This window comes from Crocuta crocuta, unplaced genomic scaffold (genome assembly GCF_008692635.1).
Source record: "Crocuta crocuta isolate KB4526 unplaced genomic scaffold, BGI_CrCroc_1.0 scaffold317, whole genome shotgun sequence".
Lineage (NCBI taxonomy): Eukaryota > Metazoa > Chordata > Mammalia > Carnivora > Hyaenidae > Crocuta > Crocuta crocuta.
The window spans coordinates 6905377-6977465 of NW_027530984.1; the positions used below are offsets into that span (position 1 = coordinate 6905377).

The 72089-nt window shown below is 35.4% G+C and overlaps 1 long non-coding RNA gene across 1 annotated transcript; it reads left to right on the forward strand.

Moving 5' to 3' along the window:
* Nucleotides 1-37455: 37455 nt before the first annotated feature.
* Nucleotides 37456-51874, forward strand: LOC144236602 (uncharacterized). The gene is made up of 4 exons (XR_013336623.1): nucleotides 37456-37512; nucleotides 47526-47787; nucleotides 49842-49941; nucleotides 51694-51874. It is a non-coding gene; the product is annotated as an uncharacterized LOC144236602 (long non-coding RNA).
* Nucleotides 51875-72089: the final 20215 nt, after the last annotated feature.

Below are 72089 nucleotides of genomic sequence, written 5' to 3' on the forward strand. Positions count from 1 at the left end.
GAAAACTGCTGATGAATTGAGCAGCATCACTTGAAATGTGCCTTCAGAAACCTTGAACTGTCTTCCTGTCTGTAGGCAGGAAAATGTTTTGAAACCAACAAGGGCCTGTGGTATTATGTACATTGATTGCAGCCGGGGAAGATGCCAAGTTGAACATCTGCCTCTGATATAAAATGAAGAAGGCAGTTGGTAAATGAAATGATACCAATAAATCTCAATGATAAGGTGATGGGAGGGGATGTCTCCCAGGAACACCAGGAAAGGTAGACATGGACTCACTTTGTGAGTAGAGATTTAAGGTGTTAAACAGTGAAACTGGATATCTGGGATATTTACTGAATTTCTGTGCCTGTAAGATAAAGAATATCTGTGCTGGAGTTCTTAGCAGTAGAGAGATAAAGTTGGAGGAATAGGATTAAACAATAAGAGAGGCAACTGGGACCCAGTGGAAAGACAGTTGGATGCATCCTCATTTAGTCCCTTACTAAGAGTGTGGTGGTCCTATAGACCAAGTTTTATCTCTTGTCACCATACTTTATCCCTGATGTTTCCGTCTTAAGAGGCATGTTTCAATCAAGAGACAGAAAGTATTCAGGACTATAACAGGCATGTTGAAAATGTATCTAAATAAAAAGAACTGTATGTTCCTCCATGCTAAATATTTATTAAAATTAAGAAACTTGGGGTACCTGAATGATTCAGTCGGTTAAGTCTTTGGCTCTTGGTTTTGGCTCGGGTCAGGATCTCATAGTGTGAGATCTTGAGCCCCACATCAGTGCCTGTGCTGGGCGTGGAGCCTCTCTTTCCCTCATTTTGTGCCACTACCCTACGTTCACAGTCACTCTCTCTCTCAAAATAAATAAAATAAATTTTTACTGAACACCTACTGGGTAATAAGAGATGTATCATTCTAGAAGGGTATTAAAAAAGGCAAAGCTATATTCTCAAGTAACACTAAGTCCAGTAGGAGAAAGGGACGGTCAATTGCCCAACACTGAATAGCTAACAGAGGAAGGTGCTTCATGTTCAGAAGTACAGAGGTAGAGCACACAAATATGCCTTGAGGCCAGTCACGGAAGTAACTCAGGAGAGGATAAGATGCATTGAAAAATAAAAGAATTGAATTTTGGAGGCCAGGCAGGCATTGGTTTGATGGAAAAGATAGATTATCCAATAAAAAGGGAATATGTACAAAGAAAAATGTCCCATCTTAAAAACGGCAAACAGTTTAGTATCACTGGAGTGGACTATTTACTATTATGTTTAAAAGATAAATGTAGATATCAATTATGATAGTTACAGTATATGTTTATTCTGAATTGCGATTCTATTCTATAAGGCAGGTAATATCTATAACTGGAGCAGCTTTGCGAATTGTGGCTACTCTCATTTCATCTCAATTTGGTGGTGCACTGGTAAAAGCTTTATCTACTGGTCGCTGAGACTGGGTGGGTGTCAGAGTCCAGCTCCAGCCAGGTATAGGGGTCCCTGAAGGATGGACAGTGTCGGGGAGGGAGGGAGTGAGAGAGCCCTGAGAATCTTTCTGATCACCAGGCAGGCATCTCTGTCCTGCCGGTTTTGGTGTCTTTATTTATAGGTCAAACATTAACATGACATCAGAAAATGGAATTTTTACGATGGATAGTTCTCAGTGATAAGATGCTTTGGAAAGTGTACAGAAATAGGTTTTACAGAAGTATTCTTGCAGAACTGCCCCAAATGTAGTGAGGTCGAGTAACTAAGAAAATAACAGGGTGTTCTTAGTGAAAAACAGGATAACATACACATTTTAATAACGCTGAGATTAAGTCATAGGTTTGTAGATATTCTTATCCATCCTCATCACAGCTGTCAGTGTAAGGGAAGGTGTTTGTGGAATGTAGGCCTTAGGGAAGGGACTGCTATACATCACCAGTTAGCAAAGGTATATGTAGTAACTTAGGTTCTGCCCTTAACTGTTCTTCTCTCTAAGTTAGGCTTTTTGTCTCCGGGCAAGACTTCATTGTCCAGGTATATTCCTTATGGCATCGGAAAGCCAACTGTACCTTTAAGAGGTTAGCTCATTTCCAAAACATAGAATTAGCCTCTTCGAGTGAATTTACCTTTGTGTCTAGTTTTATGATTTCTTGAATAGCTAGGGCATGAGAGATATTTTTGGTTAGCTGATTTACATGTTGAGCCGTAACAGTAGAAACAGAATTGTACACGTAAAGGTCAATCTTTTATGAGTAAGGGTCATTAACCTGCTCATAGCTCAAGGGAAGTATGGAGGGAAACAGGACCTGCTGGAGACACGATGTCTGTTCCCATAATCAAAAGAAGAAGTTCTCACAAGAAGTTCCTTCACAAGGTGCAATCATCATACCAGGGCCAGAATAAGAGGACAAGTCACTCCCAATATTGATCAACAAGGTACCATGGGGGGTCGGTGCTCAAGCAGAAACAATTGAGTGGGGGTGGCTATCGGTCATCATCTGATCGGCAAGAGACCGTGCAAACTTGCTTTAACCTCACCAGGAGTTTTCTCAACTAGTGGGCTTAGAATGGCTCCCAATAGATGGGGAACCAGAATGATAACATGTATAGGTTTCTATTGTGTAAATATCCCACCAAGGCCAATTTCAAGCCGTCAGCATGATGCCCTGAACTTGAAAGTGAGAAGAAATATGCAAACTATTTCTCTTGAGTCATTATCAGCTGACCTCAGCACATGAGTGCCTCAATTTACCACTATGTTTTGTATCCCTGAAATGAATCCTGACATGTCAGCTGTTTGATCATTTCGGAGTGACTGGAATTGTAGACTGGAGAATATCTCCTTTGTCTAAAGGAAGTGAATACTACCAAGCCCTAACCATAATCACTCAGTGTTGTCAGAACTTCCACTTTTTCAGAAAGTATAGAATTACCCATTTTGTTTATAAAGTGTCCCAAATTGTAATTGCTGATCAATTAATTTTTAAAATACTATGGAGGCTGGGGTGCCTGGGTAGTTCAGTCAGTTAAGTGTCTAACTCTTGATTTTGGCTCAGGTCATGATCTCATGGTCATGAGATCGAGCCCTGCATAAGGCTCTGTACTGAGTGTGGAGCCTGCTTAAGTTTCTCTCTGTCTTTCTCTCTTTCTTTCTTTCTCTCTCTCTCTCTCTCTCTCTCTCTCTCTCCCCCTCTTCCCTCTATACCTCTCCTACTCAGGCTTGCTCTCTCTCTCTCCTTTTCTCTCTCCTTCCCTTTATCTGAAAAATAATAAAAATAAAATAAAATAAAAATAAAATAACAAAACTGTGGAAGCTAATAGTAACTAAACCTAAGAAAACACATCTGTCAGATATATCCATTCCAAGGGCCACTAGGTGGTATACAGGCTGTGCAAGTTTCTCCAGAGTTTAACTTGAGGAATGACACAATTAGTTACATTGAGTACAATTAGCAACCAGAATCCTCAAGAATGGCCATCTTTACTACATCTGGTGTTTCCTTATAATTTTATCAAGTTCCAGACAGGCAGGTTCTTTGGCTCCATGTTTTCCCATATGCCTTAGCTCATAGTCACTTTAGAAAACTGACTCGGCTTTATCTCGTCAACACTGAGTGTGGTAGAGAGGAAAGTAAACTTGATTGAATAAGGCAAATGGAGAACGCTGCTTTCTCTACGCTCCTAGGAAGAAAGCCAAATAGACCATAACTAGTCAGAAACCATATGATGAAGTGGAATTTAACAATCAAGAATTAACTCTATCTGAGCTAGAAAATATATTCGGTGCTGCATTGGTTTAGGATTCTTTCTTCAGGTCTGTCTCCAAAAGCGTCTTCTATTAGTGGTAAGCAGTTGCTAGGCAACCATCCCAGTCTATGGCCCTTCTGCTTCCTATATACAAGCTAGTGAAATGAATTATATTCCATTTTAAAAGCCAAGATCCTAGCTTCTTCACTAGGAGATGCTGAGAAAATACACAAACACACACATATACACACTCATATATGCATCTAGTGTAATAAGTAAATAGAAGAGATAACAGCAGGTGCATTTACATTATATTTACTCCCAACTCCTGTGGTTATTAGGGTCTTTTCTGACTGCTCCAATTATGAGAAATAAGATCAATCTTGTACATTAAATGGGTAGCTCCGCCAGTCTCATTTCAGAAATTTCACAGATGTGTCTAAGCTAAATTTATGGTCCTCAAGTATTCTTTATCTAAAAATAAAAATAATCCAAGGGACCTTGGGTGGCTCAGTTGGTTAATTGTCTGACTTCGGCTCAGGTTATAATCTTGCTGTTTGGGGGTTTGAGCCCCGCGTTGGGTTCTGTGCTGACAGCTCAGAGCCTGGAGCCTGCTTCGGACTCTGTGTCTCCTTCCCTCTCTGCCCCTCCCCCACTCCTGCCCACTCACTTTCTCTCTCTCTCTCTCTCTCTCAAAAAAATACCAAACATTAAAATTTTCTAATTTTCTGCTAACCTCTTCACTATCCTGAACTCTTTGATACCTCAAAGCCTATATCCCTTCTTTTTAAGAAGCTGAAAATTGGTGTGGAACTTAGAAACTCTAAGAAAATCCCTTCCTCCTTTCTCTGTCCCATCTGAGTTAAGGTACTGATTTTTTAATGTTCAGTGATGTCAGGTGAAGGAGGATATCATTTCCTGATTCCAAATCTAAGGCTCCAACAAGACAGGAATTTTTAATTTGCTACTGTCTCAGAAAATCCAAGATTAGGTGACTGCTCTAACCATGTCTTAATAACTTGTATTGTATATATCAAACAACTAAAAAGATGGAGCACAGAAATTGACCTTCTGATGGCAAGGTTATATTTTCTTTACACAAAGACTTAAGTCACCCAGAGGATCTGAATCATCCTTGAAACCTTTGGCATTCCTGCAAGTGGAGATGGTGACAATCCACTTGGTTGTTGACTGTTCCCTGGCTAGATCTGAGAAACCTGGGCTGCTCCCTGCTGGGTGCTTTCTTTGATCATCCTTCCTTTCCATTAACTTCAAGTAAGTTGTGTTCTTTATACTATTGCCTTACAAGATTCAACACATGGTTCAACCCTGACATTTCCAATCCAGGAATAGAAAACCAGAATGCCAAACACAGTCTCTTTCAGTAATTTTATTTCACATGACCTGGAATACTATATAAAAAGAAATGTCAAAAATTTTTGTATATATTTTAGATAATATTTTTTAATATTTATATATTCTTTCAATCTTAACATCTATGATACCACTTATAGAGATTCACATGTCATTAAACTATTAAAAAATATTGAAGAATATTGAAGTTCTGGAACCAAGGTCCATAGACCTTACCACATTTACTTTGGACTTTACCACTTTTTTTAAGTTTTTATTTAAATTCCAGTTAACATGCAGTGAAATATTAGGTTCAGGTGTACAATTTAGTGATTCAGCAGTTCCATACAACACCCGATGCTCATCACAATAAGTGCTCTTCTTGATTCCCATCAGCCATTTTACTTATCCCCCCCACTCACCTCCCTTCTGGTAACCATTAGTTTGTTCTCTATAGTTAAGAGTCCATATCCGGGAGGGGGTTTCTGGGTGTCTCAGCTGGTTGAGCGTCAGACTTCGGCTCAGGTCATGACCTCATGATTTGTAAGTTTGAACCCTGCATCTGGCTCACTCTTGTCAGTTCAGAGCCTGCTTAGGATCCTCTGTCCACATCCCCACCCCTTCCGTTCCTCCGCCATTCACACTCTTTCTCAAAGATGAACAAACATTTAAAAGATGAGTCTGTTTTTTGGTTTACCTCTCTCTCTCTCTTTTTCCCTCTGCTCATTTGTTTTGTTTCTTAAATTCTATATATTTTATACATATTAGCTAGAGCTAGACAGTTACAAGACATCAAATCAAGTTACCTTTTTAATTTTACCCCAGCCTCCTCTCCTGCAGTTACAGTCATCAGTTATCTTGGCCTGCCCACCATTAACTTCTTATTTTCAATACTGAAATGTCTTTACCCACTTATTTTAATTTGGGTCCCTTTCTTTCTTTCTTTCTTTCTTTCTTTCTTTCTTTCTTTCTTTCTTTCTTTCTTTCTTTCGCTCGTTATTTCTTTCTCTCTTTCTCTCTTTCACTAGATCTTCCTTTTCCAGACCCTTTTAAATACTTTTTTTAGACAAGAGTTTTAATCTCATAATCATTGACAGTATTCACCTCTTGACTATTTATCACATTCAGTGAGCTGGTAGTATCGGCAAGCGATTTTTCATTAAATCTTGAGCAAGCACGTAGGGCTAGGGCTAGGCACTGATAAGACATGTTTTAATAGAAGAACTCTTTGACTTTAAAGGCAGAGGACTTACAATACCAGATACAGCATGATCATTACTGGGACTATAAGAATGCATTGGAGAGGTTCTTGACCTTCTGCCACCCTCTGCGACACAAACCTCTTTGGAGGTTGGACAGCTTTGCTGTTTGAATTGCTCTGTTGATTCAGGAATTTAAATTTTGTAATAAGAACTCCCAAGATGGCTATGCCATAAGTGAGAGCAAAAATTAAGGTTATAAAGATAGTTCGACTGGAGTCTGAATTACTGTTTTCATTTGTTTTCCTGGAACTCATGAAACTTTACTGTGCAGTGCCACGGTGAAACACCAAAAGGAACACTTTAACCCATATGTTAAGCTTTCCGGTTCCCTCTGGGCCACATGTTGTTCAGGGAAATGAGACACACACACACACACACACACACACACACACACAGAGTGATCTGCCAGGCACATAATTAGCAGTTTATTGATCTTTTTCCTTGGAAAATGTCCTTGTAACACATGGACTCAGGAAGAGCCCAAAGAAAAGATTGAAAGTGCCTACCACAAATACAAAAGAAGTAAATACAGATCTTCCCATTGCAAAGGTTATTCTCAGAAGAGATTTTTCATCTTCCAGTTCACTCATTCAACAGATAACTATTTAACAATGTGTGGATTAGTGGTCTGCAAAGTCACTGATCTCAGGGAGTTTAAGCATTAGGTAATATTTGTGACATGATGCAAACTGGGTCAATTAACGTTACGATTCATAATTCGACACTGCATCTATATTTCTTATCCATTTACCTGATTGAGGTATACCCCCACATACATTTATCAAGTAACTCTTTTGTGATGCTTAAGAGTATTTTTCTCAATTTCTTTGAAAGGTGTTCTGCTTATCTGTTTTAGCTAATATACTTGTTTGTTTGAAATTGATTTGCAACTGACAATATTAATTAAGCAAGTTGCTATGAAATAAGCATTTTTAGTAGGGAAATTGTCCATTTGATTACCACTATTATTCAATCCCTATAATTTTGTCTTTAATATTAGCTGCTTGAAGTTATCTTCCACAGATTATTGCCACAATAATTGCTTCCTATAACCATTATTTTAAATTTTAATTATTGTCATTATGAACCACTTTGGAGTGTCTGTTGAAAAGAAAGCCTTAGTAAATACATTTTTAAAAAATGGTTCAATATCTTAAAATCTTATACTGGGAAAACTCTGTTTATGTCTTTCAGGAATATATTTAAATGTGTATTTTCATAAGATGCACATTTTTAGATATTAACTCCATATTCTCCAAACTTGTTATGTCACCTTCACAAAGCACTGGTGGTAGTCACATTGCATCATTGCATTTCTGTGTCTTAAGGTGAAGAAATGAAAGTTAGTAACACCTTCCTTATCTATTTTTTGAAATATGCTATTATACAACTGTTTTTATCTGACCATGATATATATCCATTAGAATAACATACATGTAAGTATATCCCCAATATCTTATATTGTTTTGTCACAAGACTCAGAGGTATTTGTAATTAGATGCATCCTGCACATTTATACATATGTATTTATATCTATGTGTATATATACATATACACATACATGTATATATACACACATTATACACACACATATATTTATTGTGTATACACATACACACAGAGATCTAGCCATATTTACACATATATACACATAAATGATATTTGTGAATATTTTAACAACCTATGTGACACTTGCTCCAAGCCATATATTTAAAAAACCAACTAGAGGCCATGACCTTATTATCTCAAAAAGTCACTGTCATTGTGCAATATTCTTTGAGGCTTTCTAGCACAGATGTGTTCCTGACAAATTTTTTTTTTGTTCAGAGGTTAGCAGCTTTATTTATTTTTTTATTGGCATATAGCTGACATACAGTGTTATATTAGTTTCAGATGTACAGCATAGCTGACATTTTTGGAGGAACCAAGGCATTGACTAATGTACTCCTTGACTTTGCTATCCAAGATAAAAGCTGTCTTATTGCCATTTTAATTCCTAGGATATAGATTTTAATTATATGCATATGCAACATCCATTGAAGAAACTTGATCTACTTAAAAGAAACATATCTCCTCACTCAGGCATTCATAAGACTGGAGTTGCCAACAGCAATTCAATGCATCGTTTATTCAGGTGACTTCTTCTAATTCTAAGAAATCCAAATCAATAGCAATTTTATCCCTTTAAAATAATCATTTTTAGAAGTAGCTGTGCTTTTTTTTCCCCTAAAGGGTACCCACTGTTGACTGCAGCTGAAAGTTACTTTGATTTATCCTTTTGTATTCCCTTGGGTGTTCTATATGAAATGTTCCAAATCAAAGTGCTAGAAATTTCTGCTTCAGACACTTGTTAGCGCCTTTCTGTATTTCCTGTACTTCTTCTCCCTTCCTTCTTTCCTTTTCCTGCCTTCCCTCCCTCTTTCCTGTCTTCTTACTTTGAAGTATTTAATATTTTAACATTTATCCATATAAACTGTAGAGTTTATATTTATTTTTGCCAATTAATTACATACAACATTTAGTGGAACAAATGTATGCTTTGTCATCATGTGATTCTTCTGGCTTAGCCCTTAATAATTTTGTGATCTTCAATAAGTTACATAGGTTTATTTCATCCTATGTAAATTGGAATAATAATATCTGTTTCTCTGGGTTATGGTGAAGATTAATATTTTTCAAATGCTTAGTTCCATTAAGATATATAGTAGGTACTCAGTAGATGACAGTTTTCTTCTTTTTATATTGCATGAGAAAGATGATATCATAGTAAGCAAGGTACACTTTTTGCTTATAGCTAATTAATGAGGATACGCTGAGTACATAAGTAATGTAAACAGAGATCATTGTATAAAGAGAATTTCTTTGAACATACCATGAGGTTCAAAGAAAGAGGCTATTAGAGGTGATTGGGTGGCTCAGTTGGTTGAGCGTCTGACTCTTGATTTTGATTTTGGCTCAGGTCATGATCCCAGGGTCATGAGATCAAACCCCACATAAGGCTCAGTGCTGAGAGCTGAACAGCAAACATGGAGTCTGCGTAATTTTCTCTCTCTCTCAAAATAAAAAATTTAAAAAAAGAAGAAGCTATTAATTTTGTCAAAGAGAATTAAGAAAGACTTCATGGAAGAAGTTAATTTTGGGATAAACCTTAAATAATGGGTAGGATTGAGCTAAGAAGAGATAATTAAGGGATACTGGGTTAGTGAATTTTTCATTTTAAGTGGTGAGAACATTGAAAAATGCTGAAAAAGGATAATCAATAAAAAATAATGCAGAAGGCAGTCCAACTTTCTTGAACTCTCTATAACATGTTGGCAAATACTAAGGAATAATTCAAGAAAGTTAGTGTGAGGTCATGTTGTAGAAAGTTAAATTTTGGTCTTCAAAATTTGCAAATTAATTCCTGTGTCTTAAGTTTTTCCTTTTCCTTCAGTTAAAATATCCCTGGTTTTGCCCATGAAGTCAGATTTTGCTTGGTGCTCCTGATACTGAGAATTGCATGTTACTGACCAAACACCATCTTTACGATTTCTACTTACTGATAACTTTCATCGTGAATATGCAAAATAACAAGTATTCTTTATCTTTTAAGTAAATTAGAAAATAAGAAACAAAAGTTTTACTTTCAATTTACCTACATTTCTTCAATTTTTGGCATTCTTCATTCTTTTGTGTAGATCTGATTTTCTTTTCTTTCTTTTTATCTTTTTTAATGTTTATTTATGTTTGAGAGAGATAGAGACGGTGTGAGAGCTGAGAAAGGGCAGAGAGAGAGGGAGACATAGAGTCCGAAGCAGGCTCCAGGCTCTGAGCTGTCAGCACAGGACTGGAACTCACAAATGGAGAGATCATGACCTGAGCTGAAGTTGGATGCTTAACTGACTGAGCCGCCCATGCGCCCCATGATTTTCTACATGGAATTACTTTCCTTCAGCCAGAAGACTTCTTTTAGCACATCTTGTAGTGCAAGTCTGCTAGCAATAAACTTTCTCAACTTTTGTTTCTCTTAAGATTTTCTTATATTACCTGTTTCTTAAAAATATTTTTAATTTAACAGGCTGTTTGAACTTTATAACTATATTCCATTTTCTTTTGGTTTGCACTGTTTCTGAAAATAAGTCAATAGAATTGTAACCCTTGTTCCTTTGAATGTAAAATTTTCATTATTTCTTCACATATTTTCACTGCCTCTCCTGTGCTCTGTAATTCCAGCCATCTACTTGATATCGTGCCATACATCCCTTAGGGTCTGTTCATTCTTTAAACTTTTTTCTTTATGTTTAAGTTTGGATAGTCTTTTGTTTTTTTCTATAGCATCTAATTTGATATTAAACCATCCAGTAAACTATTTTTCAGATGTATTTTTTTAATCTCTAGAAGTTCCATTTGATTCTCTCTTTTTTAAAGCTTATCTATTTATTTTTGAGAGAGAGCGCCCACATCGATGTGTGAGTTGAGTAGGGGCAGAGAGAAGGGGAGAGAGAATCCCAAGCAGGCTCTTGGCTGTCAGGACAGAGTCCAATGTGGACCTTGATCTCACAAGCCACAAGGTCATGACCCAAGCCAAAATCAAGAGTCAGATACTTAACCAATTGGGTTAGCCAGATGGCCCCACTTTTGGTTTTTTTTAATATATTTTGTATCTCATTATATTTATATTTTAAGTTCTTAAGCATATTTAAAATAGTTTTTCTTTTTTTAAGTCATGTTCTGTTACTTTTACCATCTTTGTCACTTTCTTTAATTTTTTTTGATGTTTACTTATTTTTGAGAGAGAGAGACAGAGCACAAGTAGGGGAGAGGCAGAGAGAGAGGGAAACACAGAATCCAAAGCAGGCTCCAGGCTCTGAGCTGTCAGCACAGAGCCTGATGTGGGGCTTGAACTCAGGAACTGTGAAATCATGACCTGAGCCAAAGTTGGACACTTAACTGACTGAGCCACCCAGACACCCTTATCTCTGTCACTTTCTGAGTCTGTTTCTATTGATTGATTGTTCTCTGGGTTTTTGATCACATTTTCCTGGGTTGTTTTTTTTTTGTTTTTTGTTTTTTTTTTGGTTTGTTTGTTTTGTTTTTGCATGCCTAATAAGGTTTTTTGGATGCTGGCTATTGTAAATATTAAGTTGTCTAAGTTGTCTATTGTCTGCATTTGGTTGTCTCTGTTTAAAGATTTTGGGCATTTTGTTTTATTTTGCAATAATTTAAGTTACTGGTGGACCAACTTGCTGTGTGAGGATTTTAACCTTTGTTAGGTTTCATCTAGAGTAGCTGTAACTCTTAACACCACCTGAGCCTATTAACTAGAGTATGGCCTTCTTAAGTCTCTAATGAATGCCTGGATACTTAGTGAAGTTCCTCCACTCTGGCTGGTTGGAATTTGAGCATCTCTCTGTCCCGTGAGAGCTTTGGGAGTTAAAAAATTTACAACCCCATGATGTTTCATTGTTGAGCCTTGATGAACTTAACATTGGGTATGAAATTTAGTGGTTATTCAAATACTCAAGGCAAACCCTATTAAAATTTCTGTAATTCTTTTCTGTTTCCCTCTTTTCCATTACTTTGTTCAGCATTATAGTTGTCTCAGTCTCCTCAAATTTCATTGCCTGTCTCCTACTGTAGTAATAACACTATGCTGTGGTTGGATTCCTTCTGCCTCTCTTGTCTGGAATGTGTTTCTAGGTGGAAAGACAAGATGATCATGATGGTCATCTCACTTGTTTTTCTTTTCTCAAGATTAGACCCATCGCCTGCATTTTATCTGGTGTCTGAAAGAGTTGTTACATGTATTTTAAATTTCCAGTTTTCTGGTTGTTAATGGCAAAGGCACAGTTTTATCATCAGGTCTGTAATTGCAAGACCCTTATTTTATTTTTTTTATTTAAAATTTTGTTTCTGTATTATGGTCTTTATCTATATAGTTGGATGAATAAGATGAAGCTTTATTTCTCTTTGGAAGGTTTTTCATTTTGAGGCAGATCAGACCTAAGTTTATACTATTGTTTTGGCATAAAATGTTTCAGAATCAAGATGTAATCTAAAAAATAAAAAGTAAAACAACAACAAAAGATGTAATTTGATCTCTTCAATGTTATTCATAAGAAAACTGTTGTACCCATCTAAACTGTTCCCCTGACTAAGAACAGCATTTATGTCATGAGCTTATTCTCTGCACTCAGGATATCACCTACGTGAAAGTCATTATCTTGAATCCTAGAGTTGAATGGAGAATGCTGGGTTAAGAAGACTCGAAAATCAGAACTATTTCTGTTATTTCATATTTCTCCATATAATTACACACTACTGGCTATACTCTAAGTACCATATTTTAAAGACTGTTTGACTGAAACACATTTTTCCATTATGGGGTTTTGGAATTGGATGATTATAAAATCTTTCAGTTGGCCCATAGAAACCATCCTGTAACACTAGGGAAGGAAAAGAGAAATTCATCTTTCTTCATAGCCTGAGGGAAATCATGTACTGGTATATATTTCCCAGAAAGAATATACAAATTTTGAAAGTCAATTAGAAAGTATAATAAGTCAATGATAATTAATTATACAATGGTGAAAAATTTTTGATAATTTTTAAAATGGCTAATACAAATTCCTTGAGAATTTTTTGTTTTTTATTTTTACACTTCGCACAAATGATAAAGAACTTTTAAATGATGCCATAACAAGATTACATAAACCTTTTATGTAAAGGTGAAAGTTTAATATATAGGTTCAGCACACAGGTTTTTATGCTGGACAGTTTGAACTCTTTCATTGATTTATTAGATATTTTTCCTACTTTGAATATTAGATTGTATACTGGAATCTTTACTATTGATGTAATCAAATGTCTAACAAAAGTCTCTTGATTGGCCTGAACACTAAACATAGAACAATTGTTTCTAAATTAATTAGTGAAGAGATATAGATTGCTGTTCCAAGTAATGATAGCCTTTATAGGACATTTCCATTTAGAATCTAAAGATTACCAAATCAACGATCAAGGTAAAACAAAGAATGACATTAGTGCCAATCTACTGTGAGTGAGATTTTGTCAAATAAAAACTGTGCCAGGACTTTAGAATTAGGGCTGGTTAAACTTTAAAGAAAAGCATTACATAATGTAACATGGTTTTCTATTAATAGTGACAGTTTCAGGTTTGTTGGGAAATAAAGCAGATTCATAAAAAATCTAAGACTATTAGTGGTGCTTGGAACTTAGTTTTTTGAAGAATTGTTTTTTGCATTCCTACATTAAGTAACTGTATCATTTTTTTTTTTTTTTTTTTTGCAAGAATCTTTGGAAGGTGGACTGGAGTTAAGAGCCATTGCTATAAGCTTCAGAACAGCCATAATTTATAAGGCACTTGCCAAGCTTCATGTCTATGTCCTGGATCTGTCATAAAATGAGTGCATGACAAAATCTGACAGCTTCTGACATGTCCAGCATACATTTTTAAGCAAACAACCTTACTCAGTTTGTTCTGAATAAAGACCAAACCGTCCTTAAATAATATAATGGGACATTTGCATTGTAAGAGCCAGGGATGGGCATGAGGCCCTGGACCTCGATCCAGATATATTTAAGATTTGTCTTAGGAGAATTCCCATTATGAGATGCACTCTTGCTTAAGATCTTTCATAAATACGTATGGCATTGGCCTCTATATTCTATACCCAGTGTGGAATACAGCCTAAAATTCTGCAATACTTAGCAAAAGTATTTTAGTGCAGAGTTCTTGAAAAATGTTCTTTTCAAAATGAGAACTTTGATCTTAGAGCAATCAAAAGTGATTAATATTTTATGAATTTACACATAATTATAGTCACTCCATATATACCTTTAGAAAATACATTCTGCCTCTTGCTGTTATACCCAGATCGCAGTATCCTCACCGACCAGAGACCACCGGGGAGACCGAGTCACGCGTGCAAAGGCAAAGGACTTTATTACGGGCTCGAGCTCAAGCTCACAGACTTCATCAGCGCCGTGGATCTGTGCTGAGAGCCCCGAGCAAAGGCAGAGTAGGGTTTTTATGGGGTTTGTGATGGGGGAGTTACAGAAGTTGTGACATGGGAACAGTGATCCAATCATAATTATTCAACATTACTGACAGCGGGTTTAAACATCCACATTGTCTAGAGTATTCGTTACTTTTGGTGGGATCCAATTACAACATTTAGAGTACCTTTAAATTCAACCAATCACAGAGCGAGCCTAGGGTCTTGTTCGGCGACTAACAGGTTAACTTTAACATTAGGTAACAGTGTCCTATCTATAGTTTCTATCTCCAGGCCTCTCCCTTAGTAATGTGGAGGGTGGTCGCTGGACTTTCCTGATTGGGTGTTGTAAGGGTGGTTTCTCCTGCCTTGGGCAATGTGTAACTGCCTGATAGTTTCCGGGAAGCTGAAACTTAGGCCTTCTAGTTTAGAGGGGGAACTTAAAGCCCATCATGGAGTCAGTTTGGTTTAGACATTTAGACTTGTGTCCTTACATTGCTTCTAGAAAGTAAGCCTCTTGAGGAAAAGGATCACTTCTTATTTGTTTTAGAATTCTAGCACCCAGCAGGGCCTGGAAAATATTTCAGTGGTTTTTAATAAATAAATAATATATGAAGAGAGGTCTGAATCCTTTTGGTACTAAGAACTGTGGCTGTTTTCACCATGAGATGAGAGTCCTGGGATCATTGTAAGATGATTATTGTTTTTGTGCATTATAAGATGATTATTGTTTTCAAACTTCTGTTTGAAACTCTGATCAAAGATGAGTATATCCCATTCTTATAAGCTTGTTCTTTTACCTTTCTGGAACCTCCTCTGGTCCTCTCTTCCCTCCCAAGTACCCCTAAAGTGCCTCAGGCCCCTCTGTTTCCCTTCATTGTTCCATCTCCTTACACAACACTGCTTCTGGCTGTAAACAAAATATGCTGGTTCCCAGAATACATGACCCCTACGGCCATGTCACATTGAGGCCTCTGGCTTTACTAACACCCACTTAATATAGAAATGGTAGGTTTGGTGGTATTTTTCCAGCTCACATTTTAGATCTCCAGTTGATCACTCATTCATCTTCACCATCATGTAGTGGACCATTAATCTAATTATCTGTGGCACTACTCTGTTGCCCCCTTTGATAATCATCTGCCGTTACCACATTACGCATACTCTCCCATCCTCCCTTCCCTCCTAGACCTGATCTCATCTCTTACTTATTATTTTGTATGTCCTATCAAACTTCCCGCACCCCCCTTAAATACAGTGAATTTTGTCTCAACTTTACTTTAAGTAACCACACCATGGACACTCTATAAGCCTGTCTATATATTAATCTTGTATGTTTACCTTTATACACTTATTTTGTCCATCAGATCTGTTACTTCCTCAAGGCTTCTAATTGCTTCATGCCATTTTCTAACAAATCTGCTCCTTTCTTGCCACTTCCCTACTTAGAATTATCCAATAGCTTCTTGCTATATTTGAGATAAAAATCCAACTTCTTACATTGGCCTACAAGATCCTGCTTCATTGAGGCTCTTCCTGACTTTCTGATTTCACTCACTTGCCTTTTCTATCTTGTTTTTCATACTCCTAGCCTCACTTGTTGTGTTTCTAATCCTCAAGGACAGAAAAATTCACTTCTGTCTCAAAGCCTTTTGCAATTGTTTTTCCATCAAGCTAGAAGAACTGCCTGTTAGATATTAAGGTGATTACTTTCATCACTAAGATCTCAGTTTAAGGGCTGCCTCATCATGCCCCTCTAAATGAAGCAGAATTCCCCTTCTAAACTTCACTGTCCCTGATTGTTCTCTACCATATTACTCTAGTTTATTCATAGAATTAATATCTAAAATATATGTATTAACTCTCTGTTTTTAACACATTCCTCTTCTCTCCCTAGGGCAAAGACTTTTTCTGTTTGTGACAGACACATACACCACAAGTTGAGCTCCTCAAGGATAGCAAAGTTGTATCATTCAGGGCCCCCTGAAGTCTCTGGCACATATGGACAATGACAAATTTGGCTGGAAGAATAAATCTTCAAATGAAAGAAAGAAAATGGTAAATGAACACATAAAATTTAAACTTTTAATCAAATAAATATAAGTTAAAAACATTGGGTTATCATTATTGTATATCAAAATGGTAAAATTAAAACAAAAATATCCCATACTGATCCAAAGTTATCTAGAAACATCTCAAAATATAGGTCTTATATATTCCACTTCTAGGAATTGTCCTTAGCATTCAAAGATTTGTGTCTAAAGAGTCATTATAACTTTATTTGGTATAGTAATTGGAAACAACCTCTGTGTCAATATGGTGAAATTGGTTAATGCATTTCTAAGATGGAATGATAAGAGTCATTTCAAGTAACTGAAATATATACATCAAGATACTTTCTCTTGTCTAGAAGTGAGAGAAAGATTCTTATTTATCTTGTTAAATATATTCTATTCAATAAGATCTTATTTTTAGTTCAAATAAAAATCCTACCTCTTCACACTGAGAAAGCTTTTACTAAGCTCCTGGTAGCCCATGGTTTTGTGTTAGGCGGCACAGAAAGAGCTATTATAGTTACTCGTAACAAAGAATCTAGGATAGGAGAGTTTTAAAGATTTGGGGACATCGTGAAACATTTGAATTATAACAACCAAATCAACCTCAAAAAATATCGTGGACCCATCATGAGATTCTGATAAAGCAGCAAGGACATACTCACTATACGCCATTAGAAGATAAAAATGCATATGTAGGGTGAGGATAGGAGAAGAGAGCAGAACTAAATTAAGATCTATTGTCCTCACAGGAAATAATCAGCAATTCCACTGATTACCGGTCCACAGTACCCTATGCAGCTGTGCTTTTCTTCCTCCATGTTTTCGAATTGTGAAAGTCAAGTTTCTAAAGATGTTTCTGCAGACTTAGTAAAGCATTTACTTCTAAAAAGAAAGTCTTAGCTATGACAGAGGTCCCTTTGAGGCTTGGTGTACAAATATCTACAGGGAACACCTTTCTTCCCTAGTAAAAGCTCAAGGGTTTTGCAGATGACACTCGTTAAACTGTGGCTCTGAGTATCCATTAGTTTGTGTAAGAAATATGTTTAACTGCTCACCTAGAACACGTGAACGGAGGTGAACTAAGGCCTGTGGGCCAAATCCATCTGGTTCACCACTTTCTATTGTAAATAAGGTTTTATTGTAACCTTACTACATCCATTCATCTAAGTATTTCCTGCATTTAGCTGTTGAATTCAGTAGTTGCATCAGAGACTTATGCCCCACAGAGCCTAAAATAGTCACCATCTAGCCCTGTAAAGAAAAAAGTTCATAGACTCCTGAGCTAGAGCAATCTTTTCATATACATTTCAAATTAACTTAACAAAAGGATTGCTTAAGACATTTTCCAAAGTATATTATTGTTATTAATCACTTGACACCCTAATAAATCACAATAAAGTTTTATTAGCAAAGCTTTCTTTTGTACGTAGAAAGGCAGACAGTAAATTAAGTCTTCATGTGTCCTAACTTCAGTTTCTTCTATTTGTATTAATATTCTAATATTCTGTTGAATATAATTGTCTCCATTAGACATTCTTAAAGAACCCCTCGTGACATGAAATTCTGGAATTACAATTATAACTATAAGAATTGTGTCCTATTTGGAAATCGATTGTAGGTATTTTATACAGGTGTCATATGAAGCTTTTTCAGCTATATTTATTAAAACTAATATAAATTTTTGGTGCCCTAATTTTTTCCATAAGAATACATGTGAAATATATTCATCAATTCAATTTTAGAATAGGTCATTTAATTATTTTACTTAGTTAAGGAAACGTTTTCATCGTATTTGGTCATTTTTAATCAGGTTATGATTTTTCCCCTTAAGACTAAGTTGTCTCTGAAGGAACCTCGAAAAACATTTTCGAAAATATTTCAAAAATAAGTCGGGATAAGGAAAAATGTAACTCGTGCTTAATGTGGAACTGGACCAGTTTTCTCTAAAAATGTAGGTTCAACCTCATTCAGATAATATTCCTCAGTAACCACACCCCCCCAACACACACACGCACACGCACGCACGCACACATGCACACAACATAGCAGTTCAGCAAAATAAATGCTCTTTCTGAGGCAATTTGCAATAGTAAGAATTGCTCTTTTGAAAAAGAAAAAGAAAAGAAAAAAGAAAACACTGTTTTGTCACTAGAGGCCAGAGTTTAAAGACGGTTCTTATTCTTAAGAAACCTCAAACTGGTCTATAATAGCACTATACTAACTTGAAGGATGCAAGATTAAAGAAAAAGCCTGAAGGAATCAATCCATCCAATTTCCAGCCAATACTGAAATTGCTTCACACATCTGTCTAATAAGGAACCAAATGACTTCTGTCACTTCTAGTAACAGAAAACTCAGCTACCTCCCAGAAAACATTTATTTTCTTAGTTACTATATGTGGCACCTGGTTAACACTGGTTGCTCATATAAAGCTGCTTCTTAACTGAAGAACTCTTTTTAAGCCAGTTTTTTTTTAAGTTTTTAAAATTAAATGTTTCAGGTATGACATTAATACTTTTACATATTATCAACTTAAATTTTTGCAACAATCTTATAAATTATTATTCTTTTTTTATTGATGAAAACAAATCCAGGGCATTGTACTTATGAAGAAAATAATTAGCTTTTTTCTTTTTTCTCGCATAGATTCTTTCCATCGCAGAAGACATACAAAACATCTCTTAACTTTCTCTCTTTTTCTTTCTCTCTCTCCTTTTTTCTTCCAAATCCCAGTCACCCTGTGAGGCTCAGAGTTCAAGCCTTTGTAGTGTTGAAAAACTCATGTTATGCTACATTAATTTTTCCTTTCTCTGGACTCCTTGAGACCTATAGTTTGTACTATACAATTCAGCACCAAATCACAAAGTAGCCTACATTTTCTAATTGCTTCATATATATTAGTCCAGTTTTTCAAAACATTTTACTTACTAATATCTTACTTATTCATTCTGTTATTGTTCTCAAAACATTTTGCAATTTAGTAGAGCATCTGGCTGAATTTTAAGAACGTATATTTCAAATGGTTTTAGCTACCAATTGGAGGGCTACCCATGGTTTAATCTCTCTATGTTACAATACCTGTGTTTATGTCTTTGCTTTTCATTTTGTTTTTGATCAGATAATTGGTCTTCCTCTTGCTTTTCAGGGATCAGTTACAGGAAAACACCATTTTTCTTCTTGGTGCCAGGGGGAGAGTATCATGTTTGAGATTTTTTTATATTGCCAAGAGAAACTGGTGCAATGTGGAAAAGAGATACTTGCTTTGTAGTAGTAAATGGTACAAAGTACATTTAATAATCAATCATATTATTATATTTGTAATATCTTGTGGTCACAGAAGATATTTCATATGTTTTTCTTGTGGTTATAGTTGGTTGAATAAAATCTCTAAAAAATTGTTTAAAATTCAGGTAAAAGCAAATCAAAACCACAATGAGGACACCTGGGTGTCGGAGGCCACGCTGGCTCTGACAGGTCCAGGGGTCCCTGAAGGATGGACGGTGTCAGCGAAAGAGAATGAGAGAGCCCCGAGATTTTTTCTGATCACCAGGCAGGCATCTCTGTCCTGTCGGTTTCTGTGTCTTTATTTAAAGGTTCAGCAACAACATGAAGTCAGAGAAAGGAATTTCTACAATGGGAGGCCTTTTGCGATAACAAGTTTTGATATTCTCCAGAATTATCCCAGTCATAGTGAATTTACAACCAAGGAATTAACAGGATGCTCTTAGTGAAAAACAGGATAATATATAGGTTAAGTTGTATATAGATAAGCTAGGAGTCATTCTGTCTGGCTCTCAAGAGGATGAATGTTTCTGAATTGGTTTGTGTGTGGAAACCAACATGGGGGCCCTAAATGTGTCTGTCTTTGCACCTGGATTTATGTTTTAGCTACTCTTATCTATCCTCATCCCAGTTGCCAGTGTAAGGGAGGGTGTGGAATGTAGGCCTTAAGGAAGGGACTGCCATGCTTCACCAATTAGCAAAGCTATATGTAGTAACTATGTTCTGCCCTGAAATAGGCTCTTTGTCTCACGGTCAGGCTCAATTGTAACTCTTGTGTTCTTAACACCCTAAATCTTGGATCTGCAAGGCCCATAGGAAGAGCCTTTTGACAATCATCCATAGAGCTTTCATCTAAAATCTCTCTTGCAAAGGCAGAAATATGCTTTTCCTTATGAGGTATCTGTGTTCAGAATATTGGTCTGATATGGAATATTGTGAGGCCTGGTCAATACCAGCACAACATGAGCCAGTAGTAGCAGGAGATACCAGTTTTCATTTCTCATGGCTGGAGCTGTGCAAACGCTGCCATTTCCTTGCTGTGACTGCCATCCAGAGAGGCCGGTGCGGCTCCCGGCACTTGGGTGGCTCTGTTGGTTAAGCATCTGACTTAGGCTCAGGTCATGATCCCACAGTTCATGAGTCTGAGCCCTGTGTCCAGCTCTGTGCTAATGGTTCAAAGGCTGCAGTCCGCTTCCGATTGTGCCTCCCTCTCTCTCTGCCCCTCCCCTGCTCGTGCTCTGTCTCTCTCCATCTCAAAAAAATTAAGAATATTTAAAAAAATAAACACAATGAGATATCACCTAATGCTTATTATTGAAAAAAAAAAAACCCTAAAAGATAGCAAGTGCTGGTAAGGATGTAGAAAAATTGGAATCGCTGTACACTGTTGGTGGGAATGTAAAATGATGCAGCCACTATGGAAGACAGTACAGAACTTCTTCAAAAAAAATAAAATAAAAATAAAACTACCATTGGATCAAGCAATCTCCCTCTTGGATATTTATCCAAAAGAATTGGTATCAGTATCTCAAAGAGAAATACACACTCTCTTGTTCATTGCAGCATTATGCACAATAGCAAAGATATGGAAACAACCTAAATGTCTGTTGACAGATGAATGGATAAAGAAAATATGGTATATACTTACAATAGAATATTATTCAGCTTTAGAAAAGAAGGAAATCCTACCATTTGTAACAATATGATGGACCTGGAAGACATTATGCTGAGTGAAGTCGCAGTTAGAGAAGAAAGATACTGCATAGTTTCTCTTATATGAGGTCTACAAAATAAACAAAATCATAGAAATAGAGACTAGAATAATGGTTGACAGGAGGTGAGTGGAAGGGGAAATAGGGAGTCTTTCGATGGGTATAAAGTTACAGATACATAGATGAATAAGTTCTAGAGATCTGCTATGAAATAGTGCCTATCCTTAACAATACAATGTTGTGCAGACTAAAACTTAAGAGGATAGATCTCATGGTAACTGTTCTTTATCTTTTGGAGGTAATGGATATATTTATTACATTGATTTTGGCAATGGCAGAACAGCCATATGCATATGTCTAAACTCATCAAAATGTATACATTAAGTATGTGCATTTTTTGTATATTTGGTTTACCTCAATAAAGCTGAAAAAAGAGGTATGGATGAATTTATTGTTTAGGATTACATATACTTCTGTTTTTAAATTTTCAATCTTAGTAAGCTCTGGCAGTATTTGAATAGTTTATCTAAAAGTGAGTGAATAACACCGATGAGAGGACTATAAAAGCACATTTTTTTTTCACTTATGAAAACTAACAATGACAGATTCAGCTAAAATAAGTCCTTTTGGACTCAAAAGAAAAGCTACTAGGTACAGTTGACCTGGTTTCTAAAAATTTGGATTTTAAATAAAAAACACTTTGATGATGTACAATTCTATTTGTATTTCAGGTTCATAGTTTTGTAATTGTAACACAGCCATTTTAAGGCATTTAGCAGTTTCTTCTACGTTAGCCATCTTGTTTCTGGCATACCAACTAGTGTCAGTTAAATAAACAGATGACTTTTCATATAAATTATTTTAGAAATTTACCACACAGGAACTTTGTTTAAATTTCAAATAGTGTCTAGCAATTAGTGAACTGTAAATGTTTCATAGAATTAGAAGGAATGTATGTCTAGTAATGAAAGGGTCACTTTACTGACACGTTATCATCTGACCTCGCTCTGATAGTGCCTATGATGAATCGCATTTTTTCTACTAAAGAATTTTGTTACCTAGCTTAAGCTTTTTTTTTTTCCTAAGTTTTATTTATTTATTTATTTATTTATTTATTTATTTAAGTTTATTCATTTTGAGAGACAACACGGGTGGGGGAGGTGCAGAGAGACAGGGAGAAAGAGAATCCCAGTCTCTGCACTGTCAGCGCAAAGCCTCATGTGGGGTTTGAACCCATGAACTGTGAAATCATGATTTAAGCTGACAAGAGTTGGCCACTCAACTGACTGAGCCACACGGGGCCACATAACTTAAGCTTTTAAAATATAAATGAAAATCTATATACTGATATTACTGATTATCAATAAGAGCAAACAATTTAATTGACAGATACTACAAATGGAAAACTTCTGTACTATTAGTCAACTTTCATTGGTTAGTCTTACATTTGTTAAACAGCAGATTCCTCGATTTCAGTATCCCAATGGCAGGTCTGTTTTCCATACAGAGAATTGGACTAACTAAAAAAATCCCAAAACACTTTGCAGAAAGATACTGAATCACAGTCTAAACATATGTGAAAATATTTGATAACATCAATTTTATTTTCATGTTCTTTTTAATTTACCTAAAATTTTCTAAATTCTGATGCTTCCTGATTTTTTTTCTGGTTATGGAAGCTTTAGAGCACACAATAAAAATATTCTTGAAGTATAAAAACTAGGTTATTTCAATGACTTTTTTATGGTTTGGAAATAAATGATATACATTATTCCTAAAATGTACATCTTATAATTATATTTTCAAGAAAAAGTAAGAAACTGTCAACTGAGTTCTATTATGATACAAAATATACATATTAAATTTATAAGATAATTGGAATTGCACTGGAAGGTACATTATCTTAGGTAAATCTCTTGAGTTATGAATTATGCAAACCAATAGGAAAGTAAAAAGCAAGGATGCAGTTCAGACTTGTTTCCACATGATCAAATTATTTGTTTGTAATGCTGAATACATATCGGAGGAAGAATACTTCAATTTTTCAATATCATTCCAGTGGAAATTGTAGGAATTTAACTTGTACCTATGAAACTTGTGTTCCTTGTTGTCAAGAAATGTTCTGCAAAATGATGCAGTATTTAGATTAATGTTATTTATGTCTTATTGCCATTTCCTGAAAAGTAGAAACCCTTAAGAGTTTGACCAATTAATTACTATGTATTTACTAAGTAGAAAGTACCATAAATATGGTAGAATAGAATTTCTATTCTTTAAATCTAGATACTAAAGTGTAAAATTATTTATATTCATACATACCCCCAAATCTCTCTAGTATAAGACTATAATAAAAGAGAAAAGAACTGTGTGTAAGCCAACACCATGTATAAGACCCAATAATTATCAGAATTTGAGTATTTTCACAAGTTATTTGTCTCTTGCCTCTATTAAATGATAGTGGACTTGCTGGTTTCTCAATGTCTCCAAATAAACCCATTCATTACTACTCCATTCTCCCTAGAAATTAGTGTGGAGGATTCTATTTCTCTTATGATACTGGAGATACTGAATTGACAAAGTAAACTTTTACTTTCCTTTTTTCTCTCTCCTCAAATCATACATATGATACTCAAACTACATTAACCACAGCTATGTTGAATTTAGGAAAGGAGAAATTAACTATTTACAGTCAATTTTTTTCCAGATACTGTGTTACACAGTTCACTTGTTTTATCTTATTTAATTGTCAAAACATCTCAGTGAGTAAATTTACCACAGATGACAAAGTCTGATCAGGGAAGAATTGCTTAATTAGTAGATTTTTTTATACAGATACTAAACTAGTAATGGGTAGAATCATTAGTACGTATGGTATTTTATTTCCTCATCATATTACCACCATGAGTGCTATATATGTATATACATAAGAGGTTCTTAATTTTTCAAAAGAAGTTTAAAATACTCATTAAATCAGGAAACCATACTAATAGTGAAATAGGCAGAATGGAAAGGAAAGTTGCAGGAGATAAGATATGGCAGATTAAAGATGGAACCACTTTCTTACACTCTTCCCTTTGAAAAGTGTAGTCTATGTCACCCCTCCCACTTTGAATCTGAGTGAGTTCTATGATGTTTTTTGCAATTTTTAAAAAATAAACTTCTTATTTTGGAATAATTTTAGATTTACAGAAAAGTTGCAAAGATATATTACCAGAGTACATTTGTCAGAACTAGCAAACCAACATAAGTATATAACTTTTTTTAAAAAAATTGAGGTATAATTAACATATAACATTAGACTAGTTTTAGGTGTACATATTAATGATTTATATTTGTGTATGTTATGAAATGATCACCATAATAGGTCTGGTTAACATTGCACCATATGTAGTTACAAATTTTGTAAAATCTTGCCATTTGTAACAACATGGATAGACCTAGAGGGTATTATGCTAAACGAGCTAAGTCAGGGAAAGACAAATATCACATTTTTTTTTTACTTACAGAGGAATCTAAAAAGCAAAACAAACAGAAAAGCAAAGTAGAGACTGATCCATAAATTCAGAAAACAAGCTGGTTGTTTTCCCGAGCAGAGAGAGATAAGTTGGCTAAAATGAAAGGGATGGAGTGGGTACAGGGTATATATACATAAATAAATTCTACTGCCCATAGGGCAGACATATAATGGGGATTCAATAATAAATATAACATAATCTCTGTCTTCAATTAATTTAGAGTCCTAAGGAGGAGACACCCAGGCAATTAACAAGGCCACCTAATAAAAACTAAATCTTAGAATGAGAGAGCAAAGAAAGCTTTCTTTGTGTATGTGGTAGCTAGCAGAATCACAAATGGGAAGTTAATTATAATTCTCGTTAATAAGTAGATAACAATATCCCTAAAAACTTCAAAATGTGTTAAATATGCTATTTGTGATGTCTGTAACAACCACAGTTTGTTTTTCTTTTAAGAGAAACTGCCCTAACCCATCTTTTTAAGATACAGCTCTAGACCAAATGCAGCCACCTCCTGGATTCTGTTGGGGCCTTTGCCCTGAACTTGAGGGTTGACTTCTAATATATATATATATATATATAATGAATATAAAGGGTAAAATGTATATGTTTAGTCCATGAAGTAACCATTTAAGAGATAGAATAGATTTCCTATGTAATTTCTTGTTTTAAAACTTTAACATACCATCTGCCACAAAGGATGAGAAAAATTAAAGATGATCACTAAGACACATGTCCTTTTTGATTTGTACTGAATGACTCTAAGATGAATGACTACTTTTTAAATGACTATTTAAAAATAATTGGTCTTATGCAACCCTCTCCTATACACTTGTATATGTTTAGAACATTTTCTCCATTATTTAAAACTGTGGTGCTTTTTATTATTGACTGGATGTGTCATTTCTCCTAACCCAATATTTGACAGAAAAAAAATTTTCTCAAGTTGGCATATTTTTCCCAGTTCAAAAATGTTCTAGTGACATTTTGGGCTAATTTTATTTTTACCAGTCAAAAAGTTGTCCTCTTCACTGAGCAAGCTTTATTGCCATGGAAGATTAACTGGGGATGTCAAGAATAAGAAAACATGTCAGACATTTTGTACTCTTTCTGTCAATGGGTCATTCATTTACTCCGTCATTCATAAGGCTAGCTCATTCTTTTAGAAGCAAGAGTCCCAATTTACATTTCTCATATATTTAAATGAACTAATTACTGAGAGAACAGCCAAAAAATATAACACTCAGCCTGGTGTACTAGCAAATGTGAAGGCAAACCATGACAGGTCTTCTTTCTTTCAAAGTGTCTAGGGTTCTTGATATGAATATCCAAGGTGCACTGGAACTATTTGTGAAAAGAGAAGTTTCTCCTGCTGCCAAAGCCACATATTTGTTGCTTTACTCTCCTGGGGTATTGCCATTTGTGAGAACTCTCGGGTATGGCTGGAATCGTTGACCTGATTAGAATGTTCATGAAAAGAAACTCTACTATTCAAAGTGCAGAATATGAAGAAGTACGATCTGCCAGAAAAAAATAACACTTTTATTTCTGTTTAAATCCTTAAGAATAATATCTTTTCCTAGTGGAACTGTTGGAAAATAATATCTTATTGACATTACACTAAGTGTTCTTGTCAGGCTGATAATTATGCCATAAATACAGAGAGTCTGTTTTCTCCACAGGGGAGGAGGGCCTGGGTTCTGATTCCCCCACAGAGGCACAGTCAGACTCTGCCATCATGGAGCCAGGATGGCCTGGGGGCAGGAAGAGGTAGCTAGTACACAGAAGACCTGGACTTTGACTATCTTCTTCTAGGGTCTCATTTTCTTGCTGTCATACCTCTTTTACTTTATTATTTTTTAAATGTTTATTTCTGAGAGATAGAGTGCAAGCCAGGGAGGAGCAGCAAGAGAGACACATACGGAATCTGAAGCAGGCTCCAGACTGAGCTGTCAGCACAGAGACTGATACAGGGCTTGAACCTGCAAACCGTGAGATAATGACCTGAGCTGAAGTCAGACGCTTAACTGAGCCACCCAGGTGCCTCTCTTACTTTCATACTTATAAGTCTTATATTTTTACATCATAGTATTAATAATTATTGCATCAGCATATACTTTAAAAATACTTTAAAAAAAAGACCTGTTCAAAGAATGTTCTCAGAATGAGAGGCTGATTCTTCTGCTGCTCTCTTAGCTTTGTGCTTATCCTAGTAAATTCTCAGGATCTATGACCAGGGACTTTTATGAAAATCCCGTATCTTACAATCTGTGTTTTAGACACAATAAGGACATGCTAAAAAAAAATACATGTATTTTCTCTTTACAAATAGTGTAATCTTAATCTTTGCTCCAAGGTCCGGTCTACCTTGAGTCCTATTTTCCAGTAGCTGTAGAACCTCAAGAAGATGTTTCTTGGACAAAACTCAAGTTTTCTAAAAATTATATTAAATATATTAATAAAAAGGTTAACGGGAAATAATGCAATGATAACATTTTATGTACTTACTATGTGATGGCAGATAGTATTCTAAGTGCTTTATAAGCAATAACTCATTTTTAGAAAGCATAAGATACACAGTGGTAAGTAGGGACCAGAAGAGAGTGAGTCAAGTGAGCACTTAGCTTTAGTGCAAAACTTAAGGATACCAAAAAATTCAGTAATCAAGGTTATTAACGTCGAAGGAAATTAATTAAAAATCAAAATCAGGTAGATCCATAATAAGCAAAATAACAAAATTTTAAAGAAAGACAGATTATTGTTTATTTGTCTTATGATCCAGTGTTATTGTTCAACTGGAGAAGTTGTTTCGACCCCTTTCTGGTCCATTTCTGAGGGTTGACAGTAGTGTGCAAATAGATTTGGGATTCAGGAATACCTATCTATATATCTATCCATCCAACCTCTATCTATCTATCTATCTATCTATCTATCTATCTATCTATCCATCCATCCATCCATCCATCCATTCTCTATCTACCTATCTATTATACACACACACACGCGCGCGAGTTCATATATATTGTGTATATATATATATAACACATATATGTTAGTCTATTTACAAAAGTTTATACTAACTTTCTCCACTTGATTCAAAATATGGGAGACTATTTAGGTAAGTGTACACAGAAACAGATGCTTTTCCTTTGGACTCAGACTCCAGTAAGGCCTGGCAGGGCATTGCTTAAGGCCACCTACCCAGCCAGTAATTGGCAGAGCCAGGATTTAAGCCTAGGTGGTCAGGCATCAGAGTATTAATTTCAACCTAAGGATGGTCTCTGTAGATGACAAATGTGTACAGTCTACATAAAAACAGAGGTTTTATTCCAATGTCTCTTAATCTTCAAGTTGGGAAGACAAGGAACCAACTGATGTTGACAGACTTACTGATTATTCAAAACCTCTGTGCAGAGGGGCGCCTGGGTGGCTCAATTCGTTAAGCATCCGACTTCAGCTCAGGTCATGATCTCACAGGTTGTGGGTTCCAGCCCACGTCGGGCTGTGTGCTGACAGCTCAGAGCCTGGAACCTGCTTTGGATTCTATGTCTCCCTCTCTCTCTGCCCCTCTCCGACTCCTGCTCTGTTTATCTATGTCTCAATAATAAATAAACCCTTTATTTATTTATAAATTAATTAATTAAAAGAAAAACTTTGCGGATACTTGTTACTTGGATATCCTTTGTGGAAATGTGGCAGTCTGTGCAGTTTTCCGTCTCTCTTGGGACTGCTATGTCTCCCCAAATTCAATTTCACTAGTTAAAATATTGTTTCAAGAAAAAAAAATACATAATTTTAAATATTAAATTGTGTCTATCATCTAAACATTTTAAATGTTTAACTCATGAAATCAATAATTTTCAACCTCCAGTAATGTAGTAATCATACTACTATATCTGAAGCAATTTCCCAAAGATACACACCTCTGTGTGATATATGAAATGTACAGGTTGATATTCATTTTAATAACTTTCTTAAACAAAATAAAAATATACATTAGCGATGTGTGGGTATCCCATGGAGTGATTAGTTCACATTGATGTGGCCATTTATAATGTCATCTCTAAAACAAATAGCTGGAAAATTTGTTTCTTCTAAAATTACACAATTTGGAGTTATTTTTATTTATGGCAGTGTTTCATTCTCTTCTCTTTTCTTTAATTAGTGAAGGTTAGCCATATTCATATTTTTAGTGGTTCATAGATAGTGTCGCTGTCAGCGAAAATTGAAAATTAGGTACTGCTTTAGCTGAACAAGTTCATGCAAGTTAGGAGTTTGGGTTTGTTTGTTTTTCTTTTCTAATTTTCATTGTGTTTTTTGGAGCGCTCTTACCAGGAACTTGACATGTGTACAAAATCAAACACATATTTACATATATAAAATACTTAATTTTTATTTTCTCTTGATTGGACATTTGATAGTATGTGTACTCCCAGAATTTTTTTCTGAATTGTGGGGTTCTGAGACTTTTTCTTTCTTTTGGCACCTTCTTCTAAGCTGAGAACACTTTTACATTAATTTAGGTGGTGACCGTGTGGGGAGGGACTTCTCTAATTCTGAAGCACTCCCTTAACTGATTGTAGAAAGCAATCTGGAGAGCTGAGTCAGGCATTGTTATTATAATACAGTGCTGGTTTGTGAATTTGCCTGCCTGTTCTAATTCAGCATCTGGTTTCCCTTCTCTCTCTAACTAGGTTGGCTTTTGGATCATTTAAAAGATGTAATTGTATTAGGTGGCTGAATATGGGCAGAATTGATGCATTACTCTAGAATATCTTGTTTTTCTTTTTCTTCTCTCTTTTCTACATTTCCATTCATTGCTTTGCTCCCTGGCAAAGCACCAAGTTATGTTCAGACCTTTCAGTCTCCTTTGTTGCATCTTCTCCCTTGCTTTGGACAGAATGAGAACTTTCCAAAATAGGCTTATGAACCACAGTTTTCCTGAATGCTATGTAATCAGCTGACCTATTTCAGATGCAGCCTTTTTTTTTCTCTCTCTCTCCACAACATTTCCTGCACAAACATGCAGATATATTTTCATACAGAGATATTTGTATGCTATGCCCAAACAGTTATTTTTACATCCTGATTTATGGCACATATTTTTGGATGTTTTTAGTTATTTTATTTTTCATCTTCTCTTGTGATACGTTTTCTTTAAGTTGGGTGGCTTGTTATTTTTCTGAATGTGGCTTGTGATTCTTTAACACTTCGGTAATTTTTTAAATTTTTTAATTTAAATTTTTTTAAATTAAAAAATTTAAGCTTATCTATTTTGAGAGAGAGACAGAGAGAACATGGGGTAGGGGCAGAAAGAAGGAGAGACAGAATCCCAACAGGCTCCGTGCTGAGCCGTGTATCCGCGCAGAGCCAGATATGGGGCTAGAAAACACAAGCTTGGAGATCACGATCTGAGCCAAGATCAAGAGTAGAAAGAACACTTAACCAACTGAGCCACCCAGACATCCCTCACATTTCTATGATTTTATTTGTACCAGTTCCTTCTCCTAAACAGGCACTTCTTCTGACATGGTTACCATCATCTCCAGTAATGTTTTCCCCAGCCCATTCTTCATCACTAGGTTCAGATAACCCCAAGATGCTTACCATCAGACTCATCCTTTCCTCCTCTGGACTTCATGGCACTTTGTTGGTGTTCTCTATATTCCACAAGACATAAATATTCTTTCTTTACATGGCATCTCTATAGGATATCACCTACAGGAAGATATCATGACATCTGAATATTCCTTATAGTATGTGGCCCAGTTTTTATTTAATGATATAACTTGTCCATATCAGAAGTAAAAGATGAATAATCATCTGTTAAATAAATGTTTAAGAAGAATGCATCTGAAGATGTTGTAATTCAGAGAGTTAGTGAAGACCATTCCTTCCTAAACCTAGGGTTTGAAACCTGACTGCTTTTATGAAGCAAAACTCCAATGGGAGATTCTGAAAATTGTAAAGTGACTCTTCCATTTGTTAGCTGTTTTCAAACAGTGTCTTCTGAGAGGTATAAGTTTTCTATTTGATAGAATGTGTAGGACATTGTGTCAGCCAAATTTACACAGATTCTGTCATTTAAAATATCATTGAATAAATGCAAAGGTTTCTAAGGGCTAAGGAATGGAATACATATCTTACCTGTTCCTTCTTCATATATGAATTTAGTTTCTATTTTTAAAATATTCATTTTATATCTAGGCCGTTTGCAAATGGAATACTAATACTACGGGCAAGCCCTCATCATGAATACTTAACGGTGAAAAAATCTCTCTCTGCAAGTCGCATCTACTTGCATTCCATTGAGTGGTAAAATTTTACCAAAATTGATTAGAAAAAAAATTTTGAGCAAAGCACTCAAAGAAGATTTTTAAAATAGGTCAGTCTTGAGAGTTGAACTGTACTGCTTCAGAAGAAATTATTAAAACCGTGCAAAATTTTATGAATAATATGATTAATTCATAAAACCAGTATTACAAGTGGAATGGCCAGTGAATAAAGCTGTATAGGTAGAACCTAAGAGAAAGCTTGAGTAAAAAATTACAGTAAAAAATGTGAGCATCTTTTGATGAAAAGCTAAGCATATAAGGTGTCTTTAAGCTGAGCTCACCTATGGAAGGTACATATTGAATTTGCATAGTGTGTAGTACCCTTGGAGTACAAGAAGTACTATTGGATTTTTCAGCCCAAATGTATGGTGATAAATTCATTTACTGAGCTAGTGCTAAACACTAGGTCAGACATGGGGAACACAACTGTGAATGTTCGTCTCTTTCATTCATGGACCTCTAATGATTCTTGCATATATAGTCTGTTAATGCTCCTGGGAGTCATTCATTCCAATATGAAGATGGGTAAGTGCATAGCACTACAAGAAAATGAAATCTGAGGTACATCTAAAGAGAAAAAAATGAAGGACCTTAATTTTCCAAATCAGCAATAATGTATTTTCGATAACATTCTATAGACAATAAAATTAGGTGTAATTAAAAGTTTTCATTTTTACTTTTCTTTATTTCCTTAAGTCATGAAATCTCTTTATGCTCAAACACTCAAATAATAGATCATTAACTGTAACTATGTTTGTTCCTTTTCATTGCACTTCTATTTAAAGCATGACAGAGAACCAAATGGCACATTACAAAAAGGTAAAAATTAGTGCAGGCGAAGGATTTCAGGGCAGTGTGAAAAGCTACTTTGCATAATTAAGATTCTGCTAAATATTTCAAGATAGAGGTGGGAGGGGGACACTTCACCATTTTCTCATTGAGAAATCTAATATTTACCATGTTTATATCATGTTAAGAATGTGACCATAATCAGAAAGAACTCTTCAAAAGATGGAAGGAATAATTTACTTAGGTTATTGAGTTGATTTAAGTTTGTATAGACATCAAGAAACATGGCAATCCAGCTTTCAATCTCTGTCAACTGATGGGAACCTAATAAAACAGTGCTGAAAAGTACCTCTGGTAAACGTGGCTTACAGACCATCTAAACAGCTTCTTAAGGGTTTTAGCACCTTCCAATGCCTCCATTTGATGCAGCTTTTTTCTGCATAAGGGATTTAGATTGAGTCCCAGATCAGTAAGTGTAGAACCTAAATTAAGCCTAACATAGCTAAGGGCTATTTATATTCTGTAGAAAGGTGAATAATGGGACAGAGAATGGCCTCTGAAATTTTATGAAGCACTGAATCAATATCAGTAGACTACAAGGAAGAAGAGAATCTTCAGGATGTTTTCTTGTTAACCAGAGGAGGAAATATGTTTTATAGATCTGGGACTTGTTAATGGCAGTAACCTCATATTCTGCTCCTCTTTATTCTCACACTTAGTAAAGTGCTCTAGTTCCTATGGTTGAGAATACATGTCATTAACCAATTAATAATCAGGGAAAGAAAAAAATAGACGATCAGAAAACTTGACATTTTTTTGCTGAAGATTAGAATATCAAAAGCTGAAATATACATGAGATTAAGAAATACATTCTGGACATAACCAGTAAAATCAATCTGACTTTAAAATATTTTGGCCATTCAGTGTTCTGAGGACCAGATTCTGAAAACATTTCTCCTAAGTGTTTATAAAACCAAACCTTTGTTCCATAATATATCCATGTTCACTTGGAATTAAATACATAAACATTAGACAAATGGCACAGTTATCCTAGTCTCTATCAGTAGAACCAACAACATGGTCATGGAAGAACATGATTGGTCCCTTTTAAGACAACAATTTCAAAGAATTTGAAAACATACTTCAAATTTCCCTGCATATTTCTCTTGTTAGCCTGATATTTTATAAAAATGGCTAGGGGGTGACTCAGTCAGTTAAGGGTCTGACTTCAGCTCAAGTCATGATCCCACCGTTTGTGGGTTTAAGCCCCATGTCTAGCTCTGTGCTGACAGCTCAGAGCCTGGAACCTGCTTCGGATTCTGTGTCTCCTTCACTCTGTGCCCCTCCCCCACTCTCTCAGAAATAAACACTTTTTAAAAAAATTCGAAATTAACCTGAAACATTTTTGTTTTAAAACCATAGAGCTCTGTGAGATAATTATTCACTCACATATTAAAATATAGAGGGGCCCCTGGGGGACTCAGTTGAAGTATCTGACTTTACCTCAAGTCACGGTCTTACAGTTTACAAGTCCGAGCCCTGAATCAGGCTTTCTGCTGTCAGTGCAGAGCCTGCTTCGAATCCTCTGTCTCCCTTTCTCTCTGCCCCTCACTACCGTGCAGGTGCTCTCTCTCTTTCTAACACTAAATATATATAAATAGAGAGAGAAAAATATATAAATGCTAGGAAAATACTTTTTTGAAACATACTTACAATTTAATTTTAAATAAAGAGATACTTTTATACCTTATAAGAAACATATTATGCTCCACTAAGGGTTTAACTAAAGACTTTACACAAAGTTTCCTGTATTTTAACAAAGCTTTAACTTTCTTCTTTCAAATATGCAAACCAGCCAGAAGTAAGCTTAAAATCTGAATACAAGAAAATTTAATTCAGTTTAAAAATCACGAAATAATGTTTATTTGAAAACAATGTTAGGTATTTATACAGCAGTTGAGCTTTCAAAGTATCTTTGCATATGTAATCTTATTTCATATTCCCAGAATCCATATGAGACATTTTTATTTCTGTTCTGCAAATGAGAAATCTAAGGCTCATGATGATGGTTGAAAATCTTTTTACAAAGTCAGTAAGAACTAGAGCCAGAATTTGAATTAAAGCCACCTGATTGACTATCCAGTGCACTTGAATGACCCATATGTCTTTGACATCAGCCATTAAAATATTCTGAAACTAGTAATTTTTATAATTTGATTAGTTGAGTAATTTTCATTATTTTTATTTAAAACTACATATGAAGTATAGACATTTAAAAATAGTGAAGCAAAATGAAGTTAGTAAAATTCTCCAGTTATATCTTACCACCCATCAATAACATGCTAATACTAGGTGAATTTTCTCACAGACTCAGCAACACACTTATATATGTATTAAAAACAGGATTACAATTCATATACTGCTTAATAATCTGCTTAATTTTTCCACTTAGTAATGTCATGACTTCCTTTCCATATTATCACATATCCTACATAATCCTAATCATAATCCTACATAGGAACCATCATTTTTTTCATTGTTTAATAACGTCATGTAACCAAAGGGATCTTCTACATCCTGTGGTGAGAAGTAACCTACAGAAAAAAAAAAATCTTTCCATTGCCTAAATCAAAATTAAAGTTCCAGAAGACATGGATTTCCACTTCATGCTGAGTTTTCCAGAAGCCCCAAGAATCAACATATTGTTTAGTTTTTTCTCATAAGAGGTGGGGGGAGGTGAACAAGATGGAAAATTTCAGAAAGCAATGTCAGTAGGGTTTAATGAAGCTCATTTCTCAATAAGATATGGTAAATGGGAGATACATTTGTCTCAATGCCAGCCATCCTTTTGATAACTTATATAGATATTTTTAGGGCAATGTACATGCACAGAGATTTTGTGAAAAAGAACTTAATTTCCTAGGTTATTAAGTGAAGGATTCATTGAATATTCAAGTATTTATATTATTAGATGTTGCAATATACCGAATTACATAAGGAGGTCTCTAAAAAGTAAATAACTTGACTTGAAAAGAGATAGAACAGCTAAGATTGATGAATGGTATTTCATATTCATTATACCTTAAAATATTAGCATTTACATTTATAGAAATACTTAATGTAATTTTTCATAGCAGGACCCATATTTTCTTAAAATACATATCATCCTACATCAAGGATGACCAGAGTCCCATTTAAAGCGAAACTGAGGAGTTTTCAAGATGTGGGACTACAAAGGCTAAATTAGGGGAATGTTTGGCACAGATCAGATGGCTGGTCTCCTTACTGCCTTTGGCCTCACTGTCCAGGCAACAGAGAAATAACTGGGATATGATTGGAAGTATGAGGATAAAGTTCTGTAGGCAAATAAAAATCAAAACTAACAGAAACTTATTAAGGTCCATAAGCAAAGGCAGGCTGCTGGTCGATCTAGGAAATAATATCCAAAAGAGCTTTGTTACCTAGAATTTCATCACTGGTCAATGGTAATAATACATTCAAGCCTTCAATAAAAATTATCTTTTTTCAAGGATTTACTGAAATGATTTAGTACATAAGAAATACATCTGTCTCTGTTTATAGATGACATAATTATCTACTTAAAAAAACCTAAAGAATCCTGGAATTAATAAATTTAGCAAGGCCAGAGGATACGAGATCAATATGCAAAAATCAACTGCTTATCTATATACTAGCAATGAATGACTGGAATTCAAAATTTTAATAGTAATAATAATGATAATAATAACCATTGTGACATAAAAAAAAAACCACACCTACTACTATGCTCAGAATGTTTGTGGCAGTCTCCTTCCCCCCATCCTGCCCCATTCATACGTTGAAATCCTAACCATGATGTGATAGGATTAGGAGGTAAGACTTTTAGTAGGTCATGAAGGTGGAGCCCTCACGAATAGCATTAGTGCTCTTATAGAAAAGGCCCTAGAGCTTGTTTGCCCCTTCTACCATGTGAGGACACAGCAAAATTACTGGCTAAAACCAGGAAGAGGCCCCTCACCAGAATGTGACCCTGCTGGCAACTTGATCTTGGACTTCCCAGAGTCTAGAATTATGAGAAATAAGTGATGTTTACAAGCTGCCCCATTTGTAACATTTTGTTATAGTGGAGCTGGGGCACTGGGGAACAAGAGCACCTGGCTCTGGGGGTCCCAGGCAAACCAGGTTTCACCACTCACCACTGTGAAACCAGAAAGGAATTTATTTCTGTGAGGCTAATACCCAGGAGACTGCGATATCAAAGACTGCCTCTAAAATGCAGAAAATACTTTTATAAGGAAAATGGAGCAAATGTGGTGGGTACATGCAGGTAGGCAGTGAAGACGGAATCTATCATTGTCTTGGAGTCAATCATGGACAGGTCTTGCTGGCTCAGGGGAGTTTTTATTGCTTGAGGGGGTAGTTTCAGTTCCCATCAGGGGATGCTTTGCCCCAAGCCAGGACACCAGATGGAAAGAAGAACTCAGCTGGAAGGTTTGAGGTCAAATTGGAGGCAACCAAATTCCTCTTTCAAGAGCAGCCTGAATGGACTAAGAAATCTAGGCACAGATCTAACAAAATATAATTTGTTTGGTGAAAATGTAAAACCCTGATTAATACATAAAAGAAGACCTAAATACATAAAGAAATGCATTGTGTTCATAGATTGGGAGACCCAGTATTGTTCAAATGTTGCTTTTTCTCAGACTGATCTATAAATTCAATACAAGCCTAATCAAAATCCTTGTAAATATGGACAAGCTAATTTTTTAAATTTAGAAGTGGTTCAGATGTAAATGACAGCGTATACTCTTGACAGGAACATTTGCATTTGTTTTATTTTTTCATTGGATGTCATATTTCAAACACGCAATTTAGTAAAGTCAATTTGATACAGTTTAACACATAAAATCAATGCTATTTTAACTAATACGCAGATTAATAAATTGAGGATTATAAGCATCACCCAAATTAACTGTCATAACTCATGTCCATATACGCCTGGTTTTATTTCAGGAGCTTCTTTACAATCCTTTAGATTTATTTGTCACCCCATTTCCATAGGATCCTAATCACTAGAGCTTAATATTTATTCTTGATAGGTGGTAAAAATTCTCCCACTTTGTTGTATTGAATTTCTCCTATATGCTACTTTTGATTATCTTCTGGCCCCTGAAATGCTTGCTCCACCCTGACTCCAACATAAACGATCGTGTGTGATCATCACCAAGATGCCAACACCTGGATTTTCTGGTTTTTCCCAATATTTTAGAATTTTTTAAAAGTTTATTTTAAAAAACTTGTTAAAATAAAAAGTGAGCAAGGGAGGGGGAGAGAGAGGGAGGGAGAGAATTTCAAGTAGGCTCCACGCTAACAGTGACATGGGTCTAGAACTCACAAACTGTGAGATCATAACCTAAGCTGAAGCCAAGGGTCCAGCACATAACTGACTGAGCCACCCATGTGCCTCCCACTATTCTAGATTCTGATGTAAGTACCATGTGGGAATCCATGAGACAAGGCTTTTCCATCCACTCCCATAGGCCAGGCTATCTCCCCACGATGCCAAATTTGAGATAAGAGGTATGAGGGAGCTGACAGATAAATGCCTTCTCTATTCTTTTCCTGCATGGACTTCTGAGACAAGGCAATTTTGAACAGTCTGCTCAGGTGAGCGTGTGTGGCCAAAGTACTGGCTGCATCTCCTTATGTAGCAGTGGCCAGTTTCACAATGCATTACCTTTGCTTCCTAGTTTTTTCCCTGCTTCAAAGAGTTTTTTCCCCCTTATTTTCTACTTTGATATTCAAACTCACAATAAGGAAGTAGTATTTAATGTTTTTTCTTCATACCTTTTTCTTCTTATTTTTTAATGTTTATTTATTTTTGAGAGAGAGAGACAGACAGAGAGCAAGCAGGGGAGGAGTAGAGAGAGAGAGGGGGACATAGAATCCAAAACAGGCTCCAGACTCTAAGCTGTCATCACAGAGCCCTATGAGGGCTTGAACTCACATGATATCATGAACCTGAACCAAAGTTGGACGCTTAACCAACTGAGACACGTAGGTGCCCCTTCTTCATACTTTTTTTCTAGGAAAATTTGATTAAGACCACTATTTAGCTACTTTTGCCTTTTGCCTTTCCTACAGATTCATAAATTCCTACCTCACAGTTTGTTAAGTTTCATCACAAATAATGTTATTAAAAAACAATCTGAGAATAATCAATGTCACTAAATATCGGAGACTTCAATTAATTGATGTGGTATAACTCTCCCTTTCAGATTTTTTAGTGCTATGGTAAATGTTTCATAAACTTTTGGTAGATTATGTCTTTACGATATTTTTATATCACATGACATTTATTTCTCATTCATTAAGTTTATGTATAGGAATACAGTAATTTTTAGATCTTGATTTTTAAATCCAGTATACTTGCTAAACCTGATAATGTGTGTTCACAGAAGCATGAATGTATGCATGCACACACACGCACACACACACACACACACACACACACTTGGCATTTTAGGCTAACTGGACTCTCCAGTGACATATTAAACATAAATGGTGTAAATGGGAATCCTTGACTTATGCCTAATCTCTAAGGAAAAAAAATCAACATTTAATTGCTATTTTTGCTCGAAGTTTCTTGTACATATCTTTCATTGGTTTGAAGAAGACATGCACTTCTGGTTTACCAAGATATTTTATCATGATGGATTATAAATTTCATCATATGCCTTTTCTACATAATGTAATAATTTCAGTGACTGAGTTTAAAACAAAACTAACCTTGAATTCCTGTGATAAACAAAAGTGAACAGAATGTAATATTATCCACCCATGCTGTGACATTTGCTTTGCTTATATTGTCTTTAGGATGTATGGGAAAATGCTTGTTTGTAATTTTCTTATATTCTTCTTAATCAGATTTTGACTCAAGATTAGGCTCATTTCATATATTGAACTATAAAATGTTCATGCTTTTTCCATTCTCCAATAGAGTTTTACATAAGGTGAGTGATATTTCTACGTTGACTATTTGGCAGAACTCAACTGATGAAACCATCTAATCAAGAGGAGCATTTGTGAAGAGTTTTACTTATTCATTTGATTATGCATACTAAATTTATTTCATAGTTCTATAATTATGTGTTTGGTTAAATTTCTACCTGTGTCAGTTTGGGTCATTATATTTTTGGTTCACCCATTTAATTTCCATTTTCTAATTTGGGACATAAAATGACTCATACTACCCTTTGGTTGGTTCATTGGTTGATTATCTGCAACACCTCTAGCAATGTTGCCTTTATCTCTTCTGACTTTGGTTATTTGAATGTTCTCTCACATTTTTACTGTTCACTCATGCCATAACTACCTCATTTTAATTAGATATTTCAAAATATGAATTTTTTGGTCCTAACCATTGCTTATTTTCTACTTTATTAATAAGTGTTTTCTCTATGATTGTCTCCCCTTCAACATTCTCCATGTTTACAGTGCTACTTTTCTAAATTTAGCTTTTAACTTTTTCTTTCTCTAATATTACATTTACATATTTTAAACTCATTCCATGTTTATTATACATTACTTTATTAACATCCCTTTGAAGTTACTTAATTTTCAATGTATTAACCTTTTTTTTTTTTTTTTTGCTTCCTGGTTGATTGTATACTTTTACTATTATAATCCAGTTCTCCACATACTAATTTAGAAGCTACATAGTGTTTTTATTCTTTTAAATGTTACCCTAGTAATTACATCTTGTAGAACCCTTCCTGTATACTTCTGCTCATTCTGATTGCATTGTTAATCCACTTACACACTCTCAGCTATGGCCTAATATTTGCCAAATAAATCTAGAACTATTTGCTTGATTTTAAGCTTCTGATCTGACTTTGACTATTTCAATCTTATCTAGCACAACTTTCTTTTTTTTTTATTTTTTTANTAAGCAAAAGTCGGACGCTTAACCGACTAAGCCACCCAGGCGCCCCATAGCACAACTTTCTTTAATACTCCACCATTCATTCTAGACTAAACTTTCCACTATTCCTCTCTCTTTGCCCTGTTTTCCTCTCTTCATTCTACTTGGAATGTTTTTGTTTAATATCAAAAAACTGGAGTCATCTTATAGTCGTCAGTCCCCAGTCCACATAATGTCAATCAATTTCTTAATTTTTTTTTTGAGAGACACAGAGAGAGAGCATAGCAGAGGAGGGGAGAGAGAGAGAGAAAAAAAAAAAAACTCAAGCAGGCTCTGCACTGTCAGCTCCGAGCCTAACATGGGGCTTGAACTCACAAACCCATGAGATCATGACCTGAGCTGAAACCAAGAGTCGGATGCTTAACCATCTGAGCCACCCAGGTATCCCAATGTCAATTTCTCATTGGCTTCCCTGACTTCTCCAATCAAAAACTCAGTTATCATTCCTTTCAACTTCTTGGCACTACATATGTGAGTCAAATTCAATTGTAAATTACCTGTCTTTGAACATGTATCACTTTTGTTCTCCTAAAGAATATGCATGAACCATCTTTAGATTTCTCATCATGCTTGGTTAATTGTTTTGCACATAGTAAGTGCAGTAGAAATGTGGAAAGATTGATTGAATAAATGAATAAATAAATGAATGAATCAGTTGGCATAAGACAATGCCACATTGTCCTTGGCTGATTGGAAATTGGCATCCATTCAGTGAACACTCTAAATTGTTTCCACAACAAAGTAACATGCTTCATATAGTAGATAGTCAGTGATTGATCCTATTAAATTGGAACAGCACCTGTTTCTCTTTTAATGTATTTTCAGTGCATATCAACCATGCTTGATAATGCAGGCTTTAATTGTTCTAAATTGGTTTGAGTCTACGGAAATAATAAATGAAGTAATTTTGTCTTCAAAGACAATGGACTTTAATGAGAATATTTCTGTATCTGGCAATTTGCAGTCATAATTTATTTATAGCAAGGCTTATGATTCATCATTACAATTTCTTTCAAGTTTTGTGAGAAAAATCATCTCCATGAGTACAAGAGCCTTATTCTGGCAGCTGTTCTTCACTAGCTGATATTTTCTGCAAGCTCTAAACTTAACATTAGCAGCTTTCAGCTTATTTTTTCTTTGTTTACATTTGAAATATGTTCACCCTGTAAAAGCAGTCTCATTATAAGAATGCAAGAAAGATATATATGCCATTGAAACCAGGCCTGTTAGCAAACTCTAGTCTTCTCTTACCTTAGGTGAGTATGTTGGTAGGAGGTTTCCTTCCCCTTTGGTGAGAATCTATAAAAAGAAACTGGATCAAAAATTTTTTTGCCCAAAAGGCTCACTGTGCTCAAAGGGTTTGTCTAGAAACCATTTGCTTTGTGAAGATTTAGCCACTACCCAAAGATTCTAAAGTAAAAAACAATGACTTGTTTTTTCAAGTAATTGTAATCTCTGTTGCTGGAGAGGGAAAGGGGTTGACATTATTGCAGCACTATAGTAGTACATTTAACCAATTTCAATCTCTGTTTATTACTTTCATTCTATCTGTGTTCATTTTGTGACAGATCCATCATGAATCTATAAGGCAATTCAGAGGCTGGGGAATACCTACATAAAGGCTAACTGCCTGAAACGTTATAGCTGCATACAAAACCACTTGGGAGACAATAAAAGGCCATGGCGTAACAGGAGATGGGAGAAGAGGGTGGCTGTTCAACTTACTCCCTCTTCTTGCAGAAGTATCTAGCTAAACTGATGCTCAATATATGCAGGTCATATTAATTCTGATATCAGTTTGTTTTGACATTATTTGACATTAACTAACACAGACACACACATACACATCCATACTCACACTCATTTGTCCCATCTGTATTGAAATTAATTCCTGTAAATGTTAAATAGAAAAGTCAGGACTTTTCCTTAGGAGATGAGTCAAGTAATGTCAGACACCCTTTTTGGTACAGTGCAATGTGGAGAAGAACGTGCAGACTCAGTGCTGAGAAGAGGCATTCCAAACCAAAGACTTAGAGGTTGGAGCTTTAGCCTCAAATTAAAACAATCAAATGAACACATAAGCATGCAAAAATGAGACATGAAACAGCCACAGTTTGTGTGAGAGTATGCTTGTCTAATCATAAACAAATGATAAATGTACCTTTTCTCTTGAGATGAGATTCTTCATAGATTAATAACACAAAGTAGTAAGAATAATATGTACTTTGGAGTTGGATAAAATTTCCCATTGCAGATACAGTACTTATTAGTGTTGACAAATCACTACACCTCTCTGAACTTCAGTTTCTTTTTCTGATAGTGAAGTTAATAAACCGATGGCATAAATGAATGAGAGGATTAGTAGAAATGACATGTAGGAAGTGTTTGGCATATAGGAGGCCTTAGGATATATCTGTTCTGTCTCTGAATTGTAATTGTCTTGTTTCCCATTAGAAAACAAAGAACTCAGTTGCACTGAAAAATGCTTGAGTATAGGGAGGTTTCAGTCCTCGTATGGACTATCTTAAACTTATAAGATGTAAGACCTATTATCACAAGATATTTTTCCATTTATTGGTGACTTCTTTAATTTCTTTCATCAATGTTTTACATTTTTTAGTGCTGGGGTATCTCACCTCCTTGGTTAAGTTTATTCCTCAGTATTTTATCCTTTTGGATACTATTATAAATGGGATTTTCCCTTTAGTTTCTATTTTGGATAGTTCATTGTCAGTGTATAGAAGTACAACTAAGTTTTTCACGTTGATTTTGTATCCTGCAACTTTACTGAATATTTTATTAGTTTTAAAAACTTTTTGGAAAGGGATCTTTAGGGTTTTCCATATAGGAGATCATGTCATCTGCAGAGATAATTTTACTTCTTGCTTTCTAATTTGGATGCGCCCCACTCTTTTTTTCCCTTGTTTAATTGCTCTAGCTATGATTTCTAGTACCATGTTTACCAGGAGTGGTGAGCATGGGCAATCTTGCCTTGTTCCTGATCTGAAAGAAAAATTTTCAGCTTTTTCTATTGGTTAAGATATTAGCTGGGCTGTCTGGGTGGCTCAGTTGGTTAAGCATCTGACTTCGACTCAGGTGACAATATTATGGTTCCTGAGTTTGAGCACCATGTCAGGCTCTGTGCTAATAGCTCAGAGCCCGAAGCCTGCTTCAGATTCTGTGTTTCCCTCTCTTTCTGCTCCTCCCCCACTCATGCTCTGTCTCTCTCTCTCTCAAATATATAAATAAATGTTAAAAATTTTTAAAAAGGGGCACTTGGGTGGCTCAGTCAGTTGAGCATCCAACTTTGGCTTATGTCATGATCTCACAGTTGGTGGGTTTGGCCCTGTTTTGAGTTCTGTGCTGACAGCCTAGAGCCTGGGGCCGCTTCAGATTCTGTGTCTCTCTCTTTTTCTGCCCCTCCCCTGCTCATGCTCTGTCTCTCAAAAATAAATAAACATTAAAAATTTTTTTAATTATAAAAAAGATGTTAGCTGTTGGCTTTTCATATATGACCTTTATCATGTTGAGGTGAATTCTTTCCATTCCTAGTTTAAGAGTCTTTATGAATGAAAGAGTGTTATATTTTGTCAAATTGTTTTGTATCTATTGAGATAATCATATGATTTTTGTCCTTCATTCTGCTAATGTGGTATATTCCATTAATTGATTTTTGTGTATTGAGCCATTCTTGTATCCTAGGGATAAATCATACATGTTCATGGCATATAATCCTCTCTTCAATGAGTGGTTCTGAACAATCTGGATATCCACATGCTGAAGATGCAATTGTATCCTAACCTTATGCCATACACAAAAATTAACTCAAAATTCATTACACATTAAATGTAAGATCTGAAACTGTAAAATTTGTAGAAGAAAATGAGGGGGGAAATTTTGTGGCACTTTTTATTGGCAATGATTTCTTGGACATGACACCAAAAATACAAGCAGTAGCAGCAAAAGTAGACAAGTGAAACTCCAGTGAAATAAAAAAGCTTTTATACCACAGAGGAAACAATGAATAGAGTAAAAAGGCAGCCTGAAAAATGGGAGAAAATACTTGCAAACTCTGTATCTAATTAAGAATTTAATATCCAAAATCTGTAAGAACTCCTACAATTCAATATTTTATTTTTTTAATTTAAAAAAATTTATTTGAGAGAGAGAGAGAGAGAGGTGGGGAAGAGGGCCAGAAGGAGAGAGAGAGAATCTCAAGCAGGCTCCATGCTAAGAGCAAATTTGGGGCTTGATCCAATCACTGTGGGATCATGATCTGAGCCAAAATCAGGAGTTGGATGCTCAAACAACTGACCCACTCAGAAGCCCCTATTATTCAATATTTTAAACATCAAATAATTGGATGAAAGATGGGAAAAGGACTTCAATAGAAATTTCTCCCAAAATATACAAATTACCCACTGGTGTGTGAAAGATAGTTAACATCACTGATCACTATAGAAATGCAAATCAGAAATAATTTAAAAAAATTTTTTAAATTTATTTTTGAGAGAGAGAGACAGAGAGAGCACATGGAGGAGGTCAGAGAGAGAGAGAGGCACTGAATCTGAACCAGGCTCCAGTCTCTGAGCTGTCAACACAGAGCCGGTTGCGGAACTCGAACCTATGAAATGTGAGATCTTGACTTGATCAGAAGTCAGACTCTTAACCAACTGAGCTACCCAGGTGCCCCTGCAAATCAGAAAAATCTATAAATTATTACATTTTATCTAGCTACATCTAGCTATATCTACCTATATAGCTATTGAATTGGTGACCGTGTGTATTTACATTTAGTCTAATGGATTCCTCAGTTCTGTTTTAGCAAAATAATAATGATAAATATTGGTAGAGGAGTTAATGTGACTAATAGCCCACTTCCGCTACCACTGCTGACAGATAAATCTCTAGTAAAGAAATGATTGCAGTCAAGAGCATTATCACCATGCCCCAGAGATCTCTAAAGTCTTAATCAAAATTCTTTTTGTTAAGTCATTTTTAACAAACCACCTTTACAATTTGAAAAATAGTGATCATCTACTACTGAAGAGACATTTTATTTTACTTTTTAAAAAAATATTAAAAAAATTTTTTTACTGTTTAATTTATTTCTGAGAGAGAGAGAGAGAGAGAGAGAGAGAGCAGGGGAGGGTCAGAGAAAGAGAGACACAGAATCTGAAAAAGTCTCCAGGCTCTGAGCTAGCTGTCAGCACAGAGCCTGACACGGGGCTCAAACCCATGAACCGTGAGATCATGACCTGAGCCAAAGTTGGACACCTAACCGACTGAGCCACCTAGACACCCTTATTTTGTTTTACTTTTAATCTTTTAGGTGTATGACACTGTCTGTATATCCCACCTGCTCTTTCATTCATTTTTCAAATATTAGCTCCTTTAATTCACACAAAATTTCCTGTGATGGGTGCTACTATTTTCCCCACTTTTCAGAAAAAGATACTGGAAAACTCGTGTGGTTAAGTAATTTGTCCAAAATAATGCAGCTATGGGGCACATGCCTGGCTCAGTCAGTAGAGCATGTGACTCTTGATCTGAGGGTTGTTAGTTCCAGCCCCATATTGGGTGTAGAGATTACTTAAAAATAAAAATAATCCAGCTAAGTTGCGGATCCACATTTCATGAGTACATTCTGAGTCCTTAGTCCAAATGCTCCCTGCCCCAAATCCAAGTTAAATTGTTTATTTGCTTATATATTAGTACACATTTTTGTTGTTATTATAAGAAAAAAATTGTTAATTTTAATGACACAGTTTTTGATAACTAGGGGGCCCATGCAGTTGGTTTCCTTTAGTTTTGAGGCTGATAAAATCACCAGAAACAATTTCCAAGCTTGTTAATGAGAAAGTGTGTTCCGCTATATTTGTTCTGTCTTCTTATTCTAGTTATATAATTACTTAGAGTATGTTCATAGGAAATTCCTATTCCCTTAAAAATAAGCACAGGTTACAGACTCAGCACTGTTTCCTGCCAAGTCTTTGAGTTACTGCTCTTGCTAATAGCCCCAGTAGCCCAGGAACTAGCTATCAAGTTTTTAAAGATGGGGAAATAATTGATACCACAGAATTCTAGAACTATGTGTAAGTTGGAGATAACAGATATAAAAACTCAAAACTTTCCAGAGCAAGCAAATCTGGAGAAAGGAAATGGTTACATTCCTGGAGAAAACTCTAATTTCTGAGGAAGCAGAAACTCTTCTCTCCACTGGAATGAGTGAAATACAATCTAGATATAGTTTTCTGAATTCTAATATTAAATAAATGTGTGATATTTGCCTTCCTTCCAAGACACTAGAATCTACTGATTTATAAATGATTTGGAAATAGATACATAAGTGAGTTTCCAAAGATGAACATAAACCAGGAAAGGATTGTGTCAGAGGAATCAAGGGAAGAAAATGTTCAAGGAAGTTTTTGCCAATAGCATAAAATATTCCTCAGAGGCAGAGAAAACATGTCCATTGAATTTTACACATTTGTTGTGAATTTTTTATTTCAAATATTTTTTTATTCAGTAAAAACTGATATTGCAACATTAACAAGTTCTAGAATTGGTGCAACTGTGAAAATTCCTATTTATAGGGAAATTGGCTAACATTATTATACCTTACTTCGAATGTTTGCTTATAAGGATAAACAAGGGTATTAGGACAGCTAGTGGCACTCAGTCTCTACAAACACTTAGGAGTCTGTATGGGGAGTAGTTTATGATTATTTCCAATTTCCTTGAGAGTCTGAGTTTGGATAGCGTCAGTTTTGAGCAATGGGTTCTGGAGAGTAACCCTTTAGGAAAACCTCCTATGGAGCAGGAAAGCTCACCATGACCCAAGGGCTAGTGAGCAGAAGTAAACTAATAATATCTAGTAACATCTTTTTACTCTACAGTGTTTTGTACATACACTGGAAAAAATGTGTTATGCTGCAACATCATCTAAAGGGCTCAGCATGGAGACTATAATGAACACGCACTGTAATGTACTGGGCTCTGTACATTTGAATAGCTGTTTTCCCCCGCTTGATAAGCTGTCCCTTCTCCACCTTTCATGTATCAAAAATTAACCCAATTTCCTCCATCGGGAACTCTTCCTGACTCCACAGACTGAATTAAGAATCTCTTTATTTTCCCATATAGTAGCTTGTGCATGATCGAATCAGAACGATCAGTTTCCAAAATAGGTTATGAACTCTTCTAAGGTAGATTATTCATCATTTTATCCTTGTCTACTGCCTGATATATTATGCGCCTTAGTAACTATGGCTTAACTGAACTAACCTCCTAAAGTTGTGTTAAGAAAATATCAGGGGTGTAGGCAGCTTCTGAAATGGTTCCCAGTAACACCCACCTTCTCAAATTCATACTCTTGTGTGGGCTGGACCAAGTGACTTGCCTTTGCGAAATAGAATACAGCAAAATAAATGGGATGTCACTTTTGATATTAGTTTTAAAAAGATCTTGAATTCTATGTTGCTCATTATTTCTCTCCTGCCCTATTTTTTGCAAGCTCTGATGAAGTAAGCTCTAATGTTGAGAGCTGCACTATGGAAAGGGCCATGTGGAAAGGTATTCAAGGTATTCTCCAGTCATCATCCAGTGAAGAACTACTGACTCTCAGTCTACTGACCCATGAGGATATGAATCCTGCCAATAACTTGTAAATGATCTTGGAAGAATACCTACCCCATTCAATTCTTAAGTTGACTGTAGCACAGGATGATGTCTATTACAGCCTTGTGAAAGGCACAAAGCCAGAGAACTGACAGATAGTAAGTGCTATTGGTTTAAGCCGCTGCATTTTGGAGTATTTGTTACATAGCAAAAGCTAAATTACATAATTATTAAGCCAAAGCCCAATATCCACCCCCAAATTACTCATTTTTGTTAAACAGGTATAAATCACCTTGATGTGTTATGTGCAAGACGTGGAAAGTGAAACTTTCTCATAGGCATCTAGACACAATAGTGAACGATAGCAAAAGAGGGTCTATGTCCCATAGAAAGAGAATGTATCCTAGTATCTGCATTTTATATTCTTGAGAATTGATTAGAGGTTGTGCAACAAGAGTAAAGACTAATAATTCCTCACCAGGTGTGGTCATAATTTGGGATCTTTTTACAGTTACATGTTAAGTGAGGGACAAAGAGTTTGAGCAGTTTTGAGAGTATACGACAAAAGAATTATATATCAAGAAATACAATGTACTTTTGTATTCTCAAATTTAGTTTCTTTCTACTGTACTATGCTGTCCAGCCCCATGTCAAATACCAGTCTTCCAAGAAAGAAAAAATATGTGTAAAGCCTAAATTTGTCTATAAATAATTCACTAGAATTCTGTGGAACTTACATCAGTATCTGAGTTTCTACTTGTTCTTGAATTGAGCAAGGAAAAAGACTGAACAATAAGTCTTGATTGCAGAGATGGAGACAAAATTGCATGCAGAAGAAATTGTTCTATTGGTTATGATGTAGCTGGACAGCAACTTTGAGTTTCACCTTGATGGCCTTTGTATCATATTTCTTTGGTACATTGCAGAGAGATAAGAGGAACAAAGCTCAAAATAGAACCAAATAGATCTCTTAATGGTAGAGAATACAAATTTGGACATGGAAAGTGATGGTGACAAATCATTGAACACATTCAATAGAAACCACACTGGAGACAAAGCACAAATATTCAATGGTCTATATTATATTTGTTGAAACAGAACATATAATCCAAAGTATAAATAATGATACAAGGTTAATGTTAGGACAAAAATCACTTCAACATAAAACTTAACTATATTTTACATCTAAACAAGTTTTTAACTAAGAATAATTATTTCATTTTATTTATTTAAGAGAGAAAGAGAACATAAGTTGAGAGATGGGGCAGAGGGAGAGAGAGAAAAAATCTTAAGCAGGCTCCACGTTCAGCATGGAGCCCAAAGTGGTGCTCGATCCCACAGCTCTGGGATCATGACTTGAGACAAAATCAAGAGTCTGACACTCAACGTATTGAGCCATCCAGGTGCCGCATGCTTTTTTAATTTTTACAAGAACCCTGTGAGAGATGTCTTTTTAAAACTGTAACAAATTAGGGCATGGATTGGATTTGAAATTCAGGATTTAAAGAAACAAGAAGACACCAGAGAGAAAGCATTCCAATGATTTTTATCAGCAAAAACAATGTACAGATCATTTAGGGAACAATGGAGAGCCTGTGTTGAATGAGAGAATAATGTCTCTGGAATGGCAAATCTAGACTTTTTATTTTGTTCATTTTGTTTTGAATTAACAGAAGAGATGAAAATTGGAATGGGGGCGCCTGGGTGGCTCAGTCGGTTAAGCGTCCGACTCCCGCTCAGGTCTTGATCTCATTGTTCGTGGGTTCAAGCCCCGCGTTGGGCTCTGTGCTGACAGCTCAGAGCCTGGAGCCTGTTTCAGATTGTGTGTCTTCCTCTCTCTCTGACCCTCCCCTGCTCACGCTGTCTGTCTGTCTCTCTGTCTCTCCCTCAGAAATAAATAAAATTAAAAAAAAATTGGAATGAAGGGATCCACAAAATACTGGTTTCCTCATCAAATTCATCTTCTCTTACTTATTATTGTAATGCTTCTTATTCTATTTTCACTTATTTTATCAATGAACTTTGCATCATTTGATATTTCCTACCAAAAAAATATTTTTAATTTTTAATACTATCCCCTTCAAAATTCACTTTTTTCTGTCCATAAACTTTAATTAAAACTTTAAATATTTTCATTGCTAAAAATGCATGTAATAAAAAGGGGAAAGTAAAGGAAAGTAAATGCTTATTATTCTTATTCTCTTTTTTCCAGTTCCCTAACTGCATTTATTTCATGAGTTTGTCCCTCATTAATTACAGTTGGCAATGGATTCATTGTAAGATTAACTAAGCAAAGCCAAGGCCATTAATTTGTAAGTAACTTCTATTCATTCTTCATTTATACTGCTGCATATAAGGTCATGCTTTTACGCCAAATTAATGCAACTATAAAAAGCAGGAAGACATTTATTAGCAAAACACTCATAAAACTCTTTGACCTGGTGGTCAGAGACTGCACAATATGAGGAGTAAAGCCACAAATTAACAAAGCCCTAAACTATTATAAATTTCACAAATCAGGATGATGGAAGAACTGTTAAAGAGTCAAAATAATTCCTTCCTTTAAATTTATTTTTTACCTTGTTATATCCAAGTCTAGAGTAAGTGATATATTTGAATTTTTCTGCTGAGTTTGTTTTATATTGTTACATTTAAATATATTATTAAAGTAAAAGTAAACAAAGGCTTTTTAAAACTAAAAAATTACATATCTACCATTTTTACTTTTTTTGTATTTTATTATTTATTTTATCATGAGTATTTTCCACTTTCTTTCTTTTTTTTTTTANTTTTTACTTTTATTTCTCTTTCATAAATCTCAACCTGAAGAACATTCTGTAGTAATGAATGTGGTTTTAGCTCTTGACAAAAAACTATAATTTTTATTTGTGTATTGAAGTAATGTCTGTTTCTATATATTTAATTTAAACAAGCTTCTCATGTGAAAAGAATCAAGTATTAAAAATAAGAAAAAATAAAGGTGGTTATTATTTTCAAACATCTAGTATAAAATATAAAACTTTTAAAGCTTAATTTAAGTACAGCGAGTCTAATTTGTTCTTTTCTCTCCAGAATCATGTAAGTCTAATTTTAAGGTACCTCACAAGTAAGAAGATATATTATAAGATGGCATTTGATATTTCAGACACAAGACATTTCAGTAGAATGTGTAATGAAAAGTTTGAATTATTTTATTTCATGAAACTGTTTGCCATTTGTCTGATTATTGCTAAGTAACAAATCACCTGATAGCAGTATCTGAAAACTTCATTCTTTATTTCACTCACAAATCTGTGGGTTGACTGGACTATAGGCATTTTTCATTTGGAGTCTTTTTTGCAGAGTGAAGAGTCTTTCTCATGTAGTTCCAGTCAGATAGGTGGTTGTAACTGGGGTCATTTCAATGGTTTCTTCATTCACATGTTGGACACTTAGACTTCAAATATACAAACAGCTACAAACTGCTAAGACCCTTCAGGTCATGGTCTCATTCTTTGTTTCTCTCTTTGTAGCCATACTTCTTTTTTTTTTTTTTTTGAAAATTTGAGCAAATCTTCTTTATTTTATTTTTTTAAATGTTTTATTTATTTCTAGGAGAGAGAGGGAGACAGCGTGAGCAGGGGAGGGTCAGAGAGAGAGGGAGTCACAGACTGAAACAGGCTCCAGGCTCTGAGCTGGCAGTCAGCACAGAGCCCGACGCAGGGCTGGAACCCACGAACCGCGAGATCATGACCTAAGCGAAAGTCGGACGCTTAACCGACTAAGCCACCCAGGCGCCCCTGTAGCCATACTTCTTATAAGGAGGCTGAAGCTTCCAAGAGTGAGTGTCCCAAGATAAATTGGCTGAAACTGCATGGCTTCTTCAACCCATCCTTGGAAGTCACACAGCATTTCTTTCACAACATTCTATTCCTTGAGACAGTCACAAATACCAGCCTGTTCAAGGAGAGAGGAGATTGACCCCACGTTGCTATGGAGGATGAATCAAAGAATGTAAAAACATGTTTGAAAACCACATCAGGTGTGCAAATTATTATCTAATTTTCTTTCTTCTCCTTCTACAGAAAAAGTCCATTTTTATTCATAATGACCAATTTATGAGGTATTGACAACCAAAACCTCACTGTATTTCATCCATCATGATTACAAGTAACTGAAAGCACCTTTTACTCTGTGGGTCAATATTTCCACAAAAAAATATGAGAAAGTTAAATTCAATTAAATGTGACCTTCAGTTAACCAATATAATCAGTAAGTAGGATAATTGATTTCCAATGTTTGTTCAATAAATATTTGTTCAGTACCTAATAGACGCTCACTGGTCAAGTCGATCACACTATCAAAAGAAAACAAGAAAAGTAAAAGTGTACCTAAAACAACAGTGTTTTATTTTTCAAGGAAAACAATTATAAACTACATGAATTGTCAAATTAAGTTTTCATTTTAGAAACTAGTATTATTGCTAACCTAAAAAAAGGAACTATAGAAGTTTATTTATTAATTGTCAAATTAATTTGTCAGATAATTAATTGTCAAATAAAGTTTATTTATTTATTAATGTGACATGAATTGTCAAATTAATTTCCATTTTAGAAACTAGTATTATTGCTAACCTAAAAAAAGGAACTATAGAAGTTTATTTATTTATTAAATTCATAAAGTAGAGACAAGTATACTTTTTCAAAAAAATGTGTGAAAGATGAGAAAATGTTTTTTACAGAGTGGAAAAACAAATGACCAATAAACAGAATGGTTAATAAAACATGATCTCAGATAAGATAATGGATAGAACTCATCAAAATTGATTTCAAATAAGAAATTGGACTTGATTTTCCAAAAGAATGGAATAAATGTGGATAAGCTGAGGAGATAAAAGAAATAAAAATCAAGGTAGTAAATCTAATACAATCTCCATTGTTGCCCTTAGTTAAGTATTTATTTATTTATTTATTAAGAGATCATGAGTGGGGGAGGGGCAGATGGAGAGAGAAAATCCCAAGCAGGATTCACAGTCAGCAACAGAGCCCAATGCAGGGTTTGATCCCATGACCTTGGGATCATGACCTGAACTGAAATCAAGAGTTGAACCCTCAACTGACTGACCCATCCAGGCACCCCAAGTTAACACTTATAATTCCATTCTACATCAGTCTTTCCCTTCTCTGAATTGTTAGTGCATTTATACTAAGTGCCAAATCCTTGAGCATGTATTTTCTCATTATTTTTTGTTCCTTTATTTCTCTAATTAAACGGTTAGCTCTCTCTAAAGACAAAAACAATGTTTTCTTTGGTATCTTCCATTGCACAGTGCTGAGTGCATGGGACCTATTTAAGATATATCATTTAAGAGTTTGTTGATTGAGAAATCACCAAGCAAGATACAATAAATTAATTACTCAGTTCTGAATATAGATGGGACATCCATCCATACAAAATATATATTTTTTTAATATTTTTATTTATTTCTAGGAGAGAGAGAGGGCGTGAGCAGGGGAGGGTCAGAAAGAGAGGGAGACACAGACTCTGAAACAGGCTCCAGGCTCTGTGCTGGCAGTCAGCACAGAGCCCGACGCGCAGCTCGAACCCACGAACCACGAGATCATGACCTAAGCGAAAGTCGGATGCTTAACCGACTAAGCCACCCAGGCGCCTCATACAAAATATTTTTATCTCAAGGACTGCAAAATTGTTTACTTTTATGTCTTACGTTTTTTTGCTTTTAATCTATTGATTAGTCTAAATTAAATTACCATGTATAAAAACATTTAATAAAAAACATTATTGCCTTAAAAATGTTTATTTTCCAACATTTTTGTTGGAAACTGATAAGACATCATTTTACTATTCTAGTATTATGCATTTATAAAACATTTCAAGTATGAAAATTATTAAAACTTATTTTGTCTGAATAATATTTCCTTTCATAATCACACATATAGGATAAAGACAGAAATCCTATTATTTGCAAATCCATTTTCATATGTGTATTTAAAATGAAACTATATGATGCATTGCACTATTAATGTTTAGAAGTAACTTATTTGTCACATTTCCAGATGTGAGAAGATACCAAAAACCCCTATTTTTTATTTTATAAACTGTCCAGCATAATTTATGAACAAAGAAATGATAGTTATAACAACCAGTTGATTAAAGTGGTTGAATCATTAATCCATAATGTTTATTTCCTTTCATACATGTGAAAGTAGTTGCCTTTTATTTTAACAGTATACATAAGCTTGTGATATAAAGAAGATGCTCTCAGCAAGAAGGCAAGAATGCTTGCTTTATAATGGAAAATATTTACATTTTGGGGAGGGTAAGTGAAAAAATGTGCATACATATTATGTAAAAAAAAGAAAATGAAACAAGTTTATTCTTATATTTAATGCACCATGGAAAAACCTACATATCTATATGTTTTGCTTATTTAATAATTTGCATTTAATATTACATTAGGAAGCAGAGTGCCCTATGTGGATTCAATTCTAATCTCAGAAAGGACTTTTTCCTACTACTTTGTATAGGGAAAATACCTTTGCATAGGGAAGGATACCTTCAACTGAAGGTAGGTGGTAAAATGAAACTGTATTTCTGAATGGGAAGCATGCATTTAACATGCATTCACATCCTGGTTTTTATTTGTAATGAAATACAAAAACACTACAATGAAATGTAAGATAAGTTATAAACTGGTCTGGAGGAATAAAGCTTGCTATAATTATACTGAATTGCCCAATAATTAAACATATACAATAATTTGTCAGGAATATGTAAACTAATCCAAAACATTAAATTCCACCTCATTGGAAGATTTTCCTTCAACCTGAAGCAATAATCAGTTTTTCTTTTTGGTCACTGACAGAAAAATAGTTTTCTCTACTGAACTCCATCTATGGACTAAATGAGCACAAAGCAAATAAAAAAGCTCGAATTCATGAATGAACAGCTTTTAAAGCTATCCTAACAGGTGTGAGGAGAGATCTCATTTTGGTTTTGATTTGCTTTTCTCTAATGATTAGTGAGGTTGAGCAGTCACTTCCATTTGGCAAGTGTCTCTTTATGTTCTTACACTTTTTAAAAGTGTTTATTTTTGAGCAGGGGGGGCGGGCAGAGAAGGAGAGAGGATCCGAAGCTGGCTCTCTGCTGACAGCCGCGCCTGATGTGTTTTGTTCATAGGCTTGAACCTATGAACCAAACCATGAGGTCATGACCTGAGCTGAAGTCGGTCACTTAACTGACTGAGCCACCCAGATGCCCCAAGTTCTACCATTTTTTAATGGGATAGAAGTGTAGGATTTATCAGAACCATAAAGTATTTGTTTAAAAAGTGAATGGTCGGGGGGCGCCTGGGTGGCTTAGTCGGTTAAGCGTCCGACTTTTGCTTAGGTCATGATCTCGCGGTTCGTGGGTTCCAGCCCTGCGTCGGGCTCTGTGCTGACTGCCAGCTCAGAGCCTGGAGCCTGTTTCAGAGTCTGTGACTCCCTCTCTCTCTGACCCTCCCCTACTCATGCTGTCTCTCTCCTAGAAATAAATAAAACATTTAAAAAAAAATTTAAAAAAAAAGTGAATGGTCGGTTGCTGCAGGAAGCTTTGAAAGGTATATTTAATAATATAATACTTTTATTGCTGCTTATATTATAATTAAGATATACTGAAAGTCACAGATACCAAATAGCTAATGATCAAACAAAAATGTATACATAAGTATATAGTGTTTATAGGGAGAAAAAGTGAATCAAGAATTGTAACACAAAGACACAGTTTTAGAAAATCCTTTAATGTCTCAATATAGTGATTTGCTCCTAGATCATTGTTGGAAAAATATTGCTCATACATTTAGTGATTTTTCAGGCATTTGGAGAAATGTAGGTGGAAACAATAGATTTTCCAGCTTTTTGAGTGATGGGGCAAAAATAATATGAACAAGAGCAAAACAGAGAAAATATGTTAGACACGTACTCCTACAACAATCTTTTAGGTATACTTGCCATATTTGCTGACTTGATATTCAAATATATATGCTAGAATAAGCCTATAGGCCATTCATTCATTTTTTCATTCATTCAATGAACTTATATCTGGTAGTTACTCTGTGTAGGCATATATGGGAAACATTATGTTACAAAGATTAAGATAGGAGGGGAAAGCACCATTTAAGGAAATTATGAATATACAACCCTGAAAATTCTACTGGTATTGACAAACATAGCATTGAAAACACAAAATGGACTGTGTTTGATTTTGCCTGAGGATGTTGGAGGAAGCTTTACAAAAGAGAAAGCTCTAAGGTCTTCTTCAAGAAGGAGAATATTTACAGCTCTAGGCAGCGGGAAAAATAGAAAAAAAAACTGAAAAATAAATTTGTTCAAGGCCATCGTTGCTTTGGGTATGAAAACGTCCAGAACAACTGTGGCGTAAAGACTAAGAGGCCATAGGATAGGAGAGGCAAATGGAAGAATATTTTATGTGTGATGGTATAGAAGTTTGTTTTTTAACCCACGGGTAGTTAGAGCCAAGAAAGTTATTGAAATAAATCATGTTTATGATTTTGAAAAATTCCCATCTGTTGTTGTTCTAGAATGGGTAGGTTAACTGGTGGCCAGAAGGAGTTAGAAAAACTTACAGAGAATTTGTTGCTTCAGGTAGCGTTTGACCAGTTAAAAAGGTAACATATATAGTGGGAGGGAAAGAATGAGTCATCCAGCAGGATATTAAACAGTCTTTACTACGATAAGTGGCTCACCTCATTTCTCCAGCTACTGGTAGTATGAATAATGATGATTCACAGATTTCCATTGACAAGAGGAGCTTCTTCATACAAAGTTATATACTCTTAGTGGGGGCAACTGGCTAGTCCACATCAAATGACTAGTTCATTCAGGGTTACAAAGATCCAGTCCTCTTGACTCAATTCAGGATGACTTATAAGGGCTATCTCAGTTCTAGATCTTCCTATGGAATTGTCTGAAATCTGTTACAACTACACTGTTATTCAACTTCTGCCTCCCACTTAGCCTACTTACCTTCTCTGTTACAGGTACTAATGTTAAGAGTATTCTCCAATAAACACCTGTATAAAAACAACTGGCTCTTGGAGAACTAAATATGAGACACTATGTTAGATGACAAACATAGGAATATAGGGTACAGATAAAATATAAGGAGAGTAACGTCATAAGGACATTATTAAATGTGAGATTTGCTATTGATAAACAAGGTCTCATGTTGTCCCTTCCCTTGAAATATGAGAAAGTTCCTTGGTCTGTATTCTTTATGGGTGCATCTTTTTTTCACTCTTAAATTCTTTCAGCAGATACTTACCAAGTTCTGTACACAAGAGAACTGTGCTTGGCACTAGAGATAAACATATTGAATAGAATATGGCCTTCTCCCATCGGAGATTGTGATTAACTTAGAATGGCTAAGGATCCGGGAAATAATGAGAGACTAAATGGTCTGTAGTACTTAGTTCATGAGAGGGCTTCATGTTGAGCAGAGATCCAAAAGATGATTGGAATCATTGGTAGCTTTTGGGGTTCTGTATGGTATGGTTAGATTTGCATTTGAAAAAAAAAAAACCACTTAGGGAAAAGTATGGAGAATATATTGGAAGTGAATGGGTAGAAGTCAAGTAAAAGGTAAATTTAATATTACAGGATATATATGTAGGGCAGAAGTAGGTGATGAATACAGAAATTCAGATTGAAGGATACATTTAAGTTATAATTAGGAGCAAAGAAGTTATGAAACTTTGAACTCATAAAAGAAATGATGAATAGAAGAGGATCGACTATGAATCTCGGGATTTTATCTCAACTTTTAGGTTACTTCTTGTTATCACTGAACAAATAAAGATGAAACTAGAGCCTGAGTTGCTCAGTAATTTAAGCATCCAACTCTTGATTTCGACTCATGTCATTATCTCACAGTTTTGAGATGGAGCCCTGCATTGGGCTATGCACTGAGCATAGAGTCTGCTTGGGATTCTCTCTTGCCCTTTCTCTGTGCCCCTCCCTCTCTGTCTCTCTTTCTCTCAAAATAAATGAGTAAACTTTAACAACAATAAAACAAGATGAAACTAGATTTTGATAGATGAGAGAGGAGGTAATTAGTTCAATTGGTTTTGGACAAACACATTAAAGTATATGAGTTCCCCAAGAGTAACACATCATGAAAGAAAAACAAAGGCTTATGAGAGTAGCACAGAGTAGAACCAGAAAGTAGAACCAGAAAGAGGACTTGTGAATGACATTGCAAAGAAGCTGGAGGGAGGAGAGACTAGGTGAGGATAGAAAGATGATACCGTGGATTCCAGGGGATGAGCCAGATTTAAGAAAGAATATTGACTATTATTGAAAGCTATAATCAAGTAAGAAGAGGATATAAAAAAGACTTTGGGTCTAGCAATCAGAGAATTATTGCAAGACTTAATTAGTGTAATATTTTAGTGAAATGTTAAGAGAAGGTAAGAATTCAAGCATTGTGGACTAACAAATGATAAGTGATATGTAGAGATTATGATAAGTTTATATTAGTTTTTGGTCATCTTAGAAATAAGAGATTCAAAGGTAAACTTTTTAAGACTTAGTTTTTATGTTTTAATTTTAAAATTGGGTTTTTAAAGTTTATTTATATTTTGAAAGAGAGAGACAGACAGAGTGTGTGTGGGGGAAGAGCAGAGAAAGACAGAGATGGAATGTGAAGCAGACTCGAGGCTCTGAGATGTCAGCATAGAGCCTGACACAGGCTTTGAACTCACAAGCTGTGAGATCATGACATGAGCCAAAGGTGGATGCCTAACCAACTGAGCCACCCAAGTGCCCCTTATATAATAATTTTTAAGATAAAAGGAACTAAGCATATTTATAAGCAAAGCGGGAAAACTAGCAATGGAGGCAAAGGCTATCAATATACATAACAGGATTTATGACTCAAAAAAATTCCAAGGTCAATGAATGGCAGTGAAGGTAGCATACAGAGTAAAGATGTCATATTTTAGATGTAGATAAGTTTATTTCTTCTGAGACAAGAGGAAAATAATTATTGATATGCAAAAGTTTGTAAGTTGGATAGGTTGAAGCAGCTGGTGAGGGACTCCATACCGTGATGACTTCCATTTCTTATGTGAAATAGAAAAATTTTCATACTAAAGGAGAAGTGTTGAAAAGCTAGAGGGGGTATGTGAAAGATTTTCAATACTTGCTCTGAGTAAGGTAAAAGATTGTGAATGGCTATAAATGGATGAATTTCTAAGAGTCAGTGAGAAATCATATGTGCTTATAAACCATAATTTTGTAGAGTTACCAAATTATACAGTTGAATGATATTGATCAGCAATTTTGCCCAGAAAATAAGTGAGGTATCTGGGCAATAGACAGGATTATTTGGACGTCTGAAATGGAAATGTCTGCCTTCATCTCTCAGGCCACCACATTGGCCAAACACTGGTTTCCACATGCTGTTTAACAACTGTATTGGGGGTTTCAAGGGAAAAGCCAGTGTGTGTGTGTAGTGTGTGTTGAGGGAATTTTTTATAATTAGAATAATTGAGCCTTTTCTCTCTAGAAGATGAAATATCTCTAAAGAGGGAATAGACACAGGTTGACTCAGTTCATAAGAAATCAAGAGAATTATCTGGTTAAAGAAGAGGGATTAGAAGGCCATCATTCATAGTACAAACAAACCACATAGACAGCCAACATGCAGCAAAAGCTAAGATTGCCACTGGCAAAACGGCATTAGTAGCTCAAAAGAAACTCTAATTATTTCAGGTTATGTATATGTATTTGTGTGTGAAGACGGAGGCTCTCAAAACTGGTCTCAGACTTTTTTCCTAGATGAATTGTCAGTCCTCATCTTTTTGAAAGAATTAGTCATTAGTTCTATATAAATTATAGCCAAATACCCAATTGCTACTATTATGCTTCTCCCCTTCCCTGGCTTATATCTCAAAAATTACTCCTATGTAAAGTTGTCATTGAATTTTCGAATGCAGAGAGTACAAGAATAAGCTTGTAGAACCAATAAAACTTACAAATGCTGCATCAAACATCAGCAAACCTTACTGCATACATGAAGGTTAAGACCACAAAAAAAATCTAGCTATGCTTGAGAAGCTACACTGTGGTTGCTGTGGAAACGGAGCTTAGCTTTAAGGTTTTACACTGTTGTGCATCGAAAATTTCAAGCTGACTGTGCAGTAATGTCAGCTTTTTTCAGTGAATAGATAGCATCAGTTATAGGAAATGGCATGAATGGAAGATAATGAGTTCCTGAGACTGACAGCAATATTAAATACACACACACACACACACACACATCTAACTTTTTAGAAGCATACTTAGATATTATATATGTCTTAAATATTCCACTTTTTCCTTTTTTAGTCTGTTTAGGCTGCCATAACAGAATACCATTGGCTAAGTGCCTTATAAACAACAAATATTTATTTCTCACAGTTGTAGAGACTGGGAAGTAAAACATCATGTTGCCAGCAGATTCAATAAGTATCTGGTGAGAACATGCTTAGTGACTCATGAACAGTCATCTTTTTGCTGTGTCCTCACATGGCAGACAGGGGGAGGAAGGTCTGCAATCCATGCATGCGGGCTTACCATCATGGCTTAATCACCTCCCTAAGCCTCCACCTCCTAGTAACATCAATATTTTGGGAGGACACAAACATTCAATCCATTATTTGTGGATTTCCTAAATCATTTCACTGGCAAATTCTCACACTTGAGGCATTTATAATATTATTATTTATTCTGACAATAGTAGTAATGGATTATCTCTAATATCTCTCTCATCAATGATTCCACTGATGTATTGTAAATAAATCATGAAGGCCTTAATCCAAGAACATTTAAAAATTTTGTCCCGTAGACAATATTGAACAAATATATGAAATGAAATATACACAGCTATACAGACCTAAGTTTAGCTAAAGAGAAGGTACTGTTTCTTACAGACCAAATCTGTAAACAAAGCACAGATTTATTTTTATGTCCCCAGATGAAGGAGTGTAAAGACAGAATATACTTCATGTAAATCATTTACCCAATATCTCTGATATTTCTCTATAATAATTATCGCATCTACATTTCCCAGTGTGACCCAACTAGGAAAACGAAAGGCTAGAGAATATGGGATAATAAAAGTACTCTGACAGTCTCTGGCTCAGAGGTCTCTACCCTTATCCCCGACACTTTCTGTGCAGCTCGACTTCTTTCCTTTATCTTACTGGAATCTCCATATTAGTAAAATATTCTCACCACAACCAATGATGTTCTTCTCTGATTTTACTGATGCCAACCTTCCCTGGCACTTCCCGGTGTCTTGGTGCTACCTGCTATCATCTCTGTAGGGTTCTGACCAATCATCTTATCATCTTGCTGATGTAGAGCTGACCCAGTAAGTATTGTGGAAGCTAATTTTTTTTTTTTTACTATGGTAGTATTCCTATTAACTTCCCGGTCCTTCTTCCATTTCTTGAGTCATTGCACTGAGGTTGGACAAAGGTTCCATCCCTATAGTGAACAATTCTTTAATCAAACACTCAAACAGATATCATGATTTTTTTTCCTTAAGAGTAATTTACATTTTTTGTGCTTAATCCTTTGATTTATTATTTCAATTTAATACTTAATCATCCCTCTCTATTCTTTTTTGAAACTGCACAAATCCCTCCAGAACATGAACTGAAAGATAATAAAAGTAGAATTCACAGTGCAGTATTTAAAATTATTCTGCATTATCACAAACAATGGGCCAACTTTCATGTCTGGTCTCTGCTCAAAGCAACAATACTAGGAATAGTTCTTACAGCTAGGTACTGCTTTCAGCACTTTACTTATATTAACATCAAATATTCACCAAGTTATTAATCCCTATTTTACAGATGAGGAAAGTGAGGCACAAAGAGCTCAATAACTTATCCAAATTGTCATGACTGTTAAGGGACAAAGCTGTGATCTTATGGCAGGAAATCTGTCTCCTGAGTCTGATCCTTGATTATTCTACTCCTTTATATCTTAGATAATAGCAACTGAACTTTTCAGTTCTGAAAGTTAAAGAGAAGCCCTGGCAAATTTTCTAATTCCAAGATCTCAGTTAGGCAATTCACCATCAGCTCAACCAGTTCCTTCCAAGTTATCCATACTGGTTTTCTTCCAAAAAACCAAAAACAGAAACCAAAATAAACAAACAAACAAAAAAACAAAAAACAACCCTTCCCTGATGCCCATGCTGAGAAGCATTTAATTCTAAAGAGGATATGAAAATAAAATGTCTTCCTCTGGAGGCTCCACTACAGTGGAATTTGACTGAAGTACTCTTTTAGGGTTTTAATTAAAATTGCAATTTTTAATGCAGTGCTACATAAATCTTTTGTAGTATGAATTATTAAATTCTTTTAATGTTTATTTTTAAGACAGAGACAGAGTGTGAACAGGACAGCAGCAGAGAGAGAGAGGGAAATACAGAATCTGAAGCAGGCTCCAAGGTCTGAGCTGTCAGCACAGAGCCTGATGTGGGGCTCGAACCATGACATCATGACCTAAGCTGAAGTTGGACGCTTAACCGACTAAGCTGCCCAGGCGCCACTGAATTTTTTCATTTACCCAAACATCAGCAAATGTTAAATAACGTTGAGGCCATTTTTCAAGTCTTCAAGTTTTCTTTATCTGATTACATATTTATTTATGTAACATTAAGCTGCCTTTTAAATTTTTTCAGGTTTAGTCATCACTCCATATGACCATGAAACATGAACATTTTTATACCTTCTTCATCAATATCTGCTTCCTCTCCCCTCATTCTTCCATTGTAGTAATGTGTGTTTATATCACCAATTTGGATTCATTCAGTAGCCAGTATTGCATCAATATGACTACATAATATCATTTAGAGCAAAGCCATATAGTATACTGTGGTACTTTTTCTTTCTTTAAAAATGTTTAGTGTTTTTTTTCACTCTTTATGTATTAGATATTTTGTTTTTTCTTTTTCTTGACTTCCATGTATTGTTTATTAATCTAGCTCAAAGCTTTCAATCAGATGTACAACTCTTCTCAAATTCCTCATGCCTATTATATATTTTATCATTTTTTTTTTGTTGTTACTCTGCACCTGTTTCTGTGACTTTTCTATGACTACTTTCTAGAACTCATTATGGGTTTCCAGAATTCATCATGCAATTACCCTCTGACATCTTGGGGATTCTTTTCACCTCTGTTCTCAGAACCCCGATTTTCTCATTCCCATGTTTTATTTTTTATTTTTTGGTTTACTCCTTTTTAAAGATATTTTCTCCAAAGGTTTCCTGAAAAACAGCATGTAGGAAATAAATGTTAAGAAGCTTGCATGTCTGAAAATAAATCTTTGTTCCACCTTCATACTTGATTTGATAAGCATTGGGCATAATTACAAGTAATTCTCACTTACAGTTCTGAAAGGTTTGCTTGTTCATAATTTCTTTGAGAAACCACTTCTAGTCCATGGGTTCTTTGGGGATAGGTTCTTTGTTGTTTGAAATAACAAAGTATCTCTGCTCAGGCCACAGGGGTAACCATGCCTCACAGGCTTATAATTTAGAGTACCATACATCCTTGGCCATGGTGACCGATTCAGGAATGGGTAAGCAATCCAAAAGCTCAGTTCAGTATATATGCCACAGGAGAGAGGTATTTATCCTTCCTTCTCTGGAATCCTGAACTGTGAGGTTATGTGAGCCTGAAATTGCCACCAACGCCCTCCCCTTGGCCACAGAGGTGATATGACATATATCACATATTGCATAATGATGCAGACACAGAGAAGAAATCAAATTTAGGGTTGGGAGAGAGAGACAGACAGACAGACAGACAGACTAAAACCAATGTTTTCCTTTCTAAGACCAGACCGACTGAAGAAAATATGTTTTATTTTATAGGACCTTTATGAACTATAGTTCTATTATTTGCATACAAAAGGATATTTAAGTCAACGAAACTGCAATTAAATAAACAGGCTCTCTTTGATCACACATGGTGAGTGGCAGAGACAGGTTTTCAGCTCAATACTTCTTTTTCGAATGCATAATAGTTTCTTGTGTGTCACATGCCAAAGCACACACACTGAGTTGTGGAGAAGTTAGGTGCTGGAGGCTTGCTAGCATTTATTATTTGCACTCTTATTAAACAAATAAACTACCCTAACCAAAAACAACACAAAGAGCAGTTAGCTCCATTACATATCAGTCTCTGTGTCCTGCATGTTTTTCTCTGGTTGATTGCTAGGTTTAAACACAAAATGATGATGAGGATATATATAAAATGGCCTCATAATATGTGCTACTGTACCTACATCCTTTTAGTCATGATGAGAATATACAGTTCAGAGAGTGTCTGACAAACTTCAGGCTCCTGCATTCCTGCCTATTTCTACTTTACCATCACTGTGAAAATCATTCTGCAAAGCTCTTAACATGCATTTAGCTTTCCCATGACATCTCTCTTTAGTTTAGATTGAGAAATGTAATTTAGGTTTCACATTTTATATATGTACCACAAATACAAAAAATAAATGATAGTAACATTTTGCAGTTGAACTGGACATATTTTCCCAAACTAAAATCCCAGTGGTAGTTTATTTATGGTTGTATTGAGTTTTTCTGTAAAATATTTATTTTGTAAGATTATTACATATTTTGATAAATTTTCTTTAATAAAAATGACAGCCAGAAACCTAAAATACTAGCAATACTTGCTATTTGCCTACTTTTTTATAGCTCCTTTAGACATTTTCTACTCTCTGATCTTGTAAAAAGGGATAAAATAGGACTTAACAGAGAAAGAAATCTGCTGAAACTTGACAAAGAGTATAATTTGGTGACAGTGGTGTCAAAGAATGTTTATTCTTATATTCTTTGATTGGAATTTCTTCATCATTGTCATCATCATCATGATGTTAAGACTGCATAAAAATACATACCTTTATTTGAATTATCCGCTGCATGACCACAGTGTTCCATTTTCAAATTGGAGATGATAGTCTCATTAAATATGTAACAATTTTTTTTACGAAATATTTTTAAGTTCTGGAGCTGAAAGCCCCTTAAGCATCTTTTGTTTTATGGACTAATATAGTGAATACTTAAAGTAGCTGTAAGACCTGGCCTAAATTTTAGGCAGTGCTAATGGGTCTATTTTAGACATATGCTTATTTGCAAATGAGACACACACTTTCAGTCTATAATGGATATATACATTACTAGACTACAAATTTGTTTAATCTTTCTACAGAGTCTGCTTCAGTTTTGAAAATAATTATCTCTATAATACTATGAAGATAGATGGCTTGGATTCCACCCATTTTCTCCATGTCTCTGGTTACTTGTACTGTCATTCCCTTACACTCCCAGCATCAGTGCTCTTGAATGAAGGTGCATTAGTAATCATCCATTTAATGAAAGAATTTTGGAAAGGTGGAAATTCATACTATATTCTTTGCCCTGGGCTACCCTAGAAAACTGGAATGGGTGTTTTTATTATGGACTAAATGTTGTATCCCTACAACAATCATATGCTGAAGACCTGACTCCTGATGTGGTTATATTAGGAGGTGGGATTAGGTTTAGACAGGGTCATGAGGGTGGGTTCTCATTAATGGGATTAGTGCCTTTATAAGAGGAGATCAGAGAGCTTCTCTGTTCTTTCTCTCTCTCTCTGCCATCCATGTGAAGTTATAGCAAAAAGACAGTCATCTGTAAACCAAGAAGAAGGACCTCCCCAGACAATGAAACTGCCTTGTTCTTGAACCTTCCAGCTTCCAGACATGTGAGAAATGATGTTGTTTAAGCCACCCAGTCTATGGTATTTTGTTATAGCAGCTTGAACCAAGACAGTAGTCAGTACCCACTTTCAAGAGCCTCATGATCAATAACACATTATCTGTGTGACTTTGGAAAACTTATTTAACCTGTAATTCATTGTCCTTATCTATAAAATGAGGATCATAATAATTCAGTTGTAAGATTAGATGACTTGATATTTGTAAAATGCTTTAAACTATGCTTGGCTCATAGTAAGTGTCAGCTATGTAATTGCTGTAGTTGTAGAAAGCATTCTCATTTAAAATACTGAGCCTTATCACCCGCGTTAGGTAACATTACTGTTCAAAAATATGATTCCTAATTTTAAATTCAGAAAATAGGGGCACTGCTATAAGCTAGACACTTTTGGCTGGAAACTATGGTAATCAACTCAGTGGGTTGACCAGATAAATAGTTTATGATTTCACAAAACTAAGCACAGCTGAATCCAGGATCCAAAGATTCGTGGGTTCAAGGATTTCATCAGTTTATATCAGTCCTGCCACTCTGTTTCTCTCTTTCTCAATTTTCTTTCTTTTGTGTTGATTTTATTCCAAATAAGTATATCCTAACACCTTCAAGATTCCACTATCTTTTCAGTGTAAGATCATAAGAAAAGTGAGGAAGATCACATTGTTTTCTCCTAGCACTTCCCCAAAACAGTCCATGTGGCCCATCTTGGTTCATGCATCTGCCCCTGAACTGTCCCTAGCGGGTAACTGGTATTCCAATTAACATGTCTCAGTGATAGCCCACCTTTGGAGCTGGGATAGCAAGTCCACAATTTCAGTCTTGCCAGAATCCTGCGGAATAGAAGAGTATATTCTTTTTAATTTTTTTTCTTTTAAATGAAAGGAAAAGACAAGAATAAAGAAAAAGAGCTCTAAGACAAAAATGTACAGGTGTGTGTGTAGCTATTGTACCACCCCATGTTTTGACTCACTTCCTGTCTTTTCTTTAGCAGTTTGGCAGCTACCCAAAAGTGTGGGGCAGATGCCAAAGCCTGTTCAATTGTTTGGTTCAGTTGACCTGTGGCTACTGCTGTCACCCCAGCTTTACCTCTTGAGATAGGTGGAATCCTGTCACTGCTGCTTCTGGAATCAGTGCAGCTCACCATTTGCAGCAAGAATTCTGGATTCAGGTGTCCCCATTCCTGCTGCAGCGCCTACTGTTTCAAATAAGTGTCATTTCTACACCTTGACAATGGGGATAATTATAGGACTCTGTCAAAAACTGGTGAGGCTTAAATAGGATGATCCATAGAAGATCTCCTAATTTGCTAATTTCGATAAAATTATCACTGTTTCCTGGGCTACCTAGGGACTAGTGTAGATGAGGGCAGAACACGTTTCCTTACAACAAAGAAAATGTTGAGAGGGAGTCGAATTTAGAGGGTGGTAGTGAAAGCAATTAACTGTGTTCACAGGAGCAAGAATAACTACATCCCTTGTGTTTCATCTTAGGACATAGTGTGATCACTGCCTCCATTTTCTTTTCTTTTTATTTTTTTTGTTATCCACGGCAAGCTCTAATATCTGATGTATTCTGAACATGTAATTCTTGTTTGATTTCAGAGACTGTCAAATGAATAAATAATATGTTCATACTTCAGGCTTCATCTGGTTTTATTCAGTGTTGCTATTTTTGCTCACTTGCTGTACTTCTTTGTGTCCTACTTCCTCCTCTACCTTCTTACAGATAAAATCTTAGATGATTTCCTTTAATCTTAAAAAGCTTTTCCTAATGATAAAAAATATATATAACTGCAGCTCAGAGGCCAGGTGCACTTTTTAGTTCTCAATAGTGACAAAAATGCTTTCCCCAAATGCTTTCATTGTACTGAAATCCCTTTGGCAGACATGTTCTTGCTTTGGCAAACCTGTGGAGAGGTCAGTCACTTCATTCAGCTTCTAGAGCTTCTATGAATTTGCCAAGTATGTCTAGAAAGGCTATGCAGCCAGTAGCCTTTTACTCTGCCTAGTTCAAGTTAGTCTTGGCATAAGACAGATTTTATCAAAACCTTTCATGGGTTTCCTTATCTTTCACCTCCTATCTTCATTGATGTTGTCATTATTTTTCATTCTGTCATGAGGTAATAAAAAGATTTAAAACAGGCGTCTAAATAGCATGTAACCAAACATGGTAAACTTCTTTGAAAGCACTTTCCTCTTCATTTTTTTTAATATAGCTTTTTCTTTGATATTGCTTTTAGAGTAGGAGGGCAAGGTACCCACAGTAGCTAGTTGTTTATTATCTGTCTTTGCAAAAGCTGAGAGACAAGATCATTTAATTCTCCTTGAGAGGCAATTGCAGGAATAATTATCAGGCCAATCTGTCTATTTCAGATGGGCACTTTGAATAGCCCTCTTACCACATGACATTGGGTCACCTTAAAAGTGGATGAGAGTTAACCAAGGAAATAATGGCCCATTCAAACACAAATTGTGGGTTTTCAAGCTAGAAACACTGGCCTAGAAAAGGAAAGAAGGACTCTCTGTGATTCTATAAAGTTTTCTGTATTCACATTTTCCTAGATGAAGAGGGATAAAAGCTCAGTTTCAAGCTTTATCCCAGAAGGAGATACCAGAGACTGGAAGCCCATTTCCAGAATGGGTTTGATAAAGCTCCACCTAGAGGGGCCTGACTTTTTTGGGGGGTGACTCCTCCCCTGCATTATTTAAGATAAGAGTATTTATTAGTACCAGACCCCCATCTGTAGTGTTGTGAAGATGAAGCATTAATTAGGAATTTTGAAGAGTCTGAGTAAATAATATTGCTTCTCTACACCTTTTCATTTTCCATGTTATCTCAACATTTTTCAATTTAGTATATGCTAGCTATATATCAGGCCAAATGCTTTCCATGGCTTATCTTTTTTCCACCATAAAACTCCTATTCAGTATTCACTTTATAACTTTAAAACTGCAAGTTTGCAGAGAGGTTTCTAATATATTTTCATGCAAATGGTCATGTTTCAATTATCTTTAGGGAAGATAACTGATGAGTTAGAAAAATTGCTAGTTTATGGATTTGGGTGGTGGCTACAAGGTCATTCATCACATATTCTCATTCATAATATAGTATTCTAGTACACTGGTTCTCAATGTGTGGTCTCTGAAGGAGCAGTAGCAGCATCACTGGGAACTTGTTAGAAATGCAAATTTTCAACTTACCTGCACCTATTGAATCAGAAAATCTGATGGTGGAACCTGGCAATAAATTTAGCAAGCTCTCCTGATGCACTCTACAGTTTGGGAATCTCTATTCTAGTACACTAGTAGTTCATTAGCTTTAGTATCATCCAAGTCCTTGAGGACTGTTAAAAATGAAGATTCTGGCAACCCTCAAAATATGATAATTCTGATTCAAGCTACATGGTATGGGCCGTAGATAACTGCATGAAAAGGAGCAGGTGAGTAAACCTGATATTGGTGGCCCTTGTAATTGTCTGCGTTAGACAGAATTGCTTAATGTTAAAGTTGTTCAGCTTTCTATATATGCAAAATGAAGGTCTATTGTTTATATTGTGCTTAAAGTCCATATTTGGTTTGTGAGAAACAATTTATCCAGTCCCCCAAAGTATAGTTTTTGAGTTAGCAAATGAATTTTTGCACTGTAACTGTAATAATCCACACTGAATGTTCAATGTTCTTTATGACATACTTGCTCTTTGAATGTTATTTTGTTATACATAATCAACTATTTATATTGTATTATATTAAATCAGTCTAGTTTTTTGCATCTGTTAAAAACTACTCTTCTTTTAAGGTTTGAAGTCATGTTTTTTAGTCAAAGACAAAATCTTTGCTCATTCTTCATTAGGTAGCTTTCAAAATTGGAGTTAGTTTATGTAATTATGTTAATATTCTCATTTGATGGACTGATGCTGCAAGAATATGAAGAGTTTGTTGCTTTATTACATAGGGCTACTGCACTGATGATATCACAAGTGTTTCTTTAGTATCGTAACTGCCAGCCAAAATACCAATGTTAATGAAGCTTTGCACAGGCTCTTATCTCTTGGGATAAGTCAGCCTTGGGACTGACTGTGTTATAAATAGCTTGGCCACTGACTCATCATTAGACTCATATAGGAATCAGCTCAGGCTCTTTCAGCTTACTCAGAGACCTGCCTTGCTTTATGGTTCATAATTTTATATTCGTATAGAGTGGATAATGCTCACTTAATGGTCTTATTTTTCTCTGCTATTTTATATTGCCAAATGGAGGTGTGATCATTTTGTAATTTCTGGGTGGCTGAATTTTTGAGATATGCTCTTGCTGTGTGAGCAACTCATCAAGCGTAAATGCTGTTATTTTACTCCCTTACCATCAGATAAGAATACCTGAGAGAATGAACAGCTGTATGTGTGTGCATGCATGTGTGTTTAGGACAGAAGAGGAGAAGACAACTTGAATTTATCAGAATTTTCCAGTGATAAAAGGAAATGCCAATGTCCTATCCCTGTAGATTCTGAAAGAAGGTGACTATTTTTACCTGCCACTCACTTTGTGTATGTCTGACTCCCTTTCCCTCTATAACATTAAGGAATTGGCATTGCTTGATAACCATGAGCAAAAAGCAAGGTTTGGGTTAACCATATACAGGTGTATGAGTCACATATGAAACAGAGTAATACTGCTAGCTGTCATAACAAACCTCCCTCAAATCAGAGTGCTTTAATATATATATTACTATATATTTATGTACTTTCCCTCATGTTATTAACATGGGCCTCCTGGAAATCTATTTCTCAATGAGTGATTTAAAGATCTGGGCTTCTTTGCTTGTGGCTACAGAAATAGGGGAGACACACAGAGAAAGAGGGAGGAAAATCTGGAATTTTAGGCTCTACTCTTGGAAGTGGCAGTGCCTCATTTCTTTCTGTATTTTATTGGCTAAAACTAATCACAGTCACAATGTCACTGCAAAGAAGGCTCCTACATATTCTAACATATGCTCCAAAACAGTGAATAGAATTGAAGAGTGTCCAGACAGTCCCTCTGGTCACCAATATCCTTTTCATTATTCCTCCTGTATAGAGCACATTCTGCCTTCCCCAACACTGTCAACACCCAAATTCCATCAGTCATGGCAAGCATCTCAAAATCTAGGATATTTATGTGATATTCATTCTTTCCAAGTGTGTCCAAATAGTCAGTCTAGTGACCTATATTAGTTGCATACCCTCTTCCTAACAACCACTCAATTATTTAATGACAAAATAAGGAAGAACATAAATGCAAAATATTCTTATTCTGAAAGTCAAAGAGAACCACCTTACCAGTCTGTAGTAATTCAAAATCCTGCCAGTCAGACTATGTGAGAGGCCGTTTCCTGGTATGGGGAAGTTTCTTGACTGAATACCAAGTCAGTTATCTGGGAGAAACTCCCTTCTTAATTTTTTCCCATATTCTTCTTGATCAGATTTCTGAGATGCTTCTCCCTGTCCTTTCTTGTCCTTAGCCATATCAAAAATATGTTTTTGAAGTCTTGTTTCTTCTCATTGAAGGTTTTGGGCCCAAGAATTATTTTAAGTATTTGTCAAAGATCCCCCTCTGCCCACTTTTTTCCTAATTTTTTAATGCAACATTTTCTTCAAAAACAGTGGGTTTCTGACCTGTTCTCTTTTGAGTAAGGTCCATGTGTCAGAAACCATGCCCAGTGTTCTCTGCTAGACATCGTTCTGCAATCTATTCTATTTCTTTTCTTTGTGGTCTCTGTATCTTTCCAGACCTATTTGTCGTCAAGTTTTGCCATAGAAAATGATAAAAATTAAGTCCAGAATATGCAGACAATATCACTAAGAATTGAACAGAATTTTTTTCAGCTGTGAATAATTGACCAAAACACCTGCTTTCAATAGCTATTGTGTTTACATACAAACAAAACAAAATAAAATGAAAAGTGCATAAGGACATTATTCATTACTTTCAACCCAATATTTTATCCAAGAATTTTGGGTGAGACTCTGAGCATAATTTCATGCCTAGTGATACTAAGCTTAGGTACCATTCTTCCTTATAGTCATTGTCAACTACTGACTTGTGGACATATTACTAAATCCCTCTATATCTAAAATAAAGATAATAAGGATATCTTCTCCCTAATGTCACTTGAAAATTGAATTAAATAACTTTAAATCATAGTGTGTATGATCTCAGCATATAATTGTTATCATTATAATAATATATAATAATATCATTATTATTGTATAGTAATAATTAATAATGCTGTTATAATAATATATCATTATTACTATTGTTGTGGCTGCTTTTATCATAACTGTCATTCATACTTTGGGTTTTACAAAAATATGATATCTATTGTATATTTCATATAGTCAATGTTTATTGACCTGGATCTAAAACAATGATTAAGACCTGACTTCAAAAAGTTCAGAGCTTTGTGATTTATTTATGAATAATCCATAACAATGTGGGAAAATTCAGTTATTATGTTCAGCATTGCTTTCTCTCACTTGATCACCTATAAATGTCCACAGATTAAATCAATACTTATTTATTCAATAAACAGCATTTGGATAGCATCTGCTATTCCAAATGGCTTTGAGTTGTATGCATATTATTTCTTTGGGCCTGAGT